The sequence below is a fragment of the Triticum urartu genome, chromosome 3A (genome assembly GCF_056163025.1).
Source record: "Triticum urartu cultivar PI428250 chromosome 3A, HENAU_Tu73, whole genome shotgun sequence".
In the NCBI taxonomy this organism is placed as follows: domain Eukaryota; kingdom Viridiplantae; phylum Streptophyta; class Magnoliopsida; order Poales; family Poaceae; genus Triticum; species Triticum urartu.
In genome coordinates this window covers 116657209-116729297 of record NC_141875.1, presented here as the reverse complement: position 1 = coordinate 116729297, position 72089 = coordinate 116657209, and the positions used below count along the sequence as shown (strand labels likewise).

Genomic DNA, 72089 nt, shown 5'->3' with positions numbered 1-72089 from the left:
TAGAGACTACGGGGTAGTAACACGTGATCCTGATAGACGAAAGAGAAAACCTAGTTCCTTAACCCCGTAGGAAAGATAGGACGACTCAGATCAGAAGGCATGAGGTATAAGGAGTAAAAGAGCCTTACGTTCCCTTCCACAATCAATTCCCCTATATAGCTAAAGAATTTCTAGACTCAACTTCGACCAGGTTGGCTTGGTAATCCTACAGGCAGTCAAGCTCTGATACCAAAGTTGTCAGGACCCCGATTTCAAGTCACATCGATCTAGCCGGTAACACCTCATATCACTTTGCGGCCTCACGCACGGTATCCCCACGGGTGTCGCCTTATCCTGGCCCGGGACAGTTTGTGCCTTTTCGCTCACGTATATGATTGTGTCGCTAGCATTCATATGACAGAGAACCCGGGATGACATGGCTAGTCGTGAACCCAAAGCGGCACTAACCTATGGGGACAGGCATACATGATTCACATCGAGCGTGTCGGTCAGCAGCGTGTGAGTCCAGGCTGTAGCACTGGGCTAACAGGACTCCGGGGAACCCGAGCTGTAGCAGGCTAGGCAGGACTCTGGATATCACCGCGTGACATTTCCCCGAAAGGACAGACACAGGAAAAAAGTGAAACACATGCCGACCAGTCAAGTGTCCTGAGCAGTAGTGCTGGGCTAGCAGGACTCCGGTGAACCGGGCTGTAGCGAACTACTATGGCTCAAGGAAGCACTAGACTACATTTCCCCATAAGGGAGACTGCCAAGGATAAACAACTAGATTGTCGGATCCCACACATAGCAATACACGTCACACGCACACATAACATGCAAGTATGTGTTGTACAACATGGCATCACAACATAACGCAAACTCATATAGATAAAGGCTCAGAAGAGCCACATAGCATTAAATACAAACAGGGGTCACATGACCCATCATTCAGAGCATACAAGCAACGGAAACATTACATGTCTGAGTACAGACAACTACAAAAGAAAAAGGCTGAGAAGCCTGACTATCTACAAGACCCTCCCAAGGTACAAGATCGTAGCTGAGGTAACAAGCTACTCGTCGAAGCCCAAGCGGTACTACTAGTGAGACAGCTGTCTCACCTGCAAAACATAAATAAAGAAAACGTGAGTACAAAGGTACTCAGCAAGACTTACATCAGATCCTATCATACATGCATTTGTATCAAGAAGGTAATGTGGGGTTTAGTTGCAGCAAGCCAGCTTTGACTCACTGGCTATCCTGTTCTACGACAACGAGAAACTTCTTTGAGATGAGGCAGCGCACACGAGTCCACTAATCACCACATCAATACACTACTATGGATTCATCCTCGTCTCCTTACGAGAAGGCCATCCATAGCACTCACACTTGTCTTGAGCATTTTAGAGTATCCACTTAAAGTTGTCTATGTACCACGTAAGCATCCAAGAAGTCCATAACCGAGGACACAGCTATTCGAATAGATCATGATAACCCTGCAGGGGTGTACTTCTTCACACACGCTCTCACCACTTATCACCATATACACGTCATGTATCTCGGCAACCTTCAAGCGGGAGCCTGGCGAGGGTGTCGGCCACGACCTGACTAACCACACAAGACTCTAGTCCAGGTTTATTGCCTATTCGGGTTCCATCCGCAAGGAGATCCGGCCGGGCTTTCACTCACGGCCCCAAACGATGTGTACAGGGTTCCTGAGCCCACCATCCGGGTGCCACTCGGTACACCTGGCCACGTGTGCCTAGTCTGTCCCAAGTCCACCCTGCCGGGTGCCACTCGGTAGAAAAATAGCACTACCTACAAACACCAAAAACTATTTGCAACTCCTGGACAGAGATCAAGGCGGTTAATAAGTCGAGAGAGCTTGCAGCGCCCGAAGCCCAATGTCTGGTAGTAGCTAGTCATTGGACGACTTACACAGAACTCAGTTCTTAAGGACGGTCCCAATGAGACAACCCACCATGTACTCCTACATGGCCTCTCACCGCTACCTTTACCAAATCATGTTCACACGCTTAACTCTCAGCACCGGATCATATCATAACACTCCAATTCATTCCCGATGAATCAGACCTGACATACTCTAAGCAATAGCAGGCAAAACATGGTAGGAACACAACATGGCTCAATCAACTCCTACACATGCTAGTGGGTTTTAACTATATACTGTGGCAATGACAGGTCATGCAGAGGAATGGGTTCAACTACCGCAGCATAAAGTAGCAGTTGAATCGTTGTTGTCCTAATGCAATAAATGAGAGCAGGAGCGAGAGAGTAGGATTGTATCGGAATGAACAAGGGGGGGTGCTTGCCTGGTAGATCAACAGGGGGCACTGCTCCTACGACAGGTACTCTCGAACACTCTCCGGAGCAGGACCTATCGAGGAGGAACGGTGTCGAAAATCAAACACAAGCATATGCAACATTATGATGCATGAACATGGCAGGAGTATGTGATGTTGTTTGAGTTAATGCATCTAGCATTTATTTGGTTGAAGTCCATTTGAACCAAAGGTTCAAATGCTACTCCAAAATAAACTCTTATAAATGCCATTCATGTGTTTTCATATATACAGCATGTATAGGTTGGTTTGTCATGCATGAAAATGGTACATATGGATAGATTGAATTTTTTTGATAATTTTTCATATATAAATTATTTCAATCTAAGCTACGGTTGAATTTCTATGAATTTTTGAAGTTTAGCTAATTTTCTGGAATTTCCAAAATAGAAATAATCCAGAATTCATTTATTGCGTCAGCACTGCGTCATGCCTGCTTCAGCAGGTCAACGGCGCTAACCAGGTCAAACCTGACGTGTGGGGTCCACACGTCAGTGTCACAGGTTAAGAAGGGGGTTATTTCTAACTAAATTAAAAGATTAAGGCGCCAGGGCCCACTGTCAGTGTCACAGAGGGGGGTAGTTAGTGCCTAACTAAGATGCCACGTCAATTAATCGGCGATTAGCCGGCGGTGCTAATCAGAACGCGCCGGCGCTCCTCGTTCGGCCATCTCCGGCAACAAGAGCTCGCGTGGCTGGGCTCTACGGATGCGTCGTGGCGAGGCGCATCGTTTGGTAGCAGCGGGAGGTGCTCGGGTGGTCGGAATCAGCAACGGCTGTGAGCGAGGCGGCGGCCGGAGCTCGGGCGGGTGCGTGGTTAGCGCTGCGGCTTGCAAACAAGCTGGCTGTCGCGCTAGCGTTGCTCCACGGGTCGTTGCGAGTGCAACGGATGCACGCGCGGGGCCATTTGGTCACCGGGGCTTCGCCGGCGACGAGCCCGTGCGGCGACGGCTACGATAAGCAAGGGGGCGACGGCTACGGCGACCAAACGGGGGCAGGGTTAGGGGGGAAATGACCGAGGGCTCACCGCGGTCACGGAGAGCTTCTCGGCGAGCTCGGGGAGGCACGGACGGCGACGGATTTGACGGCGGCGATGCACGGCCATGCGCGGAGATGACGGGTCGATGGCGAGGCGATAGGGCGTCCGATGATGCTCTCGTTGAGGGGGAGCGTCAAGGCGTCGAGGCGGATGTAGGGGACAGCACGGGGAGGCTAGGCGTGCCTGGTGGCTGCGGTGGTGCTCGGCGGCGCGCTGCGCTCCACTCGGGTGCGAGCTGGAGGGGAACCAGAGAAGGGGGGGAAGCACGGGGGAGAGTGAGAGAGGTTCGGGGGAGTGCGTGGCAACGCCAGAGGCGTCCAGGCCGCCGAGGGGGCGAGGCAGGCAGGTAGGAGGTGGCCGGCGTGTGCTCGCACGCGGCGGCCACGCGCGCGCTGTCCTCCTGGCGGGAGGTGGAGGACGACTGGCACTGGCCAGTCGGCTGGGCCATCCTGTTGGGCCACTGGGCCAGGCCGGCTGCACAGTGCCAGGCCGCGGTAACCCAGGTAAGCATTTCCATTTTGTTTTCTTTTCTATTTTCTGATATTTGTTTCTGATTTAGTAAAAATACTAAATCATTTTATTTAATTCTGTCAAATTTTGCAGGGACCTAAGGGATTAATCCAAAGCCCCTCACCAAAATTCAGAATTATTGGACAATATTTTGTATATATAAAAATATTTATCCAACGCAAATAAATACTGGATTAATTCCAAATGCCCAAAATAAATACTTATGAGCTCTTTAAAATATTGGTTTGATTTTTATCTCTGTCCAATATTTTCAGAGAGCAACATGAGCATTTTCTTGGACCCTTTTGGAGCAATTTTTACTTGGGTCATTTTCAGAAATGATTATGAGGGTTTCACAAATCCCGATTTCAAATTTAAATGGAATTTAAACATGATGCACAAATGGCTAGCTGGTCTAGGTCATACCAGAACTAGGGATGTGACAATGGCACGGTGTACCGAGTCGCCCTTTGGTGTCTCGGGAACCTTGTACACATCGTTCGGGGCCGTATGTGGAAACCTCGGCCGGACTCCCTATGGATGGAACCTGGATAGGCGATAAACCTGGACGAGAGACTTGAGTGTTTAGGTAGGCCGTGGCCGACACCCTCGTTGGGCTTCCGCTTGAAGGTTGCCGAGTACATGTCGTGTAAACGACGGTAAGTGGTGAGAGCGTGTATGAAGAAGTACACCCTTGTAGGGTTAACATCATCTATTCGAATAGCCGCGTCCGCGGTAAAGGACTACTTGGTTGCCTATACAGTTCATAGACAAGTAAATGGATACTCCTAAAAGCCTCAATACAAGGGTGAGTGACGTGGATGGCCCTTCCGTAGGATGACGGAGGAGGATCCTCGGTAGTGTATTGTTGTGATGAGTACTGGACTCGTGTGCGCAAAACATTTACAAGTTGCTGTCTCGTAGGATAGTCTAGCCAAGAGTCAAAGCTAGCTTGCTGCAATAACCCCACTATCCTTCTTGAGAATGTTGCATGTATAGTAGGATCTGTTGTAAGACTTGTTGAGTACCTTTGTACTCATGTTTGCTTAATTACTAGTTGCAGAAGAGAACACCGCCCCCTCCGATGGGTTCTATGTAGATCTCGACATTGACGAGTGACTTGCCACCCAGGTGGTGATCCTGAGCCGTGAAGGGCCTTGTAGATAGACAGGCTTCGTCAAGCCTTCTTGCTTTCTAGTTGTCTGTACTCAGACAAGTTTGCTTCCGCATGTGCTTGTATGTTTGTATGACTTGAGTGTGGGGTCGTGTGACCCCTATCTGTATGAACATATTATGTAAGGCTCTCTGGAGCCTTCTAAATAAAGTACTTTGAGTTGTAGAGTTTTGTTGTGATGCCATGTTGTATTTACACATATCGAGCATATTGTGTGTATGTTTGAAATGCTTGGTATGTGTGGGATCCGACAATCTAGTTGTTTATCCTTGGTAGCCTCTCTTATGGGGAAATGTAGTCTGGTGCTTCCACTGAGCTTTGGTAGTCCGCTACAACCCGATTTACCGGAGTCCTGCTAGCCCAGCACTACAGATCCGGAACACTTGGACTGGCCGGCATGTGATTCACTTCATACCTATGTCTGTCCCTTCGGGAAAATGTCATGCAGAGACATTCGGAGTCCTGTTAGCCAAGTTGCTAAAGCCCGGATTCATACGCTATTAACCGACATGCTCGAGGTTGATTCATGTATGCTTGTCCCTGTAAGTTAGTGCCACTTTGGGTTCACGACTAGTCATGTCGGCCCGGGTTCTCTATCATATGGATGCTAGCGACACTATCATATACGTGAGCCAAAAGACGCAAACGGTCCCGGGCCATGGTAAGGCGACACCCGTGGGAATACCGTGCGCGAGGCCGCAAAGTGGTATGAGGTGTTACAGGCTAGACCAGTGTGACTTAGAATCGGGGTCTTGGCAGCGTTGGCATCAGAGCCGGACTGCCTATAGGTTCGTTAAGCCAAAATGGTCAATGTCGAGTCTAGAAATGCTTTAGTTATATGTAGGGGGATTGATTGTGGGAGGGACCGTAAGGCTCTTTTTACTCCTTTACCTTATGCCCTCTGATTTGAGTCACCCTCTTCTCTTTCTACGTGGGTTAACGACTAGGATCTCATCTTCTATCAAGTTCACGTGTTACTAATCCGTAGAATCTTAGGATTGTTGGTTCCGGGCCTCAGTTTAGTTTCTACTACTTTTAGTATGTTGTCAGTTGAACCAGAACCTTGATATGATGTTGTTGAGTGGTTTTGCCAACTGTTGTGAATGTCTCAAATCTTTTTCTGAGCATTTACAGCCGTTATGCTGTTCGATTTCTCCTAGAAAATTCTAATGCCTTTGCATTATTTCGTGCTTTCAGATGGCCACCCGCACCCAGAATCAAGTGGTTCATTTGACTCGAGGCCTCGATGTACCTGGTCACACGGCCATGCTGGTCCGTGTGATGACCGAGGCGGGCTATCGATGGTACCCTGAGTATACCGTTGAGGAGCAATATCGAGATTTTAATCAGAGCCAATACCTTTGCACAGTCAGGATATACCCTTCGTATCCTGGAGCTACTGAACCCTCCATTGCTCATATGGACTTGGGGTTACCATCGAGATGTCCGTGCAGGACACTGCTTACTCGATGATGACCATCATGCGAGCTAGACTTCCTTTGCTTCGGAACACTGAGTTCTGCTATATGCCAGCATCACTTCCTGGTGCAGAAGGTTACTACCAGGCTCTCTACACTGACTCCTCCCATGAGGATTCACTACTCCGCACCACCACAGAGAAGCTTGAGGACAAGGACCGTGAGAATCGTGCTTTGCGAATGGAGCTTTTCAACAGTCGATCTGATCACTGGGCCACTCTGACACAGTTTGCACCTGCCGTGCATGCTGGGTATATGGACATGAGGGATTTGTACCCCGTGCGGATTGGTCTGCTGGATCGTATGGACTGGCGTGATGTAGGAGGCATCACCCCTCCCCGTGGACCCCGTCTTCCACCATTTGTTGGACCAAGGGCAGATCCGAGTCCTTATGGACCGCAAGCTCCACAGGACCGACTGTTTCAAGATGTTCATGTTCAGCTTCCAGGACATGGTGGTAATATCTATGAAGATTACTATGGAGACATCTGAGTTGGTAGTAGCTTCACTAGTATTATATTAGTTGTATTTCCATAGTCCTGCGCATCTGGTGGAATATGACTTAGTGTGTACTGAATTCTGGAGGCGTAGAAAAATAATGTATAGGATCTTGGAATGCCTCTGATGAGATGTAATGTTCTTCACCGTAGTTGTACTTCAGCCTGGGATTGTACTAAACTATGTATGGTGTGTATGACCGACGGTATATATATGGCAGTTTCTGTATTACCATGTCGTACGGATGAACATCTCTGCATTCTGTGTCATCCATTACATTCTGCACTCTTATGCCACGGTTTTGCCATCCTTGTCTAAACCGTTGTTTTGTTTGCCTAGGATGGTGAACACCCGAAGCACCCCTGCTATTCAAGAGCAGGGTGAAGCCAGTGCAGCTAGGGATGGGAATCTGCCCCATCCACCTTCCTTGGCTAAAGTGATGTTGGAGACAGAAAGGAATAAACGTGAGACCAACAGGTTGTTAGAACACATCAAGCAGAATACTGCACGTTCCTAGAGGAACGACTTGGTGTCTCTCAATGATTTCATCAAACTGACCCCACCAACCTTCCATCATTCTGTCGAGCCTCTCGATGCAGACGATTGGCTTCGCAGCATTACCCATAAGCTACGACAAAGTCACTTATGCTGCTTATCTCCTTGAGGGCCTTGCTAGCTTTTGGTGGGAAAACTATGAGGCTATGCGCCCAGTTGGCCAGATTACCACTTGGGAAGAATTCAGTGCGGCTTTCCGTGAACACCACATTCCGGAGGGTCTTATGGATCGCAAGAGAGAGGAATTCTGCAACTTCACCCAAGGTCGGCTGACCGTGGATGCCTACAGCCGTGAGTTTGGAAACTTGGCACGTTATGCACCTGAGGAAGTGTCCACTAACGCCAAGAAGCAGGCAAGGTTCCGGAAGGGACTTAGCCCCGAGCTTCGCTGTGACCTCCGTTTGCACGAGTGCGCCTCCTTCCAGAAGCTTGTTAACAAAGCCATCAGTGCTTAAACCGGTCAGACTGACTATGAAGCTACACGTAAGCATTCCCATGATTTTGGTTCTTCATCCGGCTCTGGTTCTCAGAAGCGCTGGGTGTGGATTCCAAACACAGCTCTGCCACCCAGGTTCACTCCAAGGCCATCCAATGAGGCGCCTCACCTAACCCAGCAGTATAAACCTCCTAAGGCTTATGGTCGACTGGCCGCCAATGCTGCTCCGCGCACCAACACTGTGACATGCTTCAAGTGCGGAGAGACGGGTCACTACAGTCGAGAGTGTCCCCAGAACAGTAACCCCAACCAGCCTGGAAAGTCCGTTGGTCGTGGTAAGCCAGCGGGAAGGTGTATTATGCCAAGCCAGCCACCACTCCACGTGGCCATGTTAACTATGTCTCAGCAGAGGAGGCTCATGATGATCCCAACGCCGTCCTTGGTACGCTCCTTGTTAACTGCCATCTGGCATCTGTTCTTTTCGATACTGGAGCATCTCATTCATTCATATCTGAGAGCTATGCTCGTTTGCATAACACTTCATTTTGTGACATGCCCACTTCCATGGTAATTCAAACTCCGGGTTCCAAATGGCAAACTTCTAGAGTAAGCCATGGGAATGAAATTCTTGTCGATAGGCTTGTCTTCCTTGCATCCTTAATAGCTCTCAAGTCCTCAGACATAAATATCATCTTAGGTATGGACTGGATGTCAGACCATTATGCTAAGATTGATTGTGCCACTAGAACTGTTCAACTTACTCAACCATCGAGCAAGACAATCAATGTCTTAACCCGAGTGGCCAAGCATCAACTCTACTCCCTAAATGCCAACCCTCTTCCAGACCTTGAAGATATTCCGGTAGTCCGTGACTTCCCGGATGTCTTCCCAAAAGAATTTCCAGGTCTTCCACCTGACAGGGATGTCGAGTTTGTGATATACCTTGTACTAGGAATTGTTCCAATCTCTAGAAGACCCTATAAGATGGCACCCCTAGAACTAGTTGAGCTCAAGAAACAACTCGATGAGTCCTTGAAAAAGGGTTTCGTCCGTCCTAGTTCTTCTCCATGGGCTTGCCCTGTCCTGTTCGTCAAGAAGAAGGATGGTATGGATCGGATGGTTGTAGATTATCGACCCGTCAACGTGGTTACCATAAAGAACAAGTATCCGCTTGATACGTCTCCAACGTATCTATAATTTTTTATTGTTCCATGCTATTATATTATCTTTTTTGGATGTTTATGGGCTTTATTAAACAATTTTATATTATTTTTGGGACTAACCTATTAACCCAGAGCCCAGTGCCAGTTTCTGTTTTTTCCTTGTTTTAGAGTATCGCAGAAAAGGAAAATCAAATGGAGTCCAATTGACCTAAAACTTCACGGAACTTATTTTTGGACCAGAAGAGTCCCATGGAGTATCGGAGATGGACCAGGAGAGTCCCGGGCTGCCCACGAGGGTGGGGGCGCGCCCATCCCCCTGGGCGCGCCCCCCTGCCTCGTGGATAGCCCGGAGACCCACCGACGTACTTCTTCCTCCCATATATACCCATATACCCTAAAAACTTCGGGGAGCACAATAGATCGGGAGTTCCGCCGCCAGAAGCCTCCGTAGCCACCGAAAACCAATCTAGACCCGTTCCGGCACCCTGCCGGAGGGGGGAATCCCTCTCCGGTGGCCATCTTCATCATCCTGGTGCTCTCCATGATGAGGAGGGAGTAGTTCCCCCTCGGGGCTGAGGGTATGTACCAGTAGCTATGTGTTTGATCTCTCTCTCTCTCTCTCGTGTTCTTGAGGTGTTATGATCTTGATGTATCGCGAGCTTTGCTATTATAGTTGGATCTTATGATGTTTCTCCCCCTCTCTCTCTTGTAATGGATTGAGTTTTCCCTTTGAAGTTATCTTATCGGATTAAGTCCTTAAGGATTTGAAAACACTTGATGTATGTCTTGCGTGGGATACCCGTGGTGACAATGGGGTATTCTATTGATCCACTTGATGTATGTTTTGGTGATCAACTTGCGGGTTCCGCCCATGAACCTATGCATAGGGGTTGGCACATGTTTTCGTCTTGACTCTCCGGTAGAAACTTTGGGGCACTCTTTGAGGTTCTATGTGTTGGTTGAATAGATGAATCTGAGATTGTGGGATGCATATCGTATAATCATACCCACGGATACTTGAGGTGACATTGGAGTATCTAGGTGACATTAGGGTTTTTGTTGATTTGTGTCTTAAGGTGTTATTCTAGTACGAACTCTAGGGCTGTTTGTGACACTTATAGGAATAGCCCAACAGATTGATTGGAAAGAATAACTTTGAGGTGGTTTCGTACCCTACCATAATCTCTTCGTTTGTTCTCCGCTATTAGTGACTTTGGAGTGACTCTTTGTTGCATGTTGAGGGATAGTTATGTGATCCAATTATGTTATTATTGTTGAGAGGACTTGCACTAGTGAAAGTATGAACCCTAGGCCTTGTTTCAACGCATTGCAATACCGTTTACGCTCACTTTTATCATTAGTTACCTTGCTGTTTTTTTATTTTGAGATTACAAAAACTATTATCTACTATCCATATTGCACTTGTATCACCATCTCTTCGCCGAACTAGTGCACCTATACAATTTACCATTGTACTGGGTGTGTTGGGGACATAAGAGACTCGTTGTTATTTGGTTGCAGGGTTGCTTGAGAGAGACCATCTTCATCTTACGCCTCCTACGGATTGATAAACCTTAGGTCATCCACTTGTGGGAAATTTGCTACTGTCCTACAAACCTCTGCACTTGGAGGCCCAACAATGTCTACAAGAAGAAGGTTGTGTAGTAGACATCAAGCTCTTTTCTAGCGCCATTGCCGGGGAGGTGAGTGCTTGAAGGTATATCTTTAGATATTGCAATCGAGTCTTTTAGTTTCTTGTTTTAGCACTAGTTTAGTTTATAAAAGAAAACTACAAAAAAATGGAATTGAGTTTTCCTCATATGATATCTTTCGTGAGAATGATGGAAAGGAAAATTGTGCCAAAGTGTTAGAAGAAGAATGCATTAAAATGTTTGGCACTAAATCTTTGAATGATGAGCATGATTGCAATGTTGTTAGTATGAATTCCTTGAATATCCATGATGCTAATGATATGCAAAGCCACAAGCTTGGGGAAGCTATGTTTGATGAAGATGATATTTTTTGTCCCCCAAGTTTTGATGAGCAAATTTATTATGATGAAAGCATGCCTCCTATTTATGATGATTATATTGATGAAAGTGGATTTGGAGAGGTCATGACTTTATTTTGTGATGAATCCACTATCCCGGAAGAGGTTCCAATTGATTATGAGAACAAAGTTGCTATCTATGATGATTATTGTGATGACTTGTATGCTATAAAGAATAATGATATCCATGAAACTTGTGATCATGATTTTAACCTTCAATTGGATTATGCCTCACATGATAGTTATTTTGTTGAGTTTGCTCCCACTATTATTGATGAGAAGAATTTTGCTTATGTGGAGAGTAGAAAATTTTCTATGCTTGTAGATCATGAAAAGAATGCTTTAGGTGCTGGTTATATTGTTGAATTCATTCATGATGCTACTGAAAATTATTATGAGGGAGGAATATATGCTTGTAGGAATTGCAATAATATCAAGTTTCCTCTCTATGTGTTGAAAATCTTGAAGTTATGCTTGTTTTGCCTTCCTATGCTAGTTGATTATTGTTCCCACAGATTGTTTGCTCACAAAATCCCTATGCATAGGAAGTGGGTTAGACTTAAATGTGCTAGTTATATTCTTCATGATGCTCTCTTTATGTTACAATTCTTATCTTTTATGTGAGCATCAATGAAATCATCATGCCTAGCTAGGGGCGTTAAACGATAGCGCTTGTTGGGAGGCAACCCAACTTTGTTTTTATTCCTTGCTTTTTCTCCATGTTTAGTAATAAATATTTCATATAGCCTCTGTTATGGTTGTGTTTTTATGTTTAATTAGTGTTTGTGTCAAGTAGAACCTTTGGGAAGACTTGGGGAAAGTCTTTGCGACCATGCTGTAAAAAACAAAAACTTTAGCGCTCACGAGAATTGCTGCCATTTTTTTATTGGAGAGTGCTATTTAGTTAATTCTTTTTGAAGATGATTAATAGATAAATTCACCACGTCCAGCAATTTATTTTAGAATTTTTGGGGATCCAGAAGTTTGCGTTAGTCACAGATTACTACAGACTGTTCTGTTTTTGACAGATTCTGTTTTTCGTGTGTTGTTTGCTTATTTTGATGAATCTATGGCTAGTAAAATAGTTTATAAACCATAGAGAAGTTGGAATACAGTAGGTTTAACACCAATATAAATAAAGAATGAGTTCATTACAGTACCTTGAAGTGGTGTTTTGTTTTCTTTCGCTAACGGAGCTCACGAGATTTTCTATTTTGAGTTTTGTGTTGTGAAGTTTTCAAGTTTTGGGTAAAGATTCGATGGACTATGGAATAAGGAGTGGCAAGAGCCTAAGATTGGGGATGACCAAGGCACCCCAAGGTAATATCCAAGGACAACCAAGTGCCTAAGCTTGGGGATGCCCCGGAAGGCATCCCCTCTTTCGTCTTCGTTCATCGGTAACTTTACTTGGAGCTATATTTTTATTCGCCACATGATATGTGTTTTGCTTGGAGCGTCATTTAATTTTTTTTTTTGTTTTGCTTGCTGTTTGAATAAAATACCAAGATCTGAAATTATTAAATGTTAGAGAGTCTTCACATAGTTGCATAATCAAAGCCCCAAACATCAAATGGTTCAATGACAGGTGAATAATTCATAGGCATTTCTTGACGTCTCCTAATACTACCAATTCTTTGACGCTCATCACAACACAAAACAAACTTATGGGCATCCTTGAAGAGAGTAGGCCAATAAAAACCGGATTGCAATACCTTATGTGCAGTTCTATCTCCAGCATGGTGTCCTCCATAAGCCTCGGAGTGACACTTGCGTTGGATCTGTTCCTGTTCATGCTCAGGTACACAACATCTAATAACACCATCTACTCCTTCTTTATAAAGGTGTGGGTCATCCCAAAAGTAATGTCTTAAATCATAGAAAACCTTTTTCTTTTGCTGGTATATGAAACTAGGTGGTATAAATTTAGCAACAATATAATTAGCATAATCAACATACCATGGAGCATTACGAGAAGCATTTATGACAGCTAATTGCTCACCAGGAAAGCTATCATCAATAGGTAGTGGGTCATCAAGAATATTCTCTAATCTATACAAGTTGTCTGCAACGGGGTTCTCAGCTCCCTTTATATCAATAATATGCAAATCAAATTCTTGTAGCAAGAGGACCCATCTAATAAGTCTAGGTTTAGCATCTTTCTTTTCCTTAAGATATTTAATAGCAGCATGATCAGTGTGAACAGTTACTTTATAATCAACTATATAAGGTCTGAACTTATCACAAGAAAATACAACTGCTAAAAACTCCTTTTCAGTAGTAGCATAATTTCTTTGAGCACTGTCTAGAGTTTTACTAGCATATTGGATAACATTTAATTTCTTATCAACTCTTTGTCCTAGAACAGCCCCTACAACATAATCACTAGCATCACACATAATTTCAAATGGTAAATTCCAATCAGGAGGCTGAACAATAGGTGCAGAAATCAAAGCTTTATTAAGTATTTAAAATGCTTCTACACAATCATCATCAAAGACAAAAGGAACATTTTTTGTAAGAGATTAGTTAGAGGCCTAGAAATTTTAGAGAAGTCCTTAATGAACCTCCTATAAAAACCGGCATGACCAAGGAAACTTCTTATACCTTTAATTTCCTTAGGACACGACATCTTTTCAATAGCATCAACCTTAGCTTTATCAACTTCAATATCTCTTTCAGAAATTTTATGCCCCAAGACAATACCGTCATTAACCATAAAGTGACACTTCTCCCAATTCAAGACAAGATTAGTTTCTTCACATCTCTGCAAAACTCGATCAAGGTTGCTCAAGAAATCATCAAAAGAAGTTCCATATACGGAAAAATCATCCACGAATACCAATAATTTCATCTTTACTAGGCAATTTCGTTATCATGGGGTTGTCTACGAAATTTAGCAAAATTAAACTCATGAGACATATCCCCCAAACCAATAGTAACAACATCCTTTTCGTAGTCTATCTTAGCATTAACAGTATTCAAGAAGGGTCTAGCAAATATAATGGGACAAAAGTTATCTTGTGGGGAACCAAGAACAAGAAAATCAGCAGGATATTTAACTTTCCCACAAAAGACTTCAACATCTCTAACAATCCCAACTGGTGAAATAGTGTCTCTATTAGCAAGCTTAACTGTAACATCAATTTCCTCTATATCAGCTGGTGCAATATCATGCATAATTTATTTATATAAGGAATGAGGTATTGCACTTGCACTAGCAACCATATCACATAAGCCATGATAGCAATGATCTCCTATTTTAACAGAAATAACCGGCATGCCTACAACAGGTCTATGTTTATTTTTAGTGTTGGGTCTAGCAATTCTAGCAGCTTCATCACAGAAGTAAATAACATGCCCATCAATATTATTGACCAAGAGATCTTTAATCATAGCAATACTAGGTTCAACTTTAGTTTGCTCAGAGGGTGTAGGTGTTCTAGTATTACTCTTACGAACCACATTTGAAGCTTTAGCATGATCCATTATTCTAACAGGGAAAGGTGGTTTCCCAATATAAGCAGTAGGAACAACAGAATCATTATAAGTGATAGTCTTTTCTTCAACTTTAATAGGTGCAACTACTTTTACTTCAATGGGAGGATTATATTTAAACCACTTCTCCTTAGGGATATCAACATGAGTAGCAAAGGATTCACAGAAAGAAGCTACTATCTCAGAGTCAAGTCCATATTTAGTGCTAAATTCACGGAAAGCATCGGTCTCCATAAAAGATTTAACACAATCAAACTTAGGTGTTATCCCTGACTCCTTACCTTCATCGAGATCCCAATCTTCAGAGTTGCATTTAATTATTTCCAATAGATCCCATTTGAATTCAATAGTCTTCATCATAAAAGAGACAGTACAAGAAGTATCGAGCATGGAGCGATTATCGAGAGAAAGCCGAGCATAAAAATTTTGAATAATAATTTCTCTTGAGAGCTCATGATAGGGGCATGAATATAACTTTGACTTAAGCCACCCCCAAGCTTGAGCGATGCTTTCTCCTTCGCGAGGCCAAAAATTATATATATAATTATGATCACGATGAACAAGATGCATAGGATAAAACTTCTGATGAAATTCCAATTTCAATCGGTTGTAGTTCCACGATCCCATATGATCACATAGCCTAAACCATGTCAATGCCTTTCCCTTCAAATATAAAGGGAATACCTTCTTGATAACATCCTCGGGCATACCTGCAAGCTTAAATAATCCACAAACTTCATCCACGTAGATTAGGTGCAAATCGGGATGTAATGTTCCATCACCTGTGAAAGGAGTAGCTAGCCGTTTCTCTATCATACCCGTAGGAATTTCAAAGTAAACATTTTCAGTAGGTTGAGGAGCAACTCTTTTCCCTAATGGTCAGGGTGAAGATACCCCGAACAAGCCCCTCAAAGGATTATGTTCCATAGTAACAAGTGACAGTAAATTTCAGCACACTATATAAAATTTTCCTTACCAAATTCCACCTACCAAAGGCGCTTCAATCCCCGGCAACGATGCCATAAAAGAGTCTAGATGACCCACAAGTATAGGGGATCTATCGTAGTCCTTTCGATAAGTAAGAGTGTCGAACCCAACAAGGAGCAGAAGAAAATGATAAGCAGTTTTCAGTAAGGTATTCTCTGCAAGCGCTGAAATTATCGGTAACAGATAGTTTTGTGATAAGGTAATTTGTAACAGGTAACAAGTAATAAAAGTAAATAAGGTGCATCAAGATGGCCCAATCCTTTTTGTAGAAAAGGACAAGCCTGGACAAACTCTTATATAAAGAAAAGCGCTCCCGGAGACACATGGGGATTATCGTCAAGCTAGTTTTCATCACGTTCATATGATTCACGTTCGGTACTTTGATAATTTGATATGTGTGTGGACCGGTGCTTGGGTACTGTCCTTCCTTGGACAAGAATCCCACTTATGATTAACCCCTCTTGCAAGCATCCGCAACTACAAAAGAAGTATTAAGGTAAACCTAACCATAGCATCAAACATATGGATCCAAATTAGCCCCTCACGAAGCAACTCATAAACTAGGGTTTAAGCTTCTGTCACTCTAGCAACCCATCATCTACTTATTACTCCCCATTGCCTTTCTCTAGGCCCAAAAAATGGTGAAGTGTCATGTAGTCGTCGTTCACATGACACCACTAGAGGAAAGACAACATACATCTCATCAAAATATCGAACGAATACCAAATTTACATGACTACTTATAGTAAGACTTCTCCCATGTCCTCAGGAACAAGCGTAACTACTCACAAACCATATTAATGTTCATAATCAGAGGGGGTATTAATATGCATAAAGGATCCGAACATATGATCTTCCACTGAATAAACCAACTAGTATCAACTACAAGGAGTAATCAACACTACTAGCAACCCACAGGTACCAATCTTAGGCTTTGGGACAAAGATTGGATACAAGAGATGAACTAGGGTTTGAGATGAGATGGTGCTGGTGAAGTTGTTGATGGAGATTGACCCCCTCCCGATGAGAGGATCAATGATGATGACGGTGGTGATGATTTCCCCCTCCCGGACGGAAGTTTCCCCGACAGAACAGCTCCGCCGGAGCCCTAGATTGGTGCTGCCAAGGTTCCGCCTCGTGGCGGCGGAGTTTTGTCTCGTGAGCTTGCTTATGATTTTTTTTCCAGGATGAAAGACTCCATATAGCCAAAGATGGGCATCAGAGGGCTGCCAGGGGGCCCACGAGGTAGGGGCGCGCCCATGGGGGGTAGGGCGCGCCCCCTACCCTCAGGGATGGTGGGTGGCCCCCCTCTGATACTTGTTTCGCCCAATATTTTTTTATATATTCTGATACATTCTCCCGTGAAATTGCGGGACTTTTGGAGATGTGCAGAATAGGTCTCTGATATTTCCTCCTCTTCCAGCCCAGAATTCCAGCTGCCGGCATTCTCCCTCTTCATGCAAACCTTGTAAAATAAGAGAGAATAGGCATAAGTATTGTGACATAATGTGTAATAATAGCCCATAATGCAACAAATATCAATATAAAAGCATGATGCAAAATTGACGTATCACTTGGCGGTGGCTCCGTATCGTAAACGTGATGAATCCTTCTCTCTGATTTTTTCTCCCCGAACATGAATATATAGAGTTGGATTTGAGGTCGGTGGAGCCTCTGGGGGCCCACGAGACATGGGGGCACGCCCCAGGGGGGTGGGCGCGCCCCCACCCTCGTGGACAGGGTGTGGGCCCCCTGGTGTTGATTCTTTTGCCAATATTTTTTATAAATTCCAAAAATATTCTCCGTGAAGTTTCAGGTCATTCCGAGAACTTTTATTTCTGCACAAAAATAACACCATGGCAATTCTGCTGGAAACAATGTTAGTCTGGGTTAGTTCCATTCAAATCATGCAAGTTAGAGTCCAAAACAAGGTCAAAAGTGTTTGGAAAAGTAGATACGATGGAGACGTATCAACTCCCCCAAGCTTAAACCTTTGCTTGTCCTCAAGCAATTCAGTTGACAAACTGAAAGTGATAAAGAAAAACTTTTACAAACTCTGTTTGATCTTGTTGTTGTAAATATGTAAAAACAGCATTCAAGTTTTCAGCAAAGATTATGAACTAACCATATTCACAATAACATTTAGGTCTCATGTTTACTCATATCAATGGCATAATCAACTAACGAGCAATAATAGTAAATCTCGGATGACAACACTTTCTCAAAACAACCATAATATGATATAACAAGATGGTATCTCGCTAGCCCATTCTGAGAATATGATATAACAAGATGGTATCTCCGGCAAAATAGGTACGTGCCTGAAAATATGTTAAACAAAGAGGGCGCAGGCAAGGTAATAATCTCATAGTAGTTTTTATCAAATATCAATTTATACTTAAGCATCTTCTTCTTATCTTTAATAATAAAATCATGTGCTATCATACTCTTATAATCTAGAAAAATAGGTGGCATCAAATTTTCCACTTTCTCATAATGCCTAATAGGTATCCTAAAGTGTGCGGCAAGGCGTGAGGCAAAGAAGCCTCCGAAGATGGGACCCTTTGTTCGGTTCAGATTTAATCGTTTAGCAACAATAGCGCCTAAACTGAAAATTGTATCACGAAACAAAGCATGGCAAAAAATAACAATATCAGGGGCACTAGGATTTCCACTGTTCCCACGACCAATTAAGCATCTACTAGCAAATATTGCAAAGTAACGTAGAATAGGAAAATGTATGCTAGTAATTCTTGCATTGGAAACTTTCCTCGTTTCCCCTACAACAATCGTATCAATAAACCCCTCCACATCATTATGACGTGGTTCCTCTATGCTGCCCGCAAAGGGTATCTTACAGACCCGACAAAAATCATATAATGACATCTCCTTAACCTCATCATATAAGTGAAATTCCACTAAAGGTGGTGATTTATTAGCATGGAAGTAAAACGAGGGTATAGAGAGTTGTGCTTTCTAACTTCATCCATCTCATGCTCATCAAAAGGAATCCACTAACAAGGTTGATCAAGTCTTGTTAACAAACTCCTTCCGAATCGCATGAAACCGGAGAATTTTCGAATAACACTAGGTTACCTCAACGGGGATATGCACATCCCCAACAATAAGAATATTATATTTCTTCTTGGCAGTAGGAAGAGGCAATTCAAAACCTCCAATAGTAATCGTTGAAGGTTTTCCTATAGAATTAATAATGTGGACTTGATGTTGTTTCCTCGGAAAGTGTACCGTATGCTCATTACCATTAACATGAAAAGTGACATTGCCATTGTTGTAATCAATAACAGCCCCTGCAGTAATCAAAAAGGGTCTACCAAGGATAATTGACATATTATCGTCCTCGGGAATATACAGAATAACAAAGTACGTTAAAATAGTAACGTTTGCAACCACAACAGGCAAGAGATGGACTCCCCCCTTGGCGCGCCCTCCTCCTAGGCCGGCCGCCTCCCTCCCTTGCTCCTTTATATACGGGGGCAGGGGGGCACCCCATAGAAACACAACATGATCAGTTGATCTCTCCCAGCCGTGTGCGGTGCCCCCCTCCACCATATTCCACCTCGGTCATATCGTAGCGGTGCTTAGGCGAAGCCCTGCGTCGGTAGCAACATCATCACCGTCACCACGCCGTCGTGCTGACGGAACTCTCCCGTGAAGCTCTGCTGGATCGGAGTTCCTGGGACGTCATCGAGCTGAACGTGTGCTGAACTCGGAGGTGCCGTGCGTTCGGTACTTGGATCGGTCGGATCGTGAAGACGTACGACTACATCAACCGCGCTGTGCTAACACTTCCGCTTTCGGTTTACGAGGGTACGTGGACAACACTCTCCCCTCTTGTTGCTATGCATCACCATGATCTTGCGTGTGCGTAGGAATTTTTTTGAAATTACTACGTTCCCCAACAGTGGCATCCGAGCCTAGGTTTTATGCGTTGATGTTGTGCACGAGTAGAACACAAGTGAGTTGTGGGCGATATAAGTCATACTGCTTACCAGCATGTCATACTTTGGTTCGGTGGTATTGTTGGATGAAGCGGCCCGGACCGACATTACACGTACGCTTACGCGAGACTGGTTCTACCGACGTGCTTTGCACACAGGTGGCTGGCGGGTGTCAATTTCTCCAACTTTAGTTGAACCTAGTGTGGCTACGCCCGGTCCTTGCGAATGTTAAAACAGCACCAACTTGACAAACTATCGTTGTGCTTTTGATGCGTAGGTAAGAACGGTTCTTGCTAAGCCCGTAGCAGCCACGTAAAACTTGCAACAACAAAGTAGAGGACGTCTAACTTGTTTTTGCAGGGCATGTTGTGATGTGATATGGTCAAGACATGATGCTAAATTTTATTGTATGAGATGATCATGTTTTGTAACTGAGTTATCGGCAACTGGCAGGAACCATATGGTTGTCGCTTTATTGTATGCAATGCAATTGCGCTGTAATGCTTTACTTTATCACTAAGCAGTAGCGATAGTCGTGGAAGCATAAGATTGGCGAGATGACAACGATGCTACGATGGTGATCAAGGTGTCGCGGCAGTGACGATGGTGATCATGACGGTGCTTCGGAGATGGAGATCACAAGCACAAGATGATGATGGCCATATCATATCACTTATATTGATTGCATGTGATGTTTATCTTTTATGCATCTTATCTTGCTTTGATTGATGGTAGCATTATAAGATGATCTCTCACTAAATTTCAAGATAAAAGTGTTCTCCCTGAGTATGCACCGTTGCCAAAGTTCATCATGCCCAGACACCACGTGATGATCGGGTGTGATAAGCTCTACGTCCATCTACAACGGGTGCAAGCCAGTTTTGCACATGCAGAATACTCAGGTTAAACTTGACGAGCCTAGCATATGCAGATATGGCCTCGAAACACTGAGACCGAAAGGTCGAGCGTGAATCATATAGTAGATATGATCAACATATTGATGTTCACCATTGAAAGCTACTCCATTTCACGTGATGATCGGTTATGGTTTAGTTGATTTGGATCATGTGATCACTTAGAGGATTAGAGGGATATCTATCTAAGTGGGAGTTCTTAAGTAATATGATTAATTGAACTTTAATTTATCATGAACTTAGTCCTGGTAGTATTTGCATATCTATGTTGTAAATCAATAGCTCGCGTTGTTGCTTCCCTATGTTTTATATATGTTCCTAGAGAAAACTAAGTTGAAAGATGTTAGTAGCAAAGATGCGGATTGGATCCGTGATCTGAGGTTTATCCTCATTGCTGCACAGAAGAATTATGTCCTTGATGCACCGCTAGGTGACAGACCTAATGCAGGAGCAAATGCAGATGTTATGAACGTTTGGCTAGCTCAATATGATGACTACTTAATAGTTTAGTGCACCATGCTTAATGGCTTAGAATCGGGACTTCAAAGACGTTTTTGAACATCATGGACCATATGAGATGTTCCAGGAGTTGAAGTTAATATTTCAAGCAAATACCCGAGTTGAGAGATATGAAGTCTCCAACAAGTTCTATAGCTAAAAGATGGAGGAGAATTGCTCAAGCAGTGAGCATGTGCTCAGATTGTCTGGGTACTACAATTGCTTGAATCAAGTGGGAGTTAATCTTCCAGATAAGATAGTGATTGACAGAATTCTCTAGTCACCATCACCAAGTTAGTAGAACTTCGTGATGAACTATAATATGCAAGGGATAACGGATACTATTCCCAAGCTCTTCGTGATGCTAAAATCGACGAAGGTAGAAATCAAGAAAAACATCAAGTGTTGATGGTTGACGAGACCACTAGTTTCAAGAAAACGGCAAAGGGAAAGAAAGGGAACTTCAAGAAGAACGGCAAGCAAGTTGCTGCTCAAGTGAAGAAGCCCAAGTATAGTCCTAAGCCTCAGACTAAGTGCTTCTACTGCAAAGGGACTGGTCACTGGAAGCGGAACTGCCCCAAGTATTTGGCGGATAAGAAGGATGGCAAAGTGAACAAAGGTATAATTGATATACAGATTATTGATGTGTATTTTACTAGTGTTCGTAGCAACCCCTCGGTATTTGATACTGGTTCAGTTGCTAAGAGTAGTAACTCGAAACGGGAGTTGCAGAATGAACAGAGACTAGTTAAGGGTGAAGTGACGATGTGTGTTGGAAGTGGTTCCAAGATTGATATGATCATCATCACACACTCCCTATACTTTTGGGATTAGTGTTGAACCTAAATAAGTGTTATTTGGTGTTTGCGTTGAGCATGAATATGATTTGATCATGTTTATTGCAATACGGTTATTCATTTAAGTAAGAGAATAAATTGGTGTTCTGTTTACATGAATAAAACCGTATATGGTTACACACCCAATGAAAACGGTTCGTTGGATCTCGATCATAGTGATACACATTTTTATAATATTGAAGCCAAAAGATGCAAAGTTAATAATGATAGTGCAACTTATTTGTGGCACTGTCGGTTAGGTTATATTGGTGTAAAGAGCATGAAGAAAATCCATGCTGATGGGCTTTTGGAATCACTTGATTATGAATTAGTTGATGCTTGCGAACCATGCCTCATGGGCAAGATGACTAAGACTCCGTTCTCTGGAACAATGGAGCGAGCAACAGATTTGTTGGAAATCATACATACTGATGTATGTGGTCCGATGAATACTGAGGCTCGCGGAAGGTATCATTATTTTCTGATCTTCACAGATAATTTGAGCAAATATGAGTATATCTACTTGATGAAACACAAGTCTGAAACATTTTAAAAGTTCAAAGAATTTCAGAGTGAAGTGGAGAATCATCGTAACAAAAATAAAAGTATCTACGATATGATCGCAGAAGTAAAATATTTGAGTTACGAGTTTGGCCTTCAGTTAAAACAATGTGAAATAGTTTCACTACTCACGCCACCTGGAACACCATTACAGTGTAATGGTGTGTCCGAACATCATAACCGTACTTTATTAGATATGGTGCAATCTATGATGTCTCTTACCGATTTACCACTATCGTTTTGGGGTTATGCATTAGAGACAGGTACATTCACATTAAAAAGGGCACCATCTAAATCCGTTGAGGCGACACCGTATGAACTGTGGTTTGGCAAGAAACCAAAGTTGTCGTTTCTTAAAGTTTGAGGTTGCAAATGCTTATGTGAAAAAGTTTCAACTTGATAATCTAAAACCCAAATCGGAGAAGTGCGTCTTCATAGGATACCCAAAAAGAAAATGTTGGGTACACCTTCTATCGCAGATCCAAAGGCAAGTTATTCATTGCTGAGAATGGATGCTTTCTAGAGAAGGAGTTTCTTTCGAAAGAAGTGACTGGGAGGAAAGTAAAACTTGATGAGGTAAATGTACCTGCTCCCTTATTGGAAAGTAGTTCATCACAGAAATATGTTCCTGTGACTACTACACCAATTAGTGAGGAAGCTAATGATGATGATCATGTAACTTCTGATCAAGTTACTACCGAACCTCGTAGGTAAACCAGAGTGAGATCCGCACCAGAGTGGTACGGTAATTGTCGAGGTTTTGTCACGGCAGATGTCCTAGAGAAAGGACTTAGTCGTGGAGCCAGCGCGACGGGTTAGCTTGAAGGGGTTAAAGCGGACACAAAGATGCAAGAGAGTTTATACTAGTTCAGCCCCTTCGAGGAAGGTAAAAGCCTACGTCTAGTTGTGATGGAATTGATGGGGTTTCGATGACTAGGGAGCAAGCAAGCTTCGCCTATGTCTCGAGTTGTTGTCTGTCCCCCTGAACCGCCGGGTCGTCCCCTTATATACACGGGTGACGCCTGCCGGTTCAGAGATTCCCAACACCGGTTCATACTCATATCCGGGTTGGTCTCTCCTTGTTCCTAACTTACAGTACAAGTATATGCACAAAGCCGGTGTATGGCTACAGGTTGTAAACTGACTACGGGCCCTGGGCCTTTATCTGCCTCTTTGGGCTTTAACACCTTTGAACTACTGATGAAGTTAATCCGACCCAGGTAGGCCGGTTTATGCCCAGTAGTAATATCCCCAACATTAGGCCCCAGATTGATTTGAACAGGTTCATGTCAATCCTTAGCAAAAATCTTCGTCCTCAACATCTTCTTGTAGTTGTTGAACCGCCGTGATGTCATCTTCTCTGGTTGCTGTAAACCGGCGTGACATCATCTGTCATAAAGAAAACATCCATGATATCTTCTTGTTTAATAGATTCGCAATGACCGAGGTGATAGCTCCACTTCCAAAATCTGCGGTCCCTTGATTTACGCGCCTGACACATGTCCTTTGCCTTATAAATAGGCCCGAAGGGTCATTTCTTTTCTTCCCTTCGTGCCCTTCCTCTTCGTCTTCCTCGCGTCGCCAGTCTCAGAGCTCCGCCGCCACCGTCGTCTTCTACATCATCCTTGGCCGCTGCATCAACCTGAACGCACCAAAAAATCGCGGCGACCTTCCGCGTCTTCCTCAGCTCTGGTAGGTCTTCTGCTCTCTTCAACATAGATCTGACCTAGGGCTTCGTGTTCTTGCGGTGTTCATCACTTGTTCATACTCATGTACTAGCTCCTGGATGCACATGTGAACCCTAGCTTTGTGTAGCGGTAACTTTCAGTATCCGCCGCTATTTTCCTGCCCAAAACCATAGATCTCACATATACCTCTGCCCATTGATTAAATACTGTTCTGCTTTGATCTTCGACTATTTTTCTTATTTTCTGAACTTGCTTCAGATCCAACGCTGTAACAAGATCTTGTGAAACCTGTTTCTGCATACTTAACCATCCGCAATCTCAATTGCTTCAATGTTTAGATCAGGCGGTTTTACCTTATAGAAAATTTTCCAAACCAGTATCTGCCATTAGTCCCCTTGTTGAACCGCCAGACGTTGGTTGCTTCATGAAACTCCGGTTTAGATAGAGCTGTCTCCGGTTTAACATTGTACATACCAGTGCACTTTAATCAATGCATTTTTGAACCGGGATCTTTTACCTTGTAGATTCCATCATGGCCAAGCAAGTGTATGAGTGCAATTGGGTTCCTTCTCGCGTCACAGAGGCTGAACTGGACGATTTAGTCCTGATTGGTGCTTTAGGCAGCAAAGATATCATCCATTGGAGGGCTCCTGGCAAAGAATGCCCTCCCACACCTCGAGAAGGAGAGGTTGTTGTTTTCGTAGATCACTTAGCCCAGGGCTTTAAACCGCCCGGTTCTAAATTTTACCGGGATGTTTTAGCCGATTTTCAGCTCCATCCACAAGATACTGGCCCCAACTCTGTTACAAATATGTGTCACTTCCAAGTGCTCTGTGAAGCGTTCTTTCAAGAGGAGCCCACAGTGGAACTGTTCAGACACCTATTCCATCTCAACCGTCGTACTGAATTTACTGACGGCTCCAATACGGAGTTGGGTGGCATGGCGATTCAGAAAAGGAAAGAGGTCACATACCCTCACGCCAAACTGCATAGCCACCCCAAAGAATGGAATCAGACATGGTTCTACTGCAAAGACACCTCCCCTGCTAGTGAGAATCCCTTGCCTGGCTTTCGACCGGAGCGGCTCAGCAATACACACCCTTCTCCACAAAGATTGACTGACAGGAGAGAAGTAAATATGCTCCTCAGCTATCAAAGCTCAGAGCTTTTATGGCCAATGGTTTAACATGGGTTGACCTTGCTCGCTGTTGGATATCATGGAGCATACTGCCTCTTAGTCAGCGCTCCGGTTTGATGTGCGAGTATACTGGCCGTGTTGATGACCCACTGCGACACTCAAAACTCTAGCTCTCTGGTGAAGAAATCACAGAGGCTGTGCACAAGATACTGAATGAACCGGAGCACGTCTGCACTAGAACCGGCCTGCTTCCCTTCTGTGCTACCAACAAACCGCCAGCTGTAAGACTTTTGATTTTTCTCTTTGTTGAATCTGTTATTGATATATCTGGTCATTGTTTTTTTTAATATCAGTGTCTGCACAATCAGGGCGATGATCCGTTTTGGAGCAAAAAACTGCCGTAGGAGAAACCAAAAAAACCAGACAAACCGAAAAGAGCAACCCGGCAAAAGACTAAAGCTGTAAAGAAGACTGCCCATAGGAAAAGAACCACTGCATCTTATAATCCGGCCCCTGACAATGAGGTGGATAATCCGGACTTTGAGGTAGAGCTTGACTCACTTGGTTTATTTTTCATGCGTCTTATTGATGATGATATTTGTCAGGATGATGCCGAAGCCAGCCACGCGGATGTCGCAGAGGTAATTATTCTCTCTTCCGATTCAGAAACTTTGCCTTCACAAAAAATCCGTCAGGCAAACCGAAAAGTTAAATTTTCTCATCCTCTTGCTTATTTGGATCCTAAACTTCTTATGAAGACCCAACAACACGAAGCTCGCCGCACCACCCGGCACAGCGGCCAGGTAGTTACCTCCGCCGGTTTACCGAACAGTCCGGTTTGGAAACGCCATTCCGAGGTCTCTAATTTGCTTGTCAGTGCTTGTCCTAAACCGGGCTCCTTTCGTGAACCTCTTAATCCGTCTGACTCCGATTATCAGGTTACTTCCCACTCATCTTCTGGCGAGTCATTGGCTACTCAGCTCCCACCGCTCAAAACGGTGCTTGGGTAAGCTATACTTATTGTGATGTTTGCAGTACATTGCCTTATAACATATTATGTATTTGATTTTGTTATTCCTCTCAGGGCCAAACCTAGGCCAAGCAAGAAGGCCCACCTGGACAAAGTGGCCGAAGAAGATGTCGTTCTTGAAGCACACAAGACACCCAACGCTGAAGTGGCTATTCCTGAGGATATTCCCAACGATCCACCGCAGCAAGATGATGATCTTATTGCTGAAGAGAGACCTACTGATACCTCAGGTCCTACCCATCAACCCACATGTTCCATCCAGATTGAAAGCTCCACTGGTCCAGCAAAACCTACTGACAAGCCAACAGCTCCAGTGCAAACCGGTGGTACCAAAGATGTTGAGGTTGTCATTACTGGCACTGGCCATACTGAGCCAAACAATCCTGTCGCTTTATCCAAACATTCTGCCAAGGAAGAACTTGCTGCCTTTGGTAAAGGCAAGTGGAACGCTGATCTGACGACTTACGCTGCTCTGAACGCCCAAGATATCCATTCCGGCTATCTGAACCGGCTGTATACCAGCCGTGACTATGAAGTCGGTCTGGTTAATATGATGAAAGATAAATATGAGGTAATTTCCATATGCTCCTTCCTGCTTGTATGCTTCCATTCCTGACTCTCCTAGCCCCCAAGGGCCGGTTTAGAATATTCTTTCAAACCGGGACTTAAATCTTGTTGCTTTTGAAATTTGCTGATGTAGCCCCCAAGGGCCGGTTCAACTTAGCGTAGTTAAACCGGTACTTTAACTAATTGAAACTGCCGTATCAGAATATATATGATCAAATAGCCATTAGCCCCCAAGTGCCAAGTTGAATACTTGTATTGATCTTGGGACTTTGTAAACAATCGAAAGATGAAGATCAAATATGCATTAGCCCCCAAGTGCTAAGCGCATCACTTGTTATGTGGTTGGTACTTGAATCCTTCTAGCGATTTGTTGAAACATATATCTGTATGCATGCAGGCGGAGCTGAAGACGAAAGAAAACCAAGTCATCGATCTTCAAGAAAACCTGAAAACCCAACAGGCTGAAACCTCCAAAGCAAAAGAGGAATTGGCCAGTGCTTTAAGCGCCATGGAACAACTTAAGGAGAACTTCAAGAAGAAACGGGCGGACTGGGCCACTGAAAAGTCCGCTTTGATCAAACGAGCAGAGGATGCCGAGGCTGCACTAAAACCAGTGGCAGATGAACTGACCAGCATAAAGCGGCACGTGCATGCCATGACTGCTTCTATCTTTGGTAAGCCAGCTTGCCTTCTGAATTGGCTCTGCCTTCTGATAGAGTCGCCGGTTTATTAATCCTTTATGGTATTTCAGGGACACGCATTGGTCACTTGGGGTCAGATGTGCGGAAGAAACTAAAAGCCATCTATACATTGTCTGAACAATTGTATACTGGTGCCCAGCGGATCATCTGTACCGCATCTCATAACAAACCGGCGCCCACTTTAATTCAAGATACTCTGATGAAACTGTCGGTGCTTCCTGCCCGGGTTGAAGAGCTAAAGAAATCTGCTGCTCGAACCGGCGCAATCAATGCTTTAATCCGGGCAAAAGCCTGGGTGCCGGATTTTGATCCTATTGAAGCGGCTCAGGGCTATCCCAGCTTGAAGGAAGACGGGTCAGAATTTGGTGAAGCAGATCTGCGAGCAATAAACCGGGATGTGCATCCACTAGTTTGTCAGTTGGCTGAGGAAGCAGACTTGTCTCGTTATCAAGCGCAATATGACAGTCAGAACAAGCGAATAGCTGCACCAATCCATGAATCTAAAAATCTGATCCCTCCAATCCGTAAGCATACTTACGCTCCCGATATTGACCCGTCATTGCTGATCCATGATGAAGCTGTTTTTCAAGCATTAATGGGAATCGACTGGACAACTGTGGATTTCCAGCCACTGGGTAGGGACACGGAGGCTGAAGTGGCGCAGGATGACCCACAACCCTCAGGCCAGGCTGGTGACCAAACTTAAACCGGAAGCCGGTTTGAAAACTGCCTCTTCTTTGCGAAAAACAATTATATTATTATGGGCACCATGTTGCCTTGTAATAGGCTAGATGATACCTTTGATGTTGATATGCCTTCGTGCATAATTTGTTCTTCCTGTGGTAATGAATTTTCCAAAACACTTTCTGCCGTCATTGAGCGTGAAGTTGGCTTGGCCAATCTTGAAGCGGAGTTTTGCAAACCCACACTGTTGGAGGAGATAACAGCTCCTGTATATATATATGATGCTGGTTTACCATGTAAACCGTGCCGGGTTATAATAAACACCGTGTGACTCCATAAGAGGATGTTAACAACACGGATCAAACCGGTCAAATAGTCTCCGGATTGATGTGAACTGTGTTCCGTCAATTGAAAAAAAATTGTCGGTTTAAGAAACACAATGAACAGCAAAAAAAACCCTTCAAAGAAAAGTGTGAAGCAAAAGAAAAGTTTTATCTAAGCTGATCAAATGGCGTTACCATGGCTAAACACGACCAAGTTCCCGTTAGGTGTAACTATGGTTCTAGTCAGCCAGGTCCCCAGATGAAACCGTGGCATTTATGCCGACCAAATGGCGTGGTCATGGTTCGGGTTCGACCAAGCCCCCAAGTGATTCTGTGGCCTTAGGCTGACCAAGAGGCATGACTGGTTCAGACATGACCAAGTCCCCAAGTGATCTGGTGGCTCTCGCCTATCAAGAGGCATGGTATTGGTTCAGACACGACCAATCCTCCAAGTGATATAACACGATGCTTTTAGCAAAGCGAACTCAAGGGGTAAACCAGAGGCCGCTTTAGAGCAACTCCGTGTAACCTCACATGATGTAAAAGAACAGATACCCCGCTTTAGCTGAGTTCCGGTTTATTATATTTAATCATAATATATACATTGTCGTAATATGTACATAAGTATAGCCAATGGCTCAGGTGTAGTAAGGCCGAAGATGAGCTATATTCCACGGCCTGTTAGTCTCCTCCTCTGATGTACGTGAGTCCTTATGCTCTCGAATATCGATCAGATAGTACGACCCGTTGTGTAGATTCTTACTGACCACGAAAGGCCCCTCCCAAGGTGGGGATAGCTTATGCATATCAGTCTGATCTTGGATGAGCCGAAGCACCAAATCTCCTTCCTGAAAGGTTCTGGTTCTGGCCCCGCGACTATGATAACGACGAAGATCCTGCTGGTAAATCGCCGATCGGGCGGCTGCGATGTCACGCTCTTCATCCAACCGGTCCAAAGCATCTTGACGGGCTGTCTCGTTGTCCGCTTCAATATAAGCCGTGACACGAGGTGAATCATGGCGGATATCACTGGGGAGAACCGCCTCCGCTCCATAAACCATGAAGAACGGTGTGTATCCTGTTGATCTGTTGGGTGTTGTATTGATGCTCCATAACACAGATGGTAATTCTTCTACCCAACAACCCGGCGTTCTCTGCAAAGGAACCATGAGCCGGGGCTTGATGCCTCTCAAGATCTCTTGATTAGCTCTTTCTGCTTGACCATTGGACTGTGGATGTGCCACTGATGAGACGTCGAGCCGGACGTGCTCCCGTTCGCAGAACTCCTTCATAGCACCTTTGGATAAATTGGTACCATTATCTGTGATAATACTGTGCGGAAAACCAAACTAGAAAATCACCTTTTTGATGAACTGAACCGCCGTGGCCGCATCACACTTGCTAACAGGTTCTGCCTCCACCCACTTTGTAAACTTGTCAACCGCCACCAGGAGGTGGGTCTTCTTATCTTTGGACCTTTTAAAAGGCCCAACCATATCCAGCCCCCAAGTCGCAAACGGCCAAGTAATTGGAATCATTCTCAATTCTTGGGCCGGTACATGAGCACGCCTTGAAAACCTTTGGCAACCATCACATCGTCTGACCAGATCCTCCGCATCAGCATGAGCAGTTAACCAATAAAAACCATGGCAAAACTCTTTAGCCACCAGAGACTTTGAACCGGCGTGGTGGCCACAATCTCCTTCGTGGATCTCACGCAAGATTTCACGGCCTTCTTCAGGAGACACACAGCGTTGAAAAGCTCCTGATATACTGCAATGATGCAACTCGCCGTTGATGATAGCCATGGACTTGGATCGCCGGATTATCTGCCGGGCTAGAATCTCATCCCCTGGCAACTCACCCCGGTTCTTGTACGCCAGGTAAGGAAGCGTCCAATCCGGAATAATATGAAGAGCCACCACCAATCGAGCCTCCGGATCAGGAATAGCCAAATCCTCTTCACCAGGGATCTTGACCGACGGGTTGTGCAGCACATCCAGAAAAAACATTGGGTGGGACCGGTTTGCGCTGAGAGCCCAGCCGGCTTAAAGCGTCTGCCGCTTCATTTTTCCGCCGGTCCACGTGATCCACCTGATAGCCTTTGAAATAACCTGCGACAGTATCCACCTCACGACGATATGCTGCCATGAGTGGGTCCTTGGAGTCCCAAGTGCCAGACACTTGCTGGGCCACAAGGTCTGAGTCACCGAAGCACTTAACTCGACTTAGATTCATCTCCTTAGCCATCCGGAGACCATGGAGCAAGGCTTCATACTCAGCTGCATTGTTAGTACAAGGGAACATTAAACGGAGAACATAACAAAACTTATCACCTCGTGGGGAAGTTAATACGACTCCAGCCCCCGAGCCTTCCAACTGCCTGGATCCGTCAAAATGGATGGTCCAATACGTATGATCCGGCTTTTCTTCAAGTGCTTGCATTTCCGTCCAATCATTGATGAAATCAAGTGCTTGAGACTTAACCGCTGTCCGAGGCACATACTTCAAACCGTACGGCCCCAGCTCTATGGCCCACTTTGCAATCCGGCCAGTTGCTTCCCGGTTCTGGATGATATCTCCCAAAGGAGCAGAACTGACCACCGTAATTGAGTGCCCTTGGAAATATTATTTAAGCTTCTGGTTTGCCATAAAAACTCCATACACCAGCTTCTACTAATGCGGATACCTTTGCTTGGACTCAATGAGCACCTCGCTGACATAATAGACCGGACGTTGAACCGGATGCTCCTTACCTGCCTCCTTTCGCTCCACCACAATAGCTACACTGACCGCCCGAACATTAGCAGCAACATATAGCAGTAACGGCTCCTTGTCAACGGGAGCGGCGAGCACAGGCGGATTGGCCAATTGCCGCTTTAAGTCCTCAAATGCTTCATCAGCAGAAGAACTCCAGACAAACTGATCCATCTTTTTCAACATCTGATACAAAGGGATTGCCTTCTCACCCAGGCGACTGATAAACCGGCTTAGTGCAGCAATCCTGCCTGCCAAGCGTTGAACATCGTTGATACACTTCGGTTTAGCCAGGGAGGTGATAGCCGTGATCTTCTCCGGATTAGCCTCAATTCCCCTGTTGGACACTAGAAAACCCAATAGCTTGCCTGCCGGTACACCAAAGACACACTTGTCCGGATTAAGCATCATCTTGTATGTTCTCAGATTATCAAAGGTTTCTTTCAAATCATCAATCAGAGTCTCCTTCTCCCTGGATTTAACCACGATATCATCCACGTAAGCATGTACATTACGGCCAATCTGCTTGTGAAGACAATTTTGTACACACCGTTGGTAAGTTGCCTGGGCACTATTGAGCCCGAAGGGCATAGACACATAGCAGAAGGCTCCAAAGGGAGTTATAAATGTTGTCTTCTCCTGGTCCTTAACTGCCATTTTGATCTGATGATAGCCAGAATACGCATCCAAAAAACTTAAACGCTCACAACCCGCCGTAGCATCAATAATTTGATCAATACGGGGGAGGGCAAAAGGATCTGCTGGACAAGCCTTATTAAGATCTGTGTAATCCACACACATGCGCCAGGTGCCGTTTTTCTTGAGGACCAGCACCGGATTGGCAAGCCACTCAGGGTGAAAAACTTCAACAATAAAGCCAGCTGCTAAGAGCCTGGCTACCTCTTCTCCAATCGCCTTGCGTCTTTCTTCGTTAAACCGGTGGAGGAACTGTTTCATCGGTTTATATTTAGGATCCACATTAAGTGTGTGCTCAGCGAGTTGCCTCGGTACACCTGGCATGTCAGAGGGCTTCCATGCAAAAATGTCCCGATTCTCACGGATGAACTCGGTGAGCGCGCTTTCCTATTTCGGATCCAAGTTGGCACTGATGCTGAACTGCTTGGACGAATCGCCAGGTACGAAGTCAACAAGCTTAGTCTCTGCTGCCGATTTGAACTTCAGGGCCGGATCATGCTCCGTAGTTGGCTTCTTCAATGGAGTCATGTCCGCCGGTTGTCTTTATAGTATTTCAACTCCTCGGTGGCACAAACCGACTCTGCATAAGCTGCATCTCCTTCCTCGCATTCCAAAGCGATTTTGCGGCTTCCGTGAACCGTTATTGTCCCCTTATGACCCAGCATCTTGAGCTGCAAATACACATAACAGGGTCGGGCCATAAACTTGGCGTATGCCGGTCGCCCAAACAGGGCATGATATGGACTTTGGATTTTCACCACCTCAAACGTCAATGTCTCTGACCTGGAATCATGATCATCCCCAAAGGCACTTCCAAAGCTATCTTACCAACATGATATGCTGATCTGCCAGGCACTACACCGTGGAATACTGTATTAGACGGTTTGAGATTCTTATCTGTTAGTCCCATACAACGGAAGGTCTCATAGTACAGGATGTTAATACTGCTCCCTCCATCCATGAGCACCTTGGTGAACTTATAACCTCCCACCTGAGGTGCCACCACCAGAGCCAATTGACCCGGATTATCGACCTGGGGCGGGTGATCCTCTCTGCTCCATATGATCGGCTGTTCAGACCAACGTAGATAACGGGATATGGCCGGTTCAACTGAGTTGACCGCCCGCCTCTGAACCTTCCGGTCTCGCTTGTCCAAGCTGGTGGTAAAAACATGGTACTGCCCACCACTCAACTGCTTTGGGTTGCTCTGGTAACCTGACTGTTGCTGCTGTTGGTTGTAACCACCCTGGTTGTTCCGATTATTTTGACCATTATTTCCGCCCGGATTACCATTAAATCCTGAACCGGAACCTCCTCCACCGTAACCCGGCCCGGACCCTGAGCCATCGCCAGATTCGTGATCATACCGGAAGTTATTAGAATTCTTGAACTCCTGCATAATAAAGCAATCCTTCCAAAGGTGGTTTGCTGGTTCCTCGTTCGTCCCATGTCTTGGACAGGGCTGGCTTAGTAGATAGTTTAGGCGGTTTGGGTTAGGGTTGGGCGCCCCACTACGATTTTTTGGCCTACCCTTGCGTCGCTGGCCATTGTTCTATGCGTTGGTATTAGCCACAAAGTCCATGTTGCCATCCGCTTTACGCTTGCCTCCTCCGCCATTGCCTACCCAGTGATGCTGCTGACCTTTGGAGCTGCTGTTCTTCTTTCCTTTCCCTGTCTTGTCCTCATCAGATTCGGGATCCTTGGTACTATCAGAATCAGCATATTTCACCAGAGCGGCCATGAGAGTCCCCATGTCGGTGCAATGACTCTTCATCTGTCCCAACTTCAGCTTCAGGGGTCCAAACCGGCAGTTGCCCTCTAGGGTTAATACTGCGGTGTCAGCGTTGATGCGGTCTGAGGAGTGCAACGCTTGTGAAACCCGGCGTACCCAATGAGTCATTGATTCTCCTTCCTCCTGGACGCATGCAGCTAAGTCCACTATCGACATAGGCTGTTTACAGGTATCTTTGAAATTACTGATAAACCGGGCCCGTAATTGGGCCCATGAACTGATAGAATTAGCCGGCAAGCTTTTTAACCAAGTACGGGCCGTTCCTTCGAGCATCATGGTGAAGTATTTTGCACACGCCGCATCATCCACATCAAGCATCTCCATGGCCATATCATAGCTCTCCACCCATGTCTCTGGAGGTTGATCTGCCGTGTAATTTGGTACCTTGTGCGGGCCTTTGAAATCCTTGGGCAGGCGCACGTTGCGTAAAGCGGGGATAAGGCAAGGCACCCCCAAAGAACTGGAAGTAACACTAGGTTCAGTCAAGGTGGTTGGATGAACCGGCGTGAGCTGCCGAGCCTGATGCTGTGTGGCTAACTCGGCCTCCCTGAGCGTCATCAGCACCACCCGCCGGGTTGTTGTCTCGGGGTGCCCCACGTCGTTCATTACTCGAGACTGCCGGTTCATCCATATGTCTGCTATAGCTCCGTCTTGGACGAGGGGTCGAGTGGATCCGGTCGCGGCTATACGAGTACGCTTCCTGTTGGGCCAAAGCTGTCCTCAGAAGTTCCTTGACCCGCCGTGTCTCTACTGCCTGCGGCGAGTCACCTTCAATTGGAATGGCCTCCAGCCGTGCAGCAGCGGCAACAAGATTGTCCATTGGGTTGGAGTAGTGACCCGGGGGTGTTAAAGCAGCCTGAGGTACAACGGTGTTTTGACGAGGCGGGTCGATCTGACGAGGCTGAACCGGTGCACCGGTCCCAGGGGCTTCTGCCCGGTTCCCCACCAGTGGATTGCCGGCTCTTGGCCCTGGAGTGTTGAAAAGGTCTCTGGCCTCGAAAACCGGAGGTAGGCGGGATCGGTGCTTCCTCCTCATGACTTCATGCGATGCGCTCTGGTCTAACATAAGCCTGTAGGCCTGTGCGTCTAAAGCAGCCCGCTCTGCGGCCATCCTGGTGTCCTCAGCTGCCAGATCCGCCTTGGCCTGGGTGATCTGTTCCTTTACCTTTGCAATCTCCGTATTGTGAACGTCCTGATCTGGCGGATTAACTTCCGCCATAAGCACAGCCAACGCATCAAATAGTTCTGATAGAACCTGAGCCGGCGGGCGCACAGGGCCTCCTGCCCCGGCAGCCGTTGCTGCTGCTGAACCGGAAATCGTTGCCGCAGCTGTCGAACAATGAAGTGCTGCTTGTGTTCCGGCCATGAATATTCCAACCCGGTTGGGCAGATCAGAGGGGTCCGGAATACTGTCGCCATCGGAACAGCTCCCAATCCGGCCATCTTGTAGCTGATAAAGAGATTCGGTTTCTCCGGTCGAAGATTCGTCACCGGAACAAATGACAGTCGCCCCACGAAATCCCGATCCGTCCTCATAACTTCCTCCATGGATGACTCCCACGAAGGCACGCTTCATGGCCGGTTAAACCCGGGCGGATTGCGCACGCTGAGCCGTCTCAACGAGGTTGGTGTAGATGTCCGGCTTAGGGCCCGGTTCACCGATCTTGCCAATGAAAACGTGAATGCTACCAAAGGGGACCCGGTACCCGTACTCAATTGAACCGGCCTCGGGGCCCCAGCCTGCGTCGTCGATGTAGAGCCTGCCGCGACGACTCTTAGTCATCCGGCCTACAGCATAGCCCTCGAGTCCTTCAAAGCGGCCCTCCAAGAACCGGAAACCATCGTGCGATAGCCCCATGGTGGGCGCCAACTGTCGAGGTTTTGTCACGGCAGATGTCCTAGAGAAAGGACTTAGTCATGGAGCCATCGCGACGGGTTAGCTTGAAGGGGTTAAAGCGGACACAAGGACACAAGTGAGTTTATACTAGTTCGGCCCCTTCGAGGAAGGTAAAATCCTACGTCTAGTTGTGATGGAATTGATGGGGTTTCGATGACTAGGGAGCAAGCAAGCTTCGCCTATGTCTCGAGTTGTTGTCTGTCCCCCTGAACCGCCGGGTCGTCCCCTTATATACACGGGTGACGCCTGCCGGTTCGGAGTGTCCCAACACCGGTTCATACTCGTATCCGTGTTGGTCTCTCCTTCTTCCTAACTTACAGTACAAGTATATGCACAAAGCCGGTGTACGGCTACAGGTTGTAAACCGACTACGGGCCCTGGGCCTTTATCTGCCTCTTTGGGCTTTAACACCTTTGAACTACTTATGAAGTTAATCCGGCCCAGGTAGGCCAGTTTATGCCCAATAGTAATATCCCCAACAGTAATCCTGTTCTGGAGGTCATGTTACTTGACCATGACGAGCCTATGAACTATGAGGAAGCGATGATGAGCCCAGATTCCGCGAAATGGCTTCAGGCCATGAAATCTGAGATGAGATCCATGTATGATAGCAAAGTATGGACTTTGATTGACTTGCCCATTGATCGGCGAGCCGTTGAGATTAAATGGATCTTCAAGAGGAAGACGGACGCTGATAGTATTGTTACTATCTACAAAGCTAGAATTGTCGCAAAAGGTTTTCGACAAGTTTAAGGTGTTGACTACGATGAGAGTTTCTCACTCGTATCTATGCTTAAGTCTGTCCGAATCATGTTAGCAATTGCCGCATTTTATGAAATCTGGCAAATGGATAAACAAAACTGCATTCCTTAATAGGATTTGTTAAAGAAGAGTTGTATATGATGCAACCAGAAGGTTTTATCAATCCTAAAAATGCTAACAAAATGTGCAAGCTCCAGCGATCCATCTATGGACTGGTGCAAGCATCTCGGAGTTGGAATATGCGCTTTGATAAGTTGATCAAAGCATATAGTTTTATACAGACTTGCGGTGAAGCCTGTATTTACAAGAAAGTGTGTGGGAGCACTACAATATTTCTGATAAGTATATGTGAATGACATATTGTTGATCAGAGATAATGTAGAATTATTCTGCAAAGCATAAAGGAATGTTTGAAAGGATTTTTTCAAAGAAAGACCTCGGTGAAGCTGCTTACATATTGAGCATCAAGATCTATAGAGATAGATCAAGATGCTTGATAAGTTTTTTCAATGAGTACATACCTTGACAAGATTTTGAAGTAGTTCAAAATGGAACAGTCAAAGAAGGAGTTCTTGCCTGTGTTACAAGGTGTGAAGTTGAGTAAGACTCAAAACCCGACCACGGCAGAAGATAGAGAGAGAATGAAAGTCATTCCCTATGCCTTAGCCATAGGTTCTTTAAAGTATGCCATGCTGTGTACCAGACCTATTGTATACCCTGCCCTGAGTTTGGCAAGGGAGTACAATAGTGATCTAGGAGTAGATCACTGGACATTGGCAAAATTATCCTTAGTGGAATAAGGATATGTTTCTCGATTATGGAGGTGACAAAAGGTTCGTCGTAAAGGGTTACGTCGATGCAAGTTTTGACACTGACCCAGATGACTCTAAATCTCAATCTGGATACATATTGAAAGTGGGAGCAATTAGCTAGAGTAGCTCCGTGCAGAGCATTGTTGACATAGAAATCTGCAAAATACTTACGGATCTGAATGTGGAAGACCCGTTGACTAAACTTCTCTCACAAGAAAAACATGATCACATCTCAGTACTCTTTGGGTGTTAATCACATAGCGATGTGAACTAGATTATTGACTCTAGTAAACCCTTTGGGTGTTGGTCACATGTCGATGTGAACTATGGGTGTTAATCACATGGTGATGTGAACTATTGGTATTAAATCACATGGCGATGTGAACTAGATTATTGACTCTAGTGCAAGTGGGAGACTGAAGGAAATATGCCCTAGAGGCAATAATAAAGTTATTATTTATTTCCTTATATCATGATAAATGTTTATTATTCATGCTAGAATTGTATTAACCGGAATCATAATACATGTGTGAATACATAGACAAATAGAGTGTCACTAGTATGCCTCTACTTGACTAGCTCGTTGATCAAAGATGGTTATGTTTCCTAACCATAGACATGAGTTGTCATTTGATTAACGGGATCACATCATTAGGAGAATGATGTGATTGACTTGACCCATTCCGTTAGCTTAGCACTTGATCGTTTATTTTGTTGCTATTGCTTTCTTCATGACTTATACATGTTCCTATGACTATGAGATTATGCAACTCCCGTTTACCAGAGGAACACTTTGTGTGCTACCAAACGTCACAACGTAACTGGGTGATTATAAAGGTGCTCTACAGGTGTCTCTGAAGGTACTTGTTGGGTTGGCGTATTTCGAGATTAGGATTTGTCACTCCGATTGTCGGAGAGGTATCTATGGGCCCTCTCGGTAATGCACATCACTTAAGCCTTGCAAGCATTGCAACTAATAAGTTAGTTGTGGGATGATGTATTACGGAACGAGTAAAGAGACTTGCCGGTAACGAGATTGAACTAGGTATTGAGATACCGACGATCGAATCTCGGGCAAGTAACATACTGATGACAAAGGGAACAACGTATGTTGTTATGCGGTCTGACCAATAAAGATCTTCGTAGAATATGTGGGAGCCAATATGAGCATCCAGGTTCCGCTATTGGTTATTGACCGGAGACGTGTCTCGGTCATGTCTACATAGTTCTCGAACCCGTAGGGTCCGCACGCTTAAGGTTTCGATGGCAGTTATATTATGAGTTTATGAGTTTTGATGTACCGAAGGAGTTTGGAGTCTCGGATGAGATCGGGGACATGACGAGGAGTCTCGAAATGGTCGAGACGTAAATATCGATATATTGGACGACTATATTCGGACATCGGAAAGGTTCCGAGTGATTCGGGTATTTTTCGGAGTACCGTAGAGTTACGGAAATTCGCCGGGGAGTATATGGGTCTTATTGGGCCATACGGGAATAGAGGAGAGAGGCCAAAAGGAAGGAGGCGCGCACCCCCCCCCCTCTGGTCCGAATTGGACAAGGGGTGCAGCCCACTTTTCCTTGTTCCTCTCCCCCTCTTTCCTTCTCTCCTACTCCAACAAGGGAAGGAGGAGGCCTACTCCCGGTGGGAGTAGGACTCCCCCCTTGGCGCGCCCTCCTCCTAGGCCGGCCGCCTCCCTCCCTTGCTCCTTTATATACGGGGGTAGGGGGACACCCCATAGAAACACAAGTTGATCAGTTGATCTGTCCTAGCCGTGTGCGGTGCCCCCTCCACCATATTCCACCTCGGTCATATCATAGCGGTGCTTAGGCGAAGCCCTGCGTCGGTAGCAACATCATCACCGTCACCACGCCGTCGTGCTGACGGAACTCTCCCGTGAAGCTCTGCTGGATCGAAGTTCGCGGGACGTCATCGAGCTGAACGTGTGCTGAACTCGGAGGTGTCGTGCGTTCGGTACTTGGATCGGTCGGATCGTGAAGACGTACGACTACATCAACCGCGTTGTGCTAACGCTTCCGCTTTCGGTGTACGAGGGTACGTGGACAACACTCTCCCCTCTCGTTGCTATGCATCACCATGATCTTGCGTGTGCGTATGGATTTTTTTGAAACTGCTACGTTCCCCAACACCTGCAACGCTGCTGAGTACACCACCATGGACGAGGGTATGCGCCAGGAGGATTGCAGACAACGTCAATATGATGGAAGACTTGGTGGGGGCGGCGGCCTGCAAGTGGCGTTGGGATGCGGAGGGTGGGGGTGGTCGGCGGCGGCCTGCAGGTTGGGTCGACTACGATTATTGGCAGCGTCGGGATGCTGGAGCCTGGAGGTTGGGGACGACTACGTGTAGATGAATCAATATTTTAATTAATTGCCTGAATCGTTACAATTAAAAGTTAGAAAGGACAAAGTTGCTCCTAATTAGGAATTATCAAGACCGTTGGATTAACTTAATACTACACATTACATTAGATAGTGTGATATACCGTAAAATATCACAAAAAATATGCTTCAACTTTATAGGAGCGGACGAGCTCGTCTAATCATGGAATCGCCAGCCTCTGTTCACGTGCGGATATGGGTCCGTGAGGTATTGCCGCTAGTATATCTGTATGGGTCTATCTAGGTCTCAGTCGATTTAGACTTCGCGAAGTCTAAGTCGGCTGATGTCACCTAAGACAGATTAGGCCCGTTTGTTTAATCGACAGCTGCTGGGTTTTATCCTTAGCTGGGTCATTTTTGTTTCTTCATTGTATGTTTGTTTGTTTGTTTGTTTGGGCTGAATTGTTTGTTTCTTTGTCTTTTGTCTTTGTTTGTTCTTGACACCACAAAAAAGTGTTCAACAAGAGAACTAAATAAAAATACATTTTTATGTCACTAGTGCAGCACATCGCCCAGTCCTTCTCTTTGTGCGTCATCTTGCTTCTCTTTTTATTTTTATTTTTTATAATTTGTTTAAAAAAACATTTTTTATATTAGAACAAAAATCAATTTTTAATGCAACAAAGAAACAAAATGGAAAGAAGACAAACTAGATACTGTGGCACTGTTTTTCACAAATCAATCTTTATAAGTTGCTATCCGCAAAAAAAAAATCTTTATAAGTTGCATACAAATGGAGGTCATGCAAGTGTGCTTCCAAAGTGGGTTGCGTTGTTTTTCTCAACAAATAATAATAACAAAAAGAAGAAAAATTCAAAACACAAGGGTAAAAAAAGAAAAAATAGTAGAAAAAGAAAAATAAAAGGTCAATAATAAACCTACTTAGCAGGCCGCCCAAGCCGGGTGTGTAGTTGCAAAAAAGTCAGTTGAAGCCGGGGGCGAGACTTGAAGTTGCAAGCCTACTATCGGACATGCAATTGCAATCAAGGGCGACACTTGCAGTTGCGAGCCTAGTGTCAGACATGCAACTCCCCCCCCCCCCGTCCCTACCCCCAACATGATTTTTTTCAGTTGCAACCATATTGGAAGACATGCAATTGCAGTCGCGCGGGGGGGGGGGGGGTTGCAGTTGCGTGTCTAGTACTGGACATGCAAGTTCCCCCACCCCCTCTCCTACCGCCCTTTAACAAAAACATAAGACCAGTTGCAGTCAGGAGGGAGACACACAGTTGCATTCGGGGGCGACACTTGCAGTTGCATGACTAGTATTCGACATGCAACTCCACCCCGCCCACCTCTCCCGCCACTCTTACAAGACAAAGGTTAATTGTAGTAGCGGTGTGTGGACATGTACTTGCATTAGGTGGAGACACTGGCATTTGCAAAGCCTAGTGTCGGACATGCAACGACCACCTCTCCCGACGCCCACTTACAAAACAAAACATGTCAGTTGCATTGGGTGTGTAGGCATATGGTTGCAGTCGAGGGCGACAATTGCAGTTGCAAGCCTAGTATCGGATATATACGCAACTCCCCCTCCATGTTGCTCCCTTACAAAACCAAAAAAGGCCAGTAGCAGTCGAGTGTGTAGGCATGCAGTTGCAGACAAAGGGCAATACTTGTAGTTGCAAGCCTATCGTCGGACACGCAACTTCCCCATCTCGTGCCGCTCACTTACCAAAAAAGTTCAGTTGCAGCCGGGGGTGTAGGCATGCAATTGCAAGGAAAAAAATTCAGTTGCAGTCGGGTGTATAGGCATGCAATTGCAGTGGAAGACGACACTTGCGGTTGCAAGACTACTATTGTACATGCAATTGTAGTTGCAAGTGTATTGTGGGACTTGCAATTCACCCCCTCTCCGTCAAAAACACAAGGCCAGTTGCAGTCGATAGGGGACATGCAGTTCCAGTCGAGGCCGAGACTTGGAGTTGCAAGCCTAGTATCGGACATGCAACTTCCCACTCTCTCGCCGCCCACTAACAAATCAAAAAATGTCGGTTGCCGTGGAGTTTGTGGGCATGCAATTGCAGTCGGGTGTGTAGGCATGCAGTTCCAGCCGAGGGTGACACTTGTAATTGCAAGACTACTTTTGGATATGCAATCCCCCCCCCCCTCTCTGACAAAAAACACAAGGCCAGTTGCAATCGGAAGGGGGACATGCAGTTGCATTCAAAGGCGACGGTTGCAGTTGCAAGCCTAGTATCGCACATGCAACTCCCCCTCCCTCTCCCACCGCACTTAGAAAATAAATGTTAGTTGCAGTCGGGTATGTGGGCATGCAATTGCAGTAGGGGACAACACTTGTAGTTGGATGCCGAGGGACAGACATGCAATTGCCCTTCTCTTGACAAAAGACTAATAAATTACGTTCAATGGCGACACTTACAATTGCGCCTAATAGTGGGCATACAAGAAAAGGATTTTAAATGCACTAAGAAGACAAAATATAAATAAAATAAATAAGAAACATGGATTTTTTATAAAGTAAATAAATGAACAAAATAAAAATAAGAATGAAACAATAAAAATGGTAAAAATACAAATGCAAAATAAAATCAATGTCACAAGAACGCCGATATTTTTTTTTGTTAAAAATCACTTATGAAAAGATAAATAAGAAGCAAGAAAATAAAATAAAAAACACATAAATAAATCCAGAAAAGGCCAGGCTATCACACATCCCTGCCTACGCATAAAATAAAGAAGAACGAAGGAGCGGACTAGACACACCCTAAAACAGCCCATCACCAAAAAGAAAAATGGAAGCAAACTTATTGGACATGAGAGAAAAATAAAACAAACAAAAAAATTACCAATTCTTGGTCGCTTTGAAGACATGGAGTTGCATTCTGGGGCAACACTTACAATAGAGGTCCCATTGCTACCGAATCGACTAAGACTTGGCTAATTCTTGGTCAACTAAGAATAACAAATTCACATAAAATAGATTTTTTGGATTAGATATTTCCATCTATACTTCTTTTAGACTGACATACTTAACACAAAGCCAAAGCTAAAAAAACCTAGAAAAGGAGACATGGGTGCTTGTTCTATACAAAAATGCGTGCGTGTACGCACATATGAAAAAAGGAAATTCTGGTTCTAAAAAATGGATGCTGCACTAGAAAAACTACATAAAACACTATACATTTAGGGATATTTTCTATCAACAACAACCACACGTACGCACACGGATTCTAGGAAAAAAAAAGGAGAAAAATTCACAAAACATGCTACTGCAGTGTACGAATTCTTTTCCTTTTCACTCTTAGGCCTCTTTTGGTTTGGAGGAATTTTGTAGGATTTTCATAGGATAGGATTTTTATAGGAAAAATTCCTTCAGAGATCTTTGGTTTGTAGGAATGAAATCTTATTCATATGGAGGAATTCTTCCTATAAACATTAGCCTATACTCAATGCAAAAAATCCTATGGTGTGAATCAAAAGGCATCTCTTTTTCTATTCCTATGCATAGCATTTAAGATGCATGTCATCTCATTTCTTAGACTTTGTAAACTTCGTAGGCAAAAAAAAAAGATACACCGTTCAAAGCCCGCCACTCCCCTGCCTAGCCCACCCAAAGCTGATAAGAAAAACAAGACACGAAAGCAGCCCACTAGTCCGTCCATCTACATGGGCCAATTTACAAATAAAAAGCAGTTTGCACGTATCTAAAAGCAATAGTAGATCTAATGGTCTATGAGTCGACTGAGACTTCGTGAAGTCTCAGTCAACTGATTTTTAGCAGTACCATATGGTCCGTCCAAAGTAAGTATTCAAGGTCATATAGCAGTATGGTAGAACCGCGTGCACAACAACTTTCGCTCGGTGCATGACAACCACGATGTCTTGTGCCAGTATGTATTGATGGTTCGTGTTCCTATAAACTGCAAATACCACCAACGTCCATCACGCCGCTCCACGACTGTGCCACACCAGCAAAGATATTTTATGGACCTCCCATATTCGCATGGCCCGATCCCTAATTCCAGCAAGAACCCTAGCCGCTGCAAATGACCAACGCAAACCAGGCTCCTGATCCTGTCGCTCCCCCCATAGTACCCTGTGCGGACCGTGGAAGGAATGTAGTGACATGCGTCCATGCCGCGGGCAGAACACCAGAGAGAGGTTCTACAAGTGCTGAAATCACAACCTCGAGGCATGAGTTGGTTCCAAACTACTTTGGGGCAATTCCAGGGAAAATAACGATAATTCAACCCAGAGCCCGGACTCGGATGAGCACAATGAACAATACCTTGATTTGAAATATAAAAAGAGTTAAAAAAAATTCCAATTTTTGTGCGGTGCAAGATGCTTCTGTTCGTGAGCTCCGTGCAAAATTTTGTGAAGTTTGGACCTTCGAGGAACTCATGGCAAAAAAGACAAAATCAAGCGTGAACAATTCGATTTTCAAAAGTTTCTCAGACATCTGAAATTTGTCTTTTTTGCCACGAACTCCTCGGATGTCCAAACTTCACAAAATTTTGAACCGAGTTCACGCACAGAAGCATCTTGCACCATAAAAGAAATTAGAACTTTTTGAATTTTTTTATTTTAATTCACGGTACTGTTAATGCCTTGGCTCATCTGAGCCCGGGCACCAAATGGCCGCTTCCGGAAAATAGCTACTGTCCCTTGTTTTGGTCATGTCTAAATGCCTCTCCATTATATCACTTGCAGAGCTGCTAGCCTTCTTATGCCTCTCCTATGTCATGTGTCATAATTTTCTGTTACAAAGTCGTGCCACATTATAGACGGTGATTGTGCATGTCTAACTTCATTGCGATTCACGTCGTTGTCATTGCTTTTCTTCATAGACAAAATGTACTGTGACATAAGGGGTTGACGGAATACTCTGCCGTCTAAGGAGAGACGTGCAAGTACATCTTTCCTGTTAAAATTTCCTGAAGTATGTGCTCCCTTTGGACACGTGGTCACGCCACACAATGTTTTGCTAGTACAGTCAAGGATCAACACATCTCATTAATCATGAAGGACTACCATGTATTTAATAATATTGGAAGAAAAGGATTTCAGTATTTCCTACATTTTTGTATGATAAGTAGATGAATGCACGAACAATTGCACACTATTGATTTGATATATTTAAGATGTATCCGCAACAAAGTCTTGTATCACAGTTCTTACCGCGACAGGAATCCTAACCGAGTGGGTATTTCCATCTGACCATGTCAAGCTCCCAAAGGTAAACCCGCCTTGCACTCTCCGCCTTGTAGTAAACGACACCCTAAATGTCATGCTTGTGCTACTACCTTTGGCGAATGTGATCATTGATGGCTCCACGGACATGACCACCCCTGCTGGAGCTTCAAGCACCGCATGATAAGTCGTTCCGACCGCCCCCACATTTGTGATAGTGCGTTGAACCGTGACATGGTCCTTGAGGTCCGGAATAGCGATCGACGGGAGATTGAGATTGAGTTGGTAGGATTCGCAACCATGTAACAATCCTATGGTGCAGTTAAAAAACTTGTTGTACTCTCTTGCATCCACGTTGTAGACCAAGCCAGGGTCACTGGCTCTGTCTGGGTCTATGTGGCCACCACCAAAGTCGAAAGGATCAGCCACCTTCCTCGGGACCGTCTCTGCTTCGATTGGCGCACCAAAACCATCGGTCACTGATGCTAGAATCATCACAAAGAAACAAGTTAGTAATATAAGATAAACTAGCTGGAAGAACTTTGCATATAAACATTGTGCATACCTGTGGTGACAATTGCAGACTTGATCATAGCAGGTGACCAATCAGGGTGAATCGACTTAAGCAGTGCGGTCACCGCAGAGACATGTGGACATGCCATGGATGTACCAGAAAATAACACATAGGAGCCACGAACAGCTGCTAAGATGCTGACACCTGGCGCAGTTATGTCGGGCTGTCAAAACATCCACAGAGATAAAAGTCTTAAATCCGGAGACGGTCACAAAAGTTAGTTAAAAGCACCGCAAGTATTTGCGCAAAAAAGGGGGGACCGCAAGTGCAATTATTTTGTCTTTGAGTTATAAATTTCACAGTGGGAGTACCTTGAGTATGCCTGGATATAGGGGGCTCGGACCTCTGGAGGAGAATGAAGCAACCCTCGGCGATAGCACCCCGTCTCCGACAACAGTCATGGTAGGTGACACCTTCACAATGGGATTCCTATCATGACAAAAAACATTCACAGATTAGTTATTGGAGAAAGAAAATATATGACGATCGACCCTATTCCAGGCAACGCGACTTCTTACTCTGTGTTCTCCCAGTAAGATGCAATTTTCTGTGCGATTTCGTAGTCTACCACAACGCATGGCATGCCGGCCTTGCACGCCGTCAGGGAGTCCAAGCTGTTCATGTTGTATTGCGCGAAGATGAGGCCCTTGGCTCCGGCACTCACGGTACGGTTGATGGTGCGGGGTAGCTCTATCCGAGGCAACACGCTCGGAGCCTCCCTCGGTGCGTAGCACAACACGATCTTGCCGGTCACATTGCTTGACGCTAACCACTCCTCCGTGCAGCTGCGCAAAAGTTTTAAACTGAATATGGTTCGATAAACTGTGGAACTAATAACAGTGTAACTTGTCAATTGAGTGTGTTATGTCGCTACCTTCCCGCATGAACAAGCTCCTTAAAGTCGTCGCCGTTCAGAGTAGAGTTGTAGTAAAGAGATTGTCCCTGCGTTTAAGATCAAAGACAAATGAGAGAGTAAGTTTTTCTTTTTCAATAAAGTTAAATGAATGCCTATACGATTATGTTTCGGCGCACGCTAATTTGACACTTGACGTATCATACGACTTCCCGCCAAAAAAGAGTAAAACCTATACGATTATGGTAAGTCAGTTGTGTTCTTTCAACTAAAAACAGTTTGTTAGTTAACCTGTACCTAGCATGTGTAATGATGTAAATTATCGACTTTTATCTAGCTGGGATGTTTCTATTCCTTGAGAGTGGACGTATTTGGGTGCATTTTCCTATATATTTTTTAAAAAGGAAATATCAGAACAAGTACTTGGAGAAACGTACATACCACAAGCTTTTCTTTGTTTCCGAGAGATATGAAGGTTGGGAAGGCCCGGTCCATCGTGCTAGCGGCCACTGTCATGACCCATGGCACGACATTCGTCACCGTTTGTGGTGCCGGGCCATCATTCCCGGCAGAGAAGATAACTGAGATCCCTCTCAAGACAGCATGAAGTGTCCCAGGGAACTCATGACCGGCACCCCCTCCCAGTGAGAGCGATAAGACATCTACACCATCGTGTATGGCATCGTCAATGGCTGCGAGGATGCTCGCGTCACTGGCTGCTGTGTTCGGGCCCCATAACACCTTGTAAATTGCTAGCCGTGCACGTGGTGCCCCGCCACGTGCCATGCCGGTGGCTAGGCCGGCATAGCTCACACCCTGCACTTCTCCTCCGGCAATCGTCGAGGCAACATGAGTGCCATGGCCGCTGAAATCCCGAGGTGACATGTACTCACCCTTGAGGTGCATGGCATTAATTCCCTCGGAGTACCACCGTGCGCCGATGATCTTTCTATTGCAACTCGTTTCATTGCGCTGTTCCGGTCTGGCATATGCCTTTCCACCGTGCCTGCACAGGGCCGTATCCGTTGTCATCAAAGCTTCGTGATTCAGGCCATATGCCTGCAACAAAAACAAGCACGGAGTCAACCGATGTCCATTTCTAATGTCTGACTTGGGTTTCAACAACTTCTGAATTTAAACTAGAAATTTGATTACAAACCTGAATCGATCACCCCGATGATGATATCTTCACCGTAATTCGCTTTTCGGAGGAGGTCAGTTTGTTGTGGTGATTTGTTGTGTCCAAGGCCAAGGAAGTCCCAGCTTTGAGTTGTGTGCGCCTTGTGGTAAGTGTTAGGCTTCACACTTATAACTTCAGGAAATTCTACAATTGTAGTATCCAATGTGAATTACTCCGCAAAAAACATATAAAGACACCCCACAAAAAAAACATATAAAGACAGCAGATCTTTATCACTTACTTGCCAACGTCCTAGCTTGGGTTTTGGTGAGCATTGCCGCAAACCCAGAGAATCCGTGTTTGTAACTGTAAACTATCGACTTCAAGGATTCATCTTTGCTGTTGCAGACAAGACATAATGTTAGCAACAGTACTAATATATAGTAACATGGATTACTAGCTAGCCAGTACCTCCCAAGCACGGAGGTTAGTATGTCATGGTGTGACGCGGTGACAGCAGATGGATCATCATGTTTCTTCTCCCCCATGTACACTATGTAGAGCTGAAATGAACATGCGAAGAGAGGTCAGAATTTTTTTTAGAACAAGCCAAAGTTAAAGTCTTGCGAACAAGAAGGAATTATAACTTACTTTGCTCGACGCATTTGCCGAAAGAGGCAACAGTGTGACCAGTAGCAGAGCGCAGCAAGAGAAAGCTATCCTCGAATCCATGTCCGATCTCGAGAAGAGTGTTATGTTCTTCTCTCCTCTCGCGTGTATGTATATATAGCATAGGAGCCAGGTGCTATCCATGAGGTGAAGGAAGAAAGAACAGTTCAAAAGAACATTACGTGTTTCAAAAGAACACGTGATCGAGAAAAACGATAGGACTAGACGACCATGTCGTATCTACCACCATTAAACAACTTGAAGCAGACTTAATGACATGAGGTCGACCTCAAAACAACAAGCTTCGTTTAATCAGTGGGCATAAAATTATAAAAACAACCATGGGGGCTGCAAGAACCGTTCAAACCATGATATGTTTGCATTGTCAGCGTTAGGTGGTACACGTACCTGAGAAAGAAAGCGCAGACCATGGTCCTTATAGGAAGCACCGTGCTCATCGGGCATCCAGGCCGTGTCCATGTCATGACACCAGCGCTTTGCTGGGTCTTTCAAAAAAAAAACTTTAGTAAAGTTGATAAAGGTGACGGCAATTTATAGAAACAAAAATTTGACCCATTGAAGCATTCCACGCGTAAAGATTGGTTTGGCCGGTTCGTTTCTCTAATAGCTAAATTCATTTTTTTTTTGAAGAACCTCTTGGAGAGAGCAGGGGTTCCTGCAATTTCTATAAAAATGATAGAAATGGTCCAGTTTGCAAGTAAAACCACGCCCAAAAACCTACACAGATGATGCAATTTATAAGAAAAAACTAACCCAAAAACCTACCGGAGCTCGAGGATTATATAAAAACGTCTCAAATGCCTGGACCGGCCGCCAGTTAGTGATCGGTCAAAAAAAAACTCGACCCAACTGGACCTCTCAAACCGCGGATAACGCCCGGGCTGACCGGCACCCCTCATATCCCGCCCAAATATAGGACGGATATGGGGTGGCCCGAGCACGCCCTGGCCCGTCCGCCTGACAGGCCCGACCCACCGCCGACCCCACAAAAAACCCCAATCCGGGCGGCGAGCTCAAACCCTAGCTCACTCTGTCCCTCTCTCTCTCTTGCTCCGTCCACTCCTCTCCCTCTCCCTTTCCGATCCCATCCACCAGGATGAGCAGCTCCGATAGAGACTCCGGCTCGAAGCTCGACTACAAGGAGGAGTTGGCCCTCTGCATTGATCTGGAGCGGTCCAAGGTGAAGACCGGCGTCAGCTCCGGATCTAGAGCGTCGCCGCAGCTCCCGCGTCGGCGCAGCGCGGACGCTGGAGCTGGACCCTCCCGTCCAGCGCACAGCGACGCAGGGACAACACAGTCCGCTTCGGCCTTGCGCCGTCTCCTTCCCTCGCCGGCGGCTCCTCCACGCGGCCAGCGCTGGGTGCTGTGCCCACGCCTCCGGCCCGCAAGCGCACTCCAGAGTTGGAGGCGTGCGCCACGCGTCGCGAGCGGCCGCATCCACGGGAGAGGGACGCGGCGGAGCAGTCCGCGCGCCATCACCACGGGACGGAGCCGGACGCCGAGAGGACGCGTGTCTCCTCGCATGGGTGTACCACCGCTCCCTCAAGATGGTGGAGATGGACACCCGCTGCCTCCGACGGAAGAATGCCAAGGCGCTCCCGCTTGCTATTCAGAAGTCGGAGCGCGAGGCAAAGGAGCCAGTGGCGGAGAAGGCTCGGGTCGCAGGCTGAAGCGGTAGCAGGACAGGGCGGTCTGTCGGATGAAGGGGATCACCGTCATATCGGATTCCGACTCAAACGGTGGGGATAACTGCACCTCCTCTTCCGACAACCAAGACCCTCCACCAGCCGCAGACGCCTACAGCTGCGTCGGCGACTGGAAGGGCAAAGGACCGGCATGGAAGTGGTGATTCCGGCTCCCCTTCCTCCTCAATGTTTACATCGATTTTAGATGTAGAAGTTTATCAACTTATCCGGGAATGAACTATGATCTTTTGGATGTGGTGAAGTATGTTAATGTCCGTTTTCAGCCGATCTTGTGTTCCTTTGTAGCAGATTTTTGTTGTCCGTGATTTGATCATGTAGGATAGGTCAACATTTGCATGTCTAGTATGGATATAAGGTGCCGGATATAAGATACGTGGATGCAGAGTGGCAAATATGAGGGGTTCCTGGTCAGTACCCGTGGACGCACCCGGACGTGTCCGCGGGCTTTCGAGGGCCCGAATTTGCCAACTGCGGCTGTAGATGCTCTAACGGCACTTCCAACGGAAACCCGTAAATTTCCTCCCGCATCCCTCCGCGGACAGCGGAAATCAGTTCACGGACACAGATGCAGGAGACCGCCATCCAACGCTGCCTGCATACATCTGGCCTCCCTCATTTTTTTATGTCCGCACGATCAAATAGCCGCATACATAGAGTGCATACGTTCAAATAGTCGCATGCAGCACTAGTTTAAATTTGAAAAGTTCAAATATTACATCCCAACATTATTGTCCCATTTAACCGCCCGATTATGCCCAATCAGTTCTTCTTTCAGCTACTCGTGAGTTGGTCGACGCTGAATTTTTTGATGCATTTGAATAAACTCTTCAAATATGGCCGGAATTTTGTTTGAAAGTTGGATAGGATCTATCACCCATGTTCCCAAATTCTAGAGCTGCGGCGACATCGTCACCCTCATCCTCGACGATCATGTTGTGCATGATCACACAACATGTCATCACCTCCCACAAGGTCTCCGAATTCCATTGCTTAGCAGGTCCATGAACAACTGTAAAACGGGTCTGCAGAACTCCAAATGCCCTCTCGACATCCTCTCTAACTGCTTCTTGTCTTTGGAAAAAGCTAGCTGCTTCTTGGCTTTGGGAAAAGTGAGCCTTTTTCTGACCAACTAGGTTAGGATGGTGCTGACAAAGGTAACCTACGGAGGATAGATACCGTCAACCAGATAGTAGCCCATGTTGTACTCATGTCCATTGACAGTATAGTGGCAAGGAGAAACTTTCCTTCAGTTAGCCTCGCAAACAACGATGATCGCTGCATCACATTGATGTCATTCTGAGACCCAGACATGCCAAAATAAGCATGCCAAATCCAAATATCATGTGATGCAACTGCTTCAAGAATGATGGTGGGCTTCTTAACATGACCTTGCTATTGCCCTTGTAAAGCCTTCGGACAGTTCTTCCATTTCCAAATCATGCAGTCAAGAGATCCAAACAAACCTGGCCATCCTCTTACTTCTGAGCTTGCCAAGAGCCTCTCGATGTCTGCCACAGTTGGTTCTCTTAGGTAATGGGGTCCGAACACCTCGACCACGGCAGTTCGAAACCTGACCATGGTATCTCTGCATGTGCTCTCAGACATCCGTAGGTGCTTGTCCCACGAATCAGTGGTCGTGCCATATGCAAGCATCCGTAGTGCGGCCGTGTACTTCTGGTAACTAGAGAAGCCAATCCTTCCCACGACGTCCTTCTTCAAGACGAAGTAGTCATGATAGGACCGGACGCCATAGTACAAACGATCGAAAACAGTCTTGCGCAACCAAAAACGTCGGCAAAAACAGTCAACGAAGAGTGCATCCGGGGCAAAGTAGTCGGCCATCAGTGACAAATGGTTGCGCGCCCTGTTGCAATTGAGCACTCGATGACCCTAGATCGAGCCCTCGAAAACGAGAACATGCTCCTTCGCAAACTCCGCGTCTTCAAGGACCGCATGCATCATCGCCGTCTCATCCGAGTTATCCTCGTCGGACGACTCAACATAGTGCTGATATATGTACTTCAAATCAGAATCTATTGCTAGAAAGAAGGGAAAACTTTTTTAGCTCCGACAATTCATCGAATAGTTGTCGGTCATGGTGAGTATAGCAGTAGCAGATGGTACCTGGCGGGGCGGTCGGAGGACAGGGGTTGAACAGCGAGGGAGCAGAAGCAGGGTGGAGCCCGGATGAAACGTTGGAGGTGACGAAGACATAGAGTCCCGGCGGGGTGGTGATGTAGCGGCGAAGGCAATAGAGAAAGAAGGAATGAGAGAAAATTGGGGGGGAGGGGATGGAGGCGCGTGGTCCACCCTCATCTTTGTCTCTGGTTTGCGGGAGAAAGTACGCCCGGACCGCGCCGCGGATCGATACAGGCCCATGTTGGATGGCAATGCGGTCTGGACGTATGCGGGCGGTTTGAGGGTCCGCCTTGGAGATGCCCTAAAATCCTTGCCGGTTGATGACTACTGTATAAAACTTCATTTACCACACTAAGCGAATCACAATGTATTATGTTATTGAGTAAATAGCAATGTGTCCCTAACATTCTTGGGACAACGTACACACGGTTGAACACCAATCATGTGGGAAAGAACTTCCCCAAGATCTAATCAGACACCTTGATATATCACACTTGATTTATTTGTAAATGGCTGGACTAGTAGTTTGTCCAGCCGGCTGAAAACTTCCATATATGCTCACATAACCAGCAATATATATGTATGCTCAGGCGTTCAATTCCGGGACCGCAGGTGGCAGAACGCCTTTGAGGAAGGAGTAGAAAAGAACAAGCGATCTTTTAGGCTGGAAGCTAGGAACCATATGGCCAGCTCCTCTCACTGACGCAAATGTGAATCCTCCCTTGTATTGCTGAGCGTAGCCTCCAACCTAGATTTTACCATACCACACTTTAGTGTATATAGAGAGTCAAATCACAAAAGTAGTATATGATAGTAGAGGATAATTAGTTACCTCGCTGTCTGGGGTGTACCATGGACGCCACGGGTTTGTGACCGTCAGATTGAGATCCTTGACGGAGTACCTCGGGCAGACATCATCCATGTCACCGCTGTCATCGAGTTCATTAGCCGTGATGTAATGAGATGGGAGTAGCAAGACTATAACCATTTATTTCTCTTCATTTTGTGTCTTTGAATGAACTGCAAGTCTGCAAATACGTATGTAAGTTACCTGTACAGCCAGATTCTTAATCCGTTGTTGACAAGCCAATCAATGGTTGGCACCATGGAAATTGGGGCATCGCTCCAATTTACGTTACTGTGAACAGAACAAGGTGGGCTTAGAAACATATCTGGTAAATAAGACAGAGTTTTTAAGGAAGTGTGTACTTACGCGCACTCTGACCAGTCAGTGTTGGTTCGAGCATGCATGGCCTTCTGCACCTCAGGATTGTTGAAGTAGGCGTCGACATAGTGCCCGATGCACGGATCATAGCCTGCTAACTGTCCCAGCCACGTACATTAGCTAATTAATTAATCAGTACCTTCTCTGGTCTGATGAGATATGTTGACCAATGAGATTTTTGAAAGAGCAAGAGCATATATATACGTACGTAGCTACTGAGAGTGGATGCTCCCGTCTCGCGACCTGATGCAGACGGGAGCGTAGATGTTGTAACGATCAATGTTGCCGGTTCTGACGGACGCCTTGGCCTTGGCCTGGCCGCACCCTTTGCCCTCCAACCGACCGAAGCTGCAGTGCTCGCTGATGTTGCCCCACACCTCGTCGGAGATCACGCCGTGGTTCCACAAGAACTCGTACCGTCCCCTCGTGTTCTTGTAGTCATCAAGGTACGGGTTGCCAACCTGCGTGGATAACCCCGATTAGCCATTGATGTCATCAGTGCTGAACTAGTCTGCCATGACCAGGCAATAACTTACGAAGATCCCCTTGAGGTTCATGCTTGTGGCGCCGAGTTTGCGGAGGGCGACGATAACGGTGGCGAGCTGGGGGACGTAGTGGCCGCTGTAGCTCTCGCCGGCGATGTAGAAGTCTCGGCCCTTGTACTCCGGGAACCTCTCCAGCCAGTTGAGCAGGAAGTTGTAGGCGTCCACCGCGGTCCTCGTGTCGCCGCTCTCGTGGTTCTCCGACGACGTGTTCGAGTACGAGAATCCCACGCCCGCCGGCGACTCCCGGAAGATCACATTTGCCACTGCGAAGATGTGTACATATAACAGCTTATACCTTCTTGACTCGCGCGTCGCGCATGAGAGTTGTGTAATCAAGAGGGTCGATCAGTCAAGTCACCCACCATTGTTCCAGGCGTGCCTGTTTCTGCTCAGGGTCTTGCCGTCGGGGTTCACGCGGAACGGGCCGAGCTCTTGCATGGCGCCGGCCCCCAGCGAGGAGCACCCAGGCCCGCCGTTGAGCCAGAGGACGAGCGGCTTGGAGGAGGCCCCGTACGCGGCCTCCACGAAGTAGTAGAAGAGCGCGCGGCCGTACTGCGCGCTCACCGTGACGTAACCGGAGTACTGGTCGAAGTTGACGCGCGGCGGCTGGCCGGGCAGCGCCGCGATCTTGTCGGCCTCCCTGGCGCCCGGCGGCGCGCTCGGGGCGCTCCTGGGCAGGTGCCTGAAGCTGCTGTCGGGGTTGGCCCACGTGTCCGGGTTGACAGCACCGGTCGCGAGGGTCTTCGCCCTGCTCTCCAGGAAGGTCGCCAGCACATCTCGCTGCTGCAGCAGGGTCTTCGCGCTCGCGAGCGAGGCGCCCAGCAGGATCGCCAGCATGACCGTGTAAGGCGCGGCATGGTTCCCCATCGTAACCTAATGCTGTCAGGCGGCAGCTGCTTGCTGAGAACGCGTAGATCTTTGGTGTTTTTATAGAGAGAGTGGTACCCGTCGAGGTCGGAGGGGGTAAAGTACCACGAAATGATGGGTCCTCTTCGCCGTTCTAGAGTGCTGGACATTGTTGACGTACGTTCCGCAATGGAATCGACATGGCGACGCCGCCGATGCCGAGGTGACATCTCTAGGCAACAGATGGTCCAAATTGATACGAGCCGTTAATTAGGAGAGATCCGATGGCTAGTATTACTCTTACCTCGCTATTACAAGAGATCGAGATTCTCTAAGGCTAATATGGACTTAATTTGCACTCCTACGAATAAGGAAGTAAATTATTGCTTCATTAAACGTGCAGGTAGATAAGGAAACTAATAATAATGCTAATTAATGTGCGTGTCGGTTCCATTCCAAATTTGTTCCAGCCAGAATATGCCAGAGCACTTGCATGCCCTTAATTTAGCTAGTATTAGATCTTGATAAGGAATTACCTTTTATTACTATTATTACTATAGTCCCCTAAATATAAGTCTTTGTAGAGATTCCAATACGGACTACATACAGAGCAAAAACGAGTGAATCTACACTTTAAAATATGTCTATATACATCTGTATGTAGTTCTTTTTATAAAATCTCTAAAACGATTTATATTTACGAATGGAGAAAAATAATATAGTAGACACATATTTTTTTTGAACACAATACCGACGCAAACGATCATACACTCCTTTTATGAACGCACACACGCACACTTTGCCCCTAGACCGAGCTGGCACATCAACTTGAGGTTGATGCACTCGTCACAAACGTCTTTGTAGTCGACCGAAATATCTCCCTCCATTGAGTGCACATCGTTGTAAGACCTGAAATAAATCTAGAAAAATACGAGCATCGGTGTAAAGCCTACGACTTGAACCCTGATAGGCTGGGATACCACTGTCTTTTTAACCATTCAACCACATGTTAGTTTGATAATTCACATTTTTAGTACATATAAGTATGTATTGACCAATGGCAACTTAAATAATTTAGGCCAATTTCTAACATGTGGACATACACGATACAATCACATATTGATATATGTCTACAAAACTATATTTATATTTAAACAACGTTAAATATTTAACATTAGAAATTTTTGTGATAGCACTGCATAAAGTTCTTGTACACATCTTTCACATCCAAACATACACCATTTCTTTGCAGGGCAAACATACACCATATTTCAGTACATATGTATAGCGCACAGTACATACTGATCAATAGCAGTTTAAGGAATTTATGCAAATTTCTAACACTTTCAAATATACAATATCCCATAGGACAGTGCTAGGCGCCGGCCCAACTTTCGGCCGGTCGAATGCCGAGCGTCCCATGTGAGACCGCGTGACTGTCATATGTCACATTTGCTTCTCTTATCCGGTCAACGCTGCCAATCCTCCCCGCGCAGGCGGTCACCCTTGCGGTCGTAGCGGAGATGCCGCCCGAGCTCGCTGCAACTCGCCGGCGGTCACCGTATTGCAGCTCCACCACTTCGTCGGTTCCAACTTCACCTCATCCTGAACGGTAGTTGCGGCAATTCTATACATCGGTCAACGGAGACTAAATTCAATTGGCTGCAGAATGCTCTTTTGCTTCACTTATATTTGTTAGATCTTGGCCGATTCTTTTGTAAAAGAAATTAAACTCTCATGTTTCACTTATATCTATTTAGAGAGTTAACAGGAACTGGTCATTCACATGATTAATCATAAAATCTTGCATAAAATTATAGATCGTCGAATATGATATGTTGGATTCCCTGGCATAGTTTTGCGATATTAAAATGGCAATATTGTTGAGGAACGCAGTATTTCAAAAAAAAATCCTACAATCCCGCAAGATCTATCTAGGAGATGCATAGTAATGAGAGAGAAGAGTGTGTCTACATACCCTCGTAGACCGAAAGCGGAATTGTTAAGTAACACGGTTGATTTGTCGAACGTCTTCGCGATCCAACCGATCAAGTACCGAACGCACGGCACCTCCGCGATCTGCACACGTTCAGCTCGGTGACGTCCCTCGTACTGTTGATCCAATTGAGGCCGAGGGAGAGTTTCGTCAGCACGACGGCGTGATGACGGTGATGATGAAGTTACCGACGCAGGGCTTCACCTAAGCACCACAACGATATGACCGTGGTGGAAATCTGTGGAGGGGGCACCGCACACGGCTAAGCCAATTGTCAACTTGTGTGTCTATGGGGTGCCCCTCCCCCGTATATAAGGGAGTGGAGGAGGGGAGGGCCGGCCCTCTCTATGGCGCACCCCAAGGGGGATTCCTACTCCTAGTAGGAGTAGGTTTCCCCCCTTTCCCTAGTTGGAGTAGGAGAAGAAGGAAGAGGCAGAAGGAGAGAAGGAAAGGGGGCCCGTCCCCCTTCCCAATTCGGATTGGGTTTCGGGGGCGCCCCCCCCCCCACACACTTGGCCGCCTCCTCCTCTCTTCCACCATGGCCCATTAAGGCCCATTGACTCCCCGGGGGGTTCCGGTAACCCCCCGGTACTCCAGTAATTGCCCGAACTTATCCAAAACCATTCCGGTGTCCAAACATAGCCTTCCAATATATCAATCTTTATGTCTCGACCATTTCGAGACTCCTGGTCATGTCCGTGATCACATCTGGGACTCCGAACTACCTTCGGTACATCAAAACACATAAACTCATAATGCCAACCGTCACCGAACGTTAAGCGTGCGGACCCTACGGGTTCGAGAACTATGTACACATGACCGAGACTCATCTCCGATCAATAACCAATAGCGGAACCTGGATGATCATATTGGTTCCTACATATTCTACGGAGATCTTTATCGCTCAAACCACATAACAACATACGTTGTTCCCTTTGTCATCGGTATGTTACTTGCCCGAGATTCGATTGTCAGTATCATCATAGCTAGTTCAATCTCGTTACCGGCAAGTCTCTTTGCTCGTTCCGTAATGCATCATCCCGTGACTAACTCATTGGTCACATTGCTTGCAAGGCTTATAGTGATGTGCATTACCGAGTGAGCCTAGAGATACCTCTCCGACAATCGGAGTGACAAATCCTAATCTCGATCTATGCCAACTCAACAAACACCATCGGAGACACCCGTAGAACATCTTTATAATCACCCAGTTACGTTGTGACGTTTGATAGCACACAAGGTGTTCCTCCAGTATTTGGGAGTTGCATAATCTCATAATCCCATAGTCAAAATGCTAAGATAACGGATGGGTCTTGTCCATCACATCATTCTCTAATGATGTGATCCCGTTCATCAAATGACAACACATGTCTATGGCTAGGAAACTTAACCATCTTTGATCAACGAGCTAGTCTAGTAGAGGCATACTAGGGACACTCTGTTTTTCTATGTATTCGCACATGTACTAAGTTTCTGATTAATACAATTCTAGCATGAATAATAAACATTTGTCATGATATAAGGAAATATAAATAACAACTTTATTATTGCCTCTAGGGCATATTTCCTTTAGTCTCCCACTTGCACTAGAGTCAATAATCTAGTTCACATCGTCATGTGATTTCACACCAATAGTTCACATCTTTATGTGATTAGTTCACATCCACATGTGACTAATACCCAAAGGGTTTACTAGAATCAATAATCTAGTTCACATCGCTATGTGATTAACACCAAAAGAGTGATCATGTTTTGCTTGTGAAAGAAGCTTAGTCTACGGGTCTGCAACATTATTCAGATCCATATGTATTTTGAAAATTTCTATGTCTACAATACTCTGCACGGAACTACTCTAGCTAATTGCTCCCACTTTCAATATGTATCAAGATTGAGACTTAGAGTCATCTAGATCGGTGTCAAAAGCTTGCATCGGCGTAACTCTTTACGATGAACTCTTTTATCACCTCCATAACCGAGAAATATTTCCTTAGTCCTCTAAGGATAATTTTGACCGATGTCCAGTGATCTACTCCTAGATCACTATTGTACTCCTTTGCCAAAATCATGCTAAGATATACAATAGGTCTGGTACACAGCATAGTATACTTTATAGAACCTATGACTGAGGCATAGGGAATGACTTTTCATTCTCTTTCTATTTTCTGCTGTGGTCGGGTTTTGAGTCTTTACTCAATTTCACACCTTGCCACACAGGCAAGAACTCCTTCTTTGACTGTTCCATTTTGAACTACTTCAAAATCTTGTCAAGGTATGTACTCATTGAAAAATATATCAAGCTTCTTGATCTATCTCTATAGACACTACAAAAAAAGACACATCCGTGACATTTTGGGCTGAACAAAAAAAAATTCTGTCATACATATGACACTTCTATGACGATAATTATGACAAAACCCGATATCATCATAGATGTGGTGGGCTCGTACTTCTATGACAAAAAATCATGACAGAAAATGGGCTTTTCGTCCTAGGCGGGCCGGAGATGCAGCTGCATGACATTCTTTGGGCCGTTCATGACGGAAAAAACCGTGGTAGAAGCGAGGGTGAGGAAAATTTCGGTGAGTTCCCGGTTACGGTGGGAGGTCGGGGCCGAGCGATGCGCGTTTCTATCGTACACGTACGCGCATGTGTGCGAGGCGTTGGCTCTAACTGAACCCGAGCGAGGCGTTGGGCTCTAACTGAACCCGAGTGATTGCACTGCAGGCTACGCTTTACTGAACCCGATCGATCGATCGATGGCTGTTAACTGAACCTGATCGAGCGATTCCTTCGGTACTGCTGCTAACTGAAGCCGATCGATGCTGCCTCTGGATGAACAGTGAGCGTTGCCGGGGGGGTTGGATGAACAGTTCTCGGTGGGGATGGATGAACAGGACCCCGTGGTGTTGCCTCTAGATGAACAGGACCCCGATCGATCGAGCCGGTTGGGGCTGGATGAACAGGACCCCATGGAGGGCTGGATGAACAGGACCACCCCGTGGAGGGCAGGATGAACATTAGACGGTGGAGGGCAGGATGAACAGTAGCCCGTGGAGGGGTGGTTGAACAGGAGCCCGTGGAGAGGGCTGGTTGAACAGTAGCCGGTGGAGTAGCGTGGTGGAGGCTGGATGAACAGGAGCCCATGGATGAACAGTCGCAGGTGGAGGCTGGAGGAGGTCGACGGTGGATGAACAGTAGCTCGTGGAGGCTGGAGGGGGTCGACGGTGGAGATGAACAGTATCCCGTGGAGTCCCGTTTTGCGGTACGCCACACCCCTCCCGATGAACAGGACCTCCGTTTCGACCGTAGCGCTCCAACACAAGTCCGTTTCGTCCGTTTTGCGGTACGCCACACCCCTCCCGATGAACTAGACCCCCGTTTCGACCGTATGAGGTCCGTTTCCTCTGTTTTGCAGTACGCTAGACCCCTCCCGATCAACAGGACCCCGTTCCGAACGTAGGAGGTCTATTTTCTCCGTTGTGCGGTACGCCAGGCCTCGTTTCCATCGCCTGTTCCGTCCAAGCCCTCCCGATGAACACGACCACGCATTCCGTTCCAACCCAGCCAGTTGGCTCCCACGCGTTCCGTTGCCTCCCCATGAACACGACGCATTCTGTTTCCTCCCCATGAACACGACGCATTCCGTTGCTTCCCCATGAACACGACGACGATGATGTTTCTCCGTTCCGACCCAGCCATGTACATGAGCCCTGGCCATATGTATGCGCGGGTAGGCGTTCGAGACCCCGCCCGTATGTACACATACGTGGCCGTATTTTCTTTCTTGCACCTTGGCTGCTGTACGTACGTGTACATGCTACGTGCGCGCCTCTACTACGACACGTGCGCGCCTCTACATCGACCAGTATGTACGTACACATTCGCGACCAGAATGACAACGCTACGTACGGTTCGACCAGGTGGGTCCCGACTATCAGGAACTTCCTTGCCTGCGAAGATGTAGCTGGTGGGTCCCAGCAGCCAGGGGGCGAATCGTTTTTTGCCTAGACGCACTTCCTTGCATGCGAAGATGTAGCTGGTGGGTCCCAGCAGTCAGGGGGAAACGTTTTTTTCGCGATATACAGTGGCCCGTCCGGTGGGTCCCAGCTGTCAGGTGGAGGAATCATTATTTTCCGCGTAATAAGGAGGCACTTCCTTGTTGCGGCCGTGGACCCAGCTGTCAGCCTCTCCACGTACAGTCCACGTCCGATGGAAGTCGTTCCTTGACCACGTTGACCACGCCGCGCCGAGAGCACCAGGGCGGTGGACGACGGCGAGGCCTAGGAAGGGGACGACACGGAGGCAGGGAAGACTCAGCAGTTGTTGCCCACGCGGAGGGGAGTACGACTGTACGAGGGTTTACTGGTTCGTCTGCTATCGCCGGAGAATAACAACAGGTGTGGGTGAGTAGAGGGTTGGCTAGGCCAACGATGGGAGTACGGTCGGGCGTTGAGGCCTGCGCGGCAGCACAGCCGGCCGCGAGGAGGAGGGAGCAGCCAGTCCCGCCGGCACTTGTTGAGCGGCTGGAGCAGGAGGAGCAGAGATTGAAGAAGCACGACGGCCGTTGGATGGACATCCAATAGTCAGTGCTTGTGCGTCAACCTTTTTTTAGGAAAGCCTCAAATCTATGGAAAACAGCATACAGCCCATCTGCCATTATTTCTAATAATTTACAGTCCATTTGCTAATCTTAAGGTTTTTTTGGAGCCCATATTCTTTTTATTAGCATTACAGCCCATATTGTGGCAACGGTTAAAAAATTATACGAAATTTTGCATATTTCGGTGCGGTCCGAACTGTTTTTAATCCCGAAATTTCGACTCACATTCAAACTGATTTTAAAAATAAATGTATATCAATATAAAATCCAACAAATTCTCCACGCATAAAAATTAATGTAATTTAAAATCTTGAAATGAAAAAAAAGATATTTGAAACTAATTGCCGGTTTGATGTGTTTTAAAAATGTATAACTCATTTCTCATTACAGATGGGCCATTTTCTCGGCAAGCCGAATGAAAGCTCTCCTCGTCTTGAAAGATTTGCAGCCCAACAGGCGTGACAAAGCGACTTACTTGGCAAATCACAAAAAAACTGGGCTGTGGCCGTGGACCCAGCTGTCAGCCTCTCGAGGTACAGTACTCTTCCGATGGAAGTCGTTCCTTGAAAACGTTGACCACGCCGCGCGGAGAGCACCACGGCGTGGACGACGACGAGGCCTAGGAAGGGGACGACGCGGCAGTGGAAGCCTGCGCGGAGAGGACTACGAGGGTTCACTGGTTCGGCTGCGGTGTGAGGCTGCCATCGCCGCAGGGCCTGGCCAGCGGTGGGAATAGTAGGGGGCGGTGAGGCCTCTGCGGCAGCACAGCCGACCACGGGAGGCAGGAGCATGCGGCATGACCGGCGCTGCTTTGGGCGGCTGGAGCAAGAAGACCAGAGGTTGAAGAAGCACTACGATCGTAGGATGGACATCGTACGGTCACTGGAGCTAGAATCGTTCATATTGACTAAGTTGACAAAGCCCTTCATCCCCATCAACTTAGTAGGCCCACAAGTCAGCCTCCCAGCAAGGTGGGTCCCAGCTAGCTGGGGGAGTATTCATTTTTTTGTGCGTAATAAGGAGGCACTTCCGGTGGATCCGAGCTGACAGCGGGTGGAACATTTTTTTCGTGAAATATGGTGGCCGGTCCGGTGGGTCCCCGCAGTCAGGGGGAAATGATTTTTTTTGCAAAATACTGGTGGCCCGTCCGGTGGGTCCCCACTGTCAGGTGGAGGAATAATTATTTTCCGCATAATAAGGAGGCACTTCCTTGCGGCTGCCGTGGACTCAGCTGTCAGCCTCTCCATGTACAGTACTCTTCCGATGGAAGTCGGTCGTTGACCACATTGACCACGCCGCGCCGAGAGCACCACGGCGGTGGACGACGACGAGGCCTAGGAAGGGGACGACGCGGAGTCGTGCAAGACGCGGCAGTGGATGTGTCACATCCCTAGTTCTATTAATGCCTAGTGCTAGCATCTGGTGTTGCATCATGTTTAAATTTCAGTTAAACCTGAAATGGGGATTGCCTAAACCCTAGCATTAAAAAAATTCACTAGGTTCAACAAAAAAATATTCTCAGTGAATCCAAATGGTTTTCAAAAATGTTCATCATTTTTGGTTCTGGATAAAACCTCTGCCAAAAATGGGTTCATAAAATTTGGAGCCATTTTGGATTTTTGAGTTAAGACATAACTATTTGCATTTAGGCACTTAAAATACTATAAATACTTTTAAATGCCCAAATACTTTTGAAAGTAATTTTAGGCTGTTGGGAGTAATTCCAAAGGTGCCTATGATTATTTTCAGAATTTTCTAAAATGGATTAGTATTTTTACTAATTCAAAACAAACAACAGAGCATTAAATAAATGAAAACAGAAAGGAAAGAAGCAGAAACTTACCTGGCCTCACTGTGCAGCCCACCTAGTCGGCCCAGCTGTGGCCCAGCACCGTAGAGAGCCCAGCCCACCACCCCACCGCGTCGTCTTCCTCCTGCCAGTAGGAGCAGCTCGCTGTCGCGCGCGCGCTCGCCCCTGGCCACCTCCTGCTTCCTCCCCAGACCTTCTAACGCCGCCACGCACGCCCCTGGCACCCCCAAGATCTCTCTCTCCCTCACCCGTGGCCTCTCCCCTCCCCTGGACCTCTTCCTCTCACCCACCCGAACGGGTCCGTCGCCGCTGACAAGCACCACCGCGGCCACTGCCTCCCCCTCGCTCCTTGGACATGCCCAGGAGCTCCGCCACTTTGTCCTCTACCCCCTCGGTGAGCCACGAGGCCCCGGACGCGCTGCAACACCGCCACCGTCGCCGCCCTCTTCATTCGGCCACCGAGATAGCCGGCGACCTCTCGTCACCACCAGCCCCTCCCCGAGCTCGCCGAGGCCACCTCTGAACTCGCGGTGAGCTCCTCTATCGATCCCCCCTACTCCCATACCCACTAGCTCATCGTGGCCCTCGTTTCCGTCGAGACCGAGACCTCACCGGCGCCGGACTTGTCGCCGTCGTCATTTTGGTACGCCTCCGTCCAAACCGAGCGCGTCACTGCACTCAGTGCACCTGTAACGCCCCAGATATACTTTCCATATTTGTATCCGACTCTTGCCGTTTCCGGCATTAAGTTATATTTATTTCTCGGGTTCGGGTCTTTGTCTCCGTGTGTTTTTTTTTCGTGCATCTCTTATCATGTCATCACGTGCATTGCATTTGCATACATGTTCATCTCATGCATTCGAGCATTTTCCCCGTTGTCCGTTTTGCATTCCGGCGCTTCGTTCTCCTCCGGTGGCCATTTCTAGCTTTCTTTCGTGTGTGGGGATTAAACATTTCCAGATTGGACCAAGACTTGTCATGCGGCCTTGGTTTACTACCGGTAGACCGCCTGTCAAGTTTCGTATCATTTGGACTTCGTTTGATACTCCAACGGTTAACCGAGGGACCGAAAAGGCCTCGTGTGTGTTGCAGCCCAACACCCCCCAAATTTGTCCCAAAACCCACCAAACTCTGCTCCATGTCCTAGATCGTTCGATCACGATCGCGTGGGCGAAAACCGCACCTCCTTTGGACTCTCCTAGCTCCATTTATGCCTATTTAAACACCCCCCCATTTCGGATCTCGTCTTCCTCCCCGTCCTCCTCGTTTAAAAAAAACAGATCAACCCCCCCCCCCCCGACGGACGTGTCCGGATCGGACCGGACACCGTCCGCCCCGCCGCCGCCAGCCAACCGCGAGCCCGCCTCTCCGCGCCGCCTCCTCCTCTCGGGCGCCGCCGCCTCCCCGCCCTCCGGCGACCGGCGCCGTCGCCGCCACCGACCGGCCGCCGCTGCTCCGGGCCCCGCCGCCGAGTGCCCCGCCACCGATCGCCGCCTCTCGGCCGGCCTCCTCTCCGCCACGCGCCGCCACCACCGCACCGGCGCCGCGCCTCCTCGCCGCTCCGGCCGCCCCCACCGGCTCCGGCGAGCCGTTTCTGGCGAGCCCGGGCTCGGGTGCTACAGTGACCCGGCGTGAACAGTAACCCTAGATCTGGATCTGGATCTGACGGTTGACTTTCTCCTTCTCCCCCCTGATTTTTGTGCCTACTTTGACTGGTTGTATCTCCGCAACCGTAGCTCCGTTTTGGGCGTATAATATATCAAAATCTTCGTCTCAACATGTACATCGTTTCATTCCATTGCATAATTTGCATTTGAGTTCATCTTGATGCCCAAAATGCTGTTAGAAGGAGGCTTCGTGAGTTAAATTGCAGATCCGTTAGTTCATCATGCACTTTTGTCATTTTTGCCATGTTTAATCCGTGCATGATATGCCTGTGCCCCTTTGGGATGAATTGTTAAGCATTTTGTCTTCTTTCCAGAGGTGCAACCCATGCATTTTTAGGGTGTGTGTGTTGTCTTGTGCAAGCTTGCGAAGAGAGGTACCTGAGATTGCTGATTTCAGGGACTTAGTGATTTTCACTGTCTGGGATATTTTAGTTCGTGATGCTATATGTCCAACTTGTTTCTAGTGATCCGTGCCTCTTTTGAGGATGATCAGTAAGGGAGTTTTGATATTTATGTTATGCTCTATCTATCCATGTCTTTGTTTGCTTATGTGGAGTGCTCTAGGTTGACTCAATCGAGCTCAACTTTTGCTTCGTTGTTAATCTGGGCAGATCGTCAACTTGTTTGCGATTTTGCCGATGCTACCGTTAGTGTTCCATGCATGCTATGCCTTTGTTCTTGCCATGTGTAGCTAGCATATTGTGTCTTCTTTTTGGTTATATGCTTGCATTTCCATGACTTGCACCGTAGTGAGTGCATCGAGCTCGTTTACATGCCTTCGTGAGCTATAATTTCAGCATGTCTCAGTTTTCACTAAGTCTGAAAACGGATTGTGTTCGAGCTATGTTCGTGAGCTCGGTAGAGTATTTTGTGAACCCTTTTGGCCCCAGGTCACTTTGGGTGTTTTGTTAAGCTTTTTGAGTAGCTCCATGCCATCTTCTTACTTGTCATGTTCAGGTTATCTATCATGTTTTTTTGCTGCTCCGAAGAGGGCTTCGTGATCTGAAATTTCAGGCTAGTGTTAATTTCACTAAGTCTGGAATCTGTTTTGCATATTCATTTTTGCCATGCTTGTTTGAACCTCTTAATGGATGAATTTGCCTATGACTCAGTGCTAGTGTTTTGTTAACCATCTTGTGCAAATCACTACCATGTATTTTGTTTTCATGTTTGGTGGCTGTAGCATGTTCATTTCGTTGCATTTAGATGCCTACTTGCTGTAAATCGCAGACCGGTGTCATATCTTAAAACGCTTGCCATTTCCAAACCGTAGCTCCGATTCCAATGATCTTTATATCGTTTTCAAGCGATTTCATCCCCTCTATCCAGTGGCACCCTTGGAATTCCAAGTCGAGGCCAGGTTCATGCATCTCCTGTCATATCTTGTATTTTGCATCCCGCATCGCATCCCGCGTAGCATGTCATCATTTCATCATATTGCTTGGTCTTGCACGTGGTTGATTGTATCCTTGTTGCTTGTTTGTCTTGTTGGGTAGAGCCAGGAGACGAGTTCGCTACCGAGGAGCCCGTTGAGTTTGCTTGTGAGGATCCAGTCGGCTTTGACAACTGTGCAGGCAAGATGATCATACCCTCGAAATCACTACTATCTTTGCTATGCTAGTTTGCTCGCTCTTTTGCTTTGCCACTGCTACGATGCCTACCACTTGCTTTTCAGCCTCCCAATTGCATGATTGAACCTCTAACCTACCATTGTCCTAGCAAACCGTTGATTGGCTACGTTACCGCTTTGCTCAGCCCCTCTTATAGCGTTGCTAGTTGCAGGTGAAGATTGGAGCCGTTCCTATTGGAACATCTTTTACTTGCTTGTTGGGATATCACTATATTGCTATGTTATCTTAATGCATCTATATACTTGGTAAAGGGTGGAAGGCTCGGCCTCTCGCCTAGTGTTTTGTTCCACTCTTGCCGCCCTAGTTTCCGTCATATCGGTGTTATGTTCCCGGATTTTGCGTTCCTTACGCGGTTGGGTTATAATGGGAACCCCTTGATATTTCGCCTCGATTAAAGCTTTTCCAGCAATGCCCAACCTTGGTTTTACCATTTTCCACCTAGCCTTTTCTTTCCCTTGGGTTCTGCAGACTCAAGGGTCATCTTATTTTAACCCCCCCGGGCCAGTGCTCCTCTGAGTGTTGGTCCACCTGTCAGCTACCGGTGGCCACCAGGGGCAACTCTGGGCTGGCCTACCCGTACCTAGGACAATCTAAGTGTGCCCTGAGAAAGAGATATGTGCAGCTCCTATCGGGATTTGTCGGCACATTCGGGCGGTGTTGCTGGTCTTGTTTTAACCTGTCGAAGTGTCTTGAGTTACCGAGATACCGAGTCTGATCGGAACGTCTTGGGAGGAGGTCTTTTCCTTCGTTGACCGTGAGAGCTTGTCATGGGCTAAGTTGGGACTCCCCTGCAGGGATTAAACTTTCGAAAGCCGTGCCCGCGGTTATGGGCAGATGGGAATTTGTTAATATCCGGTTGTAGACAACGTAAACCTAAATTAATTAAAATGAATCAACTGAGTGTGTTACCATGATGGCCTCTTCTCGGCGGAGTCCGGGAAGTGGACACGGTGTTGGAGTTATGCTTGCGCAGGTTGTTCCTTTAGCTTCTCGCTCACGCTTTGCCTCCTCTTCTCGCTCTCCTTTGCGGATAAGTTAGCCACCACATATGCTAGTCGCTTGCTGCAGCTCCACATATACTTGCCTTATCCTTCCTATAAGCTTAAATAGTTTTGATCGCGAGGGTGCGAGATTGCTGAGTCCTTGTGGCTAACAAATGCTACAATTCCAGATGCAGGTCCAGGTGATTCCGCTCCAGGTGACGAGTACGAGCTCAAGTGGGAGTTCGACGAGGACTCTCAGCGTTATTATGTTTCTTTTCCCGATGATCAGTAGTGGTGCCTAGTTGGGGTTATCGATTCAGGGCCTTGTCGCATGTTGGGGGTCTTTTCTGTTTGGCACCGTAGTCGGGCCATGAGTGATTTGTATGATGGATGTTATTTATGTACTTTGATGTGACGTGGCGAGTGCAAGCCAACTATGTACCTCCCCTTTATATCATTTATGTACATGGGATGTGTGATGATTTCCTGACTTGCGACATTGCTTTCAATGCGGTTATGCCTCTAAGTCGTGCCTCGACACGTGGGAGATATAGCCGCATCGAGGGCGTTACAAGTTGATAATCAGAGCCTTCCCCGACCTTAGGAGCCCCCATTGCTTGATCGTTTTTAGCAGCCGAGTTGTGTCTAGAAAAATGTTTTGAGTCACTTAGGAATTATATATCGGAGAGTTAGGAATTCTTTTAACTTCCCAGTCTCCTCATCGCTCTGGTAAGGCATCCTGACGTAGAGTTTTGACACTTCTCTTCTCAAAATTTCACTAAATTTTTTTTTTAGGATCACGCGAGTATCTTGGTTTTGTTCCGATGGTTTTGTGACGAGAACATTGTTCTTGGTGCCTCCTGTCTTTAGGGGTTGTGGCAGTGTCCCGGGGAGTTGAGCTCCGAGGTGTTGTCGTCACAATTTTATCGTTGCAATTCTGGTATACTTGAGATTTGTGCGCGACATCGAAAATCTCTTTTATGCAGTTCGTTGGTGAGATAACCTCGACGCCACCCAGTACTGGGGCGGGAGTTCGGGAGTATCGCCATAACTTGTATAACGGATGCTTTTCGAAGGTTGAGATAGATGGTTTCCGAAGGTTTCTTGGTTATGTGTTGAAGGATGGATACAGCTGGATGTAGGATTTGCTAGCTTGGGTGAGATATTATGCTTCCCCTGTATCCCCAACACCTGATTGCATAACTGGGAAAATTTTGGGAATTTCATAGGTGGGAATTCAAGTAGCCTTAGGATATCTTTCCGACAGATGTATGATATGAAATTGGGGTTCGACGTCTAGTGGTTCGCCTATTCACGGTCGATTTTACAGTGGTCTCGTTGTGTCTTAAAGAGTCCTTGGCTATGCTGACTCGGGGACGCTTCGTATGTCATGTGCACTGCCTTGTACATGATGGTGCTGTACGATCGAGCCCGTGTAGGTCCCACCACGAAAACTTCGGACGAAATTTCTATCATGTATTTGTTCCGGCTTATTCCGCAAGCCAACCCTTGGTTTTATTTCGAGTTGTGGCATTCGTTTTGCTTCGACGTCATATGATGATTCCATCCCTCGTTGTGGTACCCCTTCTACCTGATTCTTCGTGGCTTCGCAATTTAGGAATATGTGACCACTTCAAGAGAAGTGCATTCGTTCATTTTGTTCGGATGTGAAGACTATATGTTGCAATTTTCATTCCGTTGGATTCAGCTTCAATATTTGTCTATTTGTGTGCTAACGGTGGTCAACCTCTTCAGGATGGCTCCTCCAACGTGCACGACTCCGAATCCTGATCCGCCACCGCCTCCACCTCCTCCAGAGGCATGGCAAGCTGTGATGGCCGCAACCAATGCAAACACTCAGCTGATCATGCAAATTCTCCAAGAGCGCAATCAAGGCAGTCAAGGGAATCAAGGCAGCAACCAGGGTCACTTTGCTACACTCAACCAGTTCCTTGCTAACGGGCCAAAGACTTTCAGCAATTGTGTTGAGGCAACCGATGCTGACGATTGGCTTGTGGATCTGTGTAAGCATTTCGAGTGCAGCAACGTCAGGCCTGAGGACTTTGTGAAGTTCGCTTCTTTCCAACTCAAAGATCAGGCTGCAGAGTGGTTCCAGCAGTACAAGGATTCCAGAGGTGGACGTTTGATCACTTGGGATGATTTCCGTCAAGATTTCCGCGCTCATCACATTCCGCAGAGCGTGGTTGAAAGCAAGCGTGAGGAATTCCGCAATCTGAAGCAAGGCTCTTTGTCTGTCTATGACTACAACAAATTGTTCCAGAAACTTGCCCGCTTTGCCAAGCAGGACGTGCCTGATGAGAAGAGCATGATATATCAGTTCAGGGGTGGTCTCAGAGAAGATATTCAGCTCGCTCTTGTTCTCTTCGAGCCTTTGAGATACGATGAGTTCTACAACATGGCACTGAAGCAAGAGGCTGCTCAGTTCAGGTGTGATGCTTCCAGGAAGCGTGCCAGAGATGTTACTCCGTCTTCCTCTACTCAAGTGGCCAAGCAGCAGAAGTATTGGCTTCCTCCTCCTCCATTCCGTCAGCCGTATCAGCAGAAGAGCAAAGGTGGCAGTGGTTCTTCCCACCCACCCAACCCAGGTTTTCAGAACAAGGCTTCGTCTCAAGCTCCAAGACCGAGTGCTCCGTATCACCGTCCGCTTTCAGAGGTCACGTGCAACAAGTGCCAACAGAAGGGTCACTATGCCAACAAGTGTTTTAACCAGAGGCGTCTTCCTCCTCCTCCTCCTGTGAGATCGGCAAGTACAGCTGTGGTCAAGCATAACCCTAAGCACGCCAAGGTCAATTTGATGAATGCAGCTCAGGCAGAGGACTCGTCAGATGTGATCATGGGTAACCTTCCTGTTAATGATATTCCTGCAAAAGTTCTTTTTGACACTGGTGCATCGCATTGCTTCATCTCGAGACCGTTTACAAATAGGCATGAATTGGTTTCACAAGTTTTGCCTAGTCCTTTAGCAGTTGTCTCTCCCGGAAAGCGCATGCAGGCTAACTCCATCGTTCCGGATGTTTCTATCACTTTGGGTGACTACAAGTTTCTGTCTTCTCCAATGGTTCTCGGTGACTCGGATATTGACCTTATTCTCAGGATGGATTGGCTTTCTAAGCACAAGGCACATCTTGATTGTGCAGCCAGGCAGATCCAATTGACTCATTCGTCTGAGGATGTCATTGTCTTTGCCGCTCGGGATAATACCATCCGGTTGTTTTCTCTCAATGAGAAGGGTGAATTGGATGCTATTTCGCAGATTCCGGTTGTTTGTGAATATCCAGACGTCTTTCCAGAAGAACTCCCAGGGATGCCTCCAAACCGGCCGGTTGAATTTGTTATTGAACTTGAGCCCGGTACGGAACCTGTGTGCAAACGTCCCTACAAGCTTGGCCTCGAAGAGTTGAAGGAGTTGAAGAAACAACTCGATGAGCAAGAAAGATTGGGTCTCATCCGGCCTAGTACTTCTCCGTGGGGTTGTGGTGTTCTTTTTGTGAAGAAGAAGGATGGATCGAGTCGACTTTGTGTTGATTACCGTCCAGTGAACAAGAAGACCATCAAGAACAAATACGCACTTCCCAACATCAATGAGCTGTTCGAACAACTCAAGGGTGCTCAAGTATTCTCCAAGCTTGATCTCCGTATGGGTTATCACCAGATTCGCATTCGTGAAGAAGATATTCCCAAGACAGCATTCAGAACAAGCTTTGGTTCATATGAATACACTGTCATGTCTTTTGGCCTCGCCAACGCTCCTCCGACGTTTTCTCGCATGATGAACTTCATCTTCAACGCCTACACCAATGACTTCGTTTTGGTCTATCTCGATGACATTCTGGTTTTCTCGAAGAACAAGGAAGATCATGCCAAGCACTTGCGTTTGGTTCTCGACAAGCTCAGGGAACATCAGTTCTATGCCAAGTTCTCCAAGTGTGAATTTTGGCTCGATGAGGTTCTTTATCTTGGTCATATCATCTCTGCCAAGGGCATTTCTGTGAATCCCGAGAAGGTGTCCGCAATTGTGAATTGGAAACCTCCTCAAAATGTGAAGCAACTCCGCAGTTTTCTCGGTCTCGCAAGCTATTGCAGAAGATTCGTTGAAAACTTTTCCAAGATCGCGAAGCCTCTCTCAAATCTTCTTCAGAAGCACGTCAAGTACGTTTGGTCTCCGGAGTGTGATATTGCTTTCAACACTTTGAAAGAGAAGTTGATCACTGCTCCAGTTCTGACTCCGCCTGATGAATCCAAGCCGTACGAGGTCTTTTGTGATGCCTCTCTCCAAGGTCTTGGCGCAGTTTTGATGCAAGAGAAGAAAGTTGTTGCCTATACATCTCGCCAGTTGAAGCCTAATGAGAAGAACTACCCCACTCATGATCTCGAGTTGGCGGCAGTTGTGCATGCTCTTTTGACTTGGAGACATCTTCTATTGGGAAGGAAAGTGGACATTTTCACCGATCACAAGGGTCTCAAGTACATCTTCACCCAGCCTAATCTCAACCTAAGGCAAACTCGATGGGTCGAAATGATTCAAGAGTACAATCCGAGTATTGAGTATACTCCAGGTAAGGCTAATGTGATTGCTGACGCTTTGAGCAGAAAAGCATATTGCAACAGTCTGATTCTTAAGCCTTATCAACCCGAGCTTTGTGAAGCTTTCTGCAAGCTTAATCTGCAAGTTGTTCCTCAAGGTTTCCTCGCCAACCTTCAAGTTTCTCCTACCTTAGAAGACCAGATTCGCCAAGCCCAGCTTCTTGATGCTATGGTGAAAAAGGTGAAGAT

At 46.4% G+C, this 72089-nt stretch overlaps 2 pseudogenes across 2 annotated transcripts; both read right to left on the bottom strand.

The window, feature by feature from the left end:
- Nucleotides 1–44733: 44733 nt before the first annotated feature.
- Nucleotides 44734–48267, bottom strand: LOC125548102 (subtilisin-like protease SBT3.9; annotated as a pseudogene). Its single transcript, XR_015618358.1, has 10 exons — nt 48109–48267; nt 47929–48020; nt 47759–47856; nt 47497–47661; nt 46779–47396; nt 46359–46426; nt 46003–46269; nt 45796–45913; nt 45476–45647; nt 44734–45395 (listed from the first exon to the last, which is right to left on the bottom strand). The product of XR_015618358.1 is annotated as a subtilisin-like protease SBT3.9 (transcript).
- A 4087-nt stretch (nt 48268–52354) lies between these two features.
- Nucleotides 52355–54645, bottom strand: LOC125548317 (serine carboxypeptidase 1-like; annotated as a pseudogene). Its single transcript, XR_015599636.1, has 7 exons — nt 54125–54645; nt 53754–54025; nt 53426–53678; nt 53206–53315; nt 53044–53130; nt 52825–52921; nt 52355–52740 (listed from the first exon to the last, which is right to left on the bottom strand). The product of XR_015599636.1 is annotated as a serine carboxypeptidase 1-like (transcript).
- Nucleotides 54646–72089: the final 17444 nt, after the last annotated feature.